The sequence below is a fragment of the Manis javanica genome, chromosome 3, assembly GCF_040802235.1.
Source record: "Manis javanica isolate MJ-LG chromosome 3, MJ_LKY, whole genome shotgun sequence".
Lineage (NCBI taxonomy): Eukaryota > Metazoa > Chordata > Mammalia > Pholidota > Manidae > Manis > Manis javanica.
Window position 1 is genome coordinate 108,803,670 of NC_133158.1, and position 72,089 is coordinate 108,875,758.

Below are 72,089 nucleotides of genomic sequence, written 5' to 3' on the forward strand. Positions count from 1 at the left end.
TGAAGGGGATAAAGAGGCACAAATGTCAAATTATTAATAGTCACAGGAATAGGAGGACAGCTAGGGGATATATCCAATAATATAATAACCTTGACATAGGGACAGAGGGTAACTACACTTACTGTGGTGAGCATTTAGTAATGTATAGACTTGTTGAATCATTATGTTGTACATCTGAAGTCAATGAATATAAAGCAACTATATTGCAATAAATAGAATTTTTTTAAAGCTGTTCTAACTATAGTGAACCAACATTTTAATTTAAAAAAATCAAATGTTTACCATAGCAGATATCTCTAAGGACACATTAGCTCCAATTTAACCATAACCCATGGTGATAACCAGAGAAACTAGATACTGCCAGGCTCACTGGGTTGTCTCTGATATCCAACTCTCCAAGGCTTCTAGCTCCAGAACTCCTGGTCTTGGAGTCCTTCTGTCCATATACTCAGTCATTCTAAAAATTTTTAGAGTACAAGTGTATGTTTGAATTGCAGGAAGGGGTAACAGCAAGGAAGAGTGTATGTGTGTGCACGTGCATGTGCATGTGTGTGTGTGTATGTGTTGAAGGACAAACTTAAGGATGAAGTGAAAGTGAATTCTTCAGTAGATGGAGAAGGTAAAAGAAATCTAATTTTGTACATAGAATAATAAATTGAATGAAGCACTCTATTATGCAGACATGGTTTCTTTAAAAAAAGAAAATATCAAGAGGGTTGTCTAGGATCTTACCCATCTCCCCAGAAACTTGCTGAATTATAGACCAGAACTTTCCTATTCAGTCAGCAGCTAGATAGACCCAGTAGCAAAAACATAAAGGAAAAAATAGGAGAATAAAGAGTAAAAAAGTAAATTCAGGGATCAAAAAAATATATAGAAAACATGGAGTACTAGAATTTTTCCAAAAATAAGGACCAGTACTTTATTCAAAGAAAGTGGGGAAACTTGAAGAGGACAAAAAGCTTTTAGAAAAGTAATAGATCATAAATGAGAAGCACTGAAAAAAAGCTGACACTTTATGTGATTCTCTACTTATATGGACTAGAAAAGAGTAAAACCAAGAGATAAAACTTGCACGTAAGAGTTCTCCACTTTGGATTTCAAATCTTCTCAAACAGTAAGGAAATAATGTATCCATGAAGAGTTGGGCTTTTTCTATTCCTGTTACTACTGTGTTTTAACAAATCTAAATGTTCCAGTATTAGTCTTCATTGGCTAACATGTATATTCCTAAACACTTAAATAATGGATTTTTTTAAATGGATTTCTGAAATATCATCCCAAGATGTCTTCTCTGTCTTCAATTACTCTTCCACTCTTTGCAGTGTGCAGGGATTTCCTAGGTCACTAGCACCTACTGCACTGTATAATCTGTTTTGGTGTGTGAATTACTGCACTGGAGGAAGCAATACCCTTGAGAGCCAATCCACCGTCTTGTATATTTGTATCCAACTCAAATGTTTGCTGAGTTAATCACACTATTATTGTCCAAATCCAATTATAAAAATAAAATTAAGTTTAAATACAGTGAATATATCACTTTATATTGACTGGCTCAAAGAGGTGATTTTTGGCTAAATAAAAGTTCATTACAGCAAACAATTGCCTGAAAAGTTCTATATATAACTGAAGGGCAGTGATTATCACCTTAAGTATTTGTCAAGGTACATATTCCCAGGCTTCCACCCTCAGAGATTCTGATTCTGTAACAGAACTGAGAAAACTACCTTTTTACCAGGCTAACCAGGTGACCCGTGTGCAAGTGGTTCATAAACCAACTGAGAAACAGTGGTTTATACCCAGTGCTCCTGTTGATGTGGCATCTAGGAATGGTGCTCAGCATAGATCCTGCAGAACATAGATGTAATGTGTTTCCACACCGTTCACTCTGTAATGAAGTTCTGCAATATGGGCTGCGTGATGAGACACCTTGGGAGACAATCAGCAATTAAATTTCATGTCCCAATTATCTGTCCCCGCCAAAAACATCCTAACCATCTCAATAAAATCCACTTAACCTGAAAGCTGCCCACTGAAACCAACTGACCTGTGTCCTACCACCATCTGCAAACAAGTTGAAGGGCCCCCACCCATAAGATGGCGAACTTCCTGCTTCTCTTCCGGGTCCTCAATTCCTGCCAGCGCCACCTGAAGCCCAATCACCCCTCACCCCACTCCCACTCCCAGCACCTAGCCAATAGCCACCAGCCCCGTAGAAATGACACCTCAATCAGCTCATGCCCCTTCCTGTATAACCCAGCACCTTTCCCTAATAAAGTGGAATTCTCCGGTGAATTGCTGCTGTGTGTCAATCCTTCCTTTCATTGGTGCCAAAACCTGGGAGACGGGACACCCCAACTGGGCCCCGTCTTCCCCCTGACACCAGCAGCAGCTTGCCCTCATCCTCTTTTTCCGGCGCTGGCTCATCACACTCACCACTCCTCTCTGGCCTGTGGGTAAGTTTTCCCCCGGAGTGGGCCACTCTCCCCCGAGCTATCGCAGTGCCATTGACCGTGATCATCCGGCAAGGCCCTGACACTCGGGGACGAGGAGAGAACTCTTCCTGCCTCAGGCCTTCACGGCTGTGGCGGACCCTCAGGCCCCTCCTCCGACAGTCATAAATGCACTCACCACTCCTTCCATTAGTGCCGAAACATTTTAAGCAAAATTTCCCCAGGGTGGGCCACTCTCCCCCGAGCTATTGCAATGCCACTGACCGTGATCGTCCAGCAAGGCCCTGACGCTCGGGGACGAGGAGGGAACTCTCCCCGCCTCAGGCCTTCACGGCTGCGGCAGACCCTCAGGCCCCCCTCCAACGGCCATAAACGAGGTGACTCCTTTGCGGATGAGAACTCTCCCTTTCCACCTCTCTTCCTCCTTCCGTTCCTTCTGCCAAAAATTCCTAGTACTAGGTTCCTCGTGACTCCAGCACTCTGCCTTCTTAGAGAAGTCTGGGTGACGACCCACCCTTCCTAAGAAACTCCGACTCGTATACGAGTTTCCGCAGACCACCAAGTATCATCGGGGACGCCCTTTGTCTCCTTGCAGCCTGCTCCCAGTCCAAGGATTCCCTTTCATCTTCCCCTGTTCATCTCCTTCTCTGTCCTTTAGCCATGGCAGCCTCCTCATCCCTCCCTGAAAGTTCACCTCTTGAATGCCTGCTCAAGCATCTAACTACCCTCTCCCTGACACCTGATATAAAACCAAAACTTCTCCATAAATACTGCTCCCAAGATTGGCCGACGTACCCCCTAGACAATAACAACTAATGGCCCACAGGGGGAACTCTTGATCCTAACATCACTTGCGATCTTTTTAACTACTGCCAGCGCCTGAAAAAATGGAAGGAGATTCCCTATATCGAGGCTTTTCGCCTCCTAGCTCAAAATCCCAGCCTCTGCACCACCTGTTCCCCACCCCAAATTCTCCTAGCCTGCCAGCCGTCTCCCTCCCCTCCACACACTCCTAGTCCCTCTTCAATTACCTTTGACCCAGCCAATGAACCTCCGCCATACAGGCTTCCCCCTTCAGCCCCTCCCCCTTCCCCTCGGCCCTCTTCTGCCACCTCCTCCCCCGCAGAAGCCTCCCATCCACTCCCTTCCCCCTCCTCTCCTACAACAGCCCCTCCCCCTTCCTCTACAACCATCTCCTCCCCCACCTCACCCCCTCCGCCTTCATCCTCCTCACCATCCCCCCCACAGATCGAGCCTGAGCCTTTCAGCCCCCCTCTAACTAAGTCCCAGGAGCCTCCTCCATCTTTGCCCCATCACCTGTTTCTCCCCGACAGACTGAGCCAGAACCCTTCAGTCCCCCTCAGACTCGGTCCTGAGGGCCTCCCAAAATTATTGCCCCCCTCCGGGAGGTAGCAAAATCCAAAGGCATGGTGCACATTCATATCCCTTTCTCCTTAGGAGATTTAGCCCAACTTGAGAAATGCCTAGATTCCTTTTCCACTGATCCCACGACATGTATCAGGGAGTTTCAATGTACCCTCCAGTCATACAGCCTCACACATCATGACATTTTCATGCTACTGGCCAATACCCTCCTTCCTGAAGAGCATAGATGAGTTTGGGACTTCGCCCAAACGCATGCTACCGAAACCCACAAGACTGACCCCACCTATCCCCCTGGCCCCACTGCTGTCCCCGAACAAGACCCACACTGGGATTATAACACTGCCGTGGGTCTCTGCTCTCGAGATATCTTCGCCTGCTGCTTAATAGCAGGTCTGAAAAAGGCAGCTCGTAAAGTAGTCAATTTTCAAAAGCTCCAAGACATAATTCAAAGGAGGGAGGAAACTCCCTCCGAGTTCTTAGACAGACTCACTCAAGCCCTATTACAGTATACCAGCCTAGACCCAGAAACGCCTGACGGAAGACATGTCCTTATGACATACTTCCTAGCTCAAAGCTACCCCAACATTAAAGCTAAACTCATAAAGTTAGAACAGGGCCCTGCTACCCCACAGACTGAGATCCTAACAGTGGCCTTTAAAGCCTTCCATAACCAGAAGGAGGAGAAAGAATGCCATAAACAAAAGGCTGATCAGGCCAATTTCCAAATGTTGGCCCAGCTGATAAAACCACAACCTGGGCACCCCTCTATAAACAAGCCCCCCCCCAGGAGCTTGTTTCAAGTGTGGAAAAGAAGGATATTGGTCAAGGGTGTGCCCCTCCCCCAGATCTCCTACCACCCCATGCCCCAGATGCCACAAAAAGGGCCACTGGGGGTCTGATTGCCCAACCACCCAAAGGGGAGGCTGGACAAACAACCCCCATCCTAAGCCCGCTGTAGTGGGGCTGGCAGAAGAAGATTGATGGGGCCCAGGGGCTTCTCGCCCGACCATTTCCATCACCAAACAGGAGCCCAGGGTTACTTTAATAGTAGACGGTCGCCCCATCTCCTTCCTCCTAGATAAAGGAGCCACCTTCTCAGTCTTGCAAAAATACCGGGGTCCTACCACGCCTGCCATTACTCCTGTAGTCGGGGTAGGAGGTAAACAGATTTTCCCATTAACCCCCCCCCCTTTTATGCACAATCCAAGACAATCCCACACCTTTCTCCCACTCCTTCCTGGTTATGCCCCAGTGTCCCATCCCTTTACTAGGATGGGACATCCTTTCTCTCCTCCATGTTTCCATAACTATGTCCACTCCCACAGCCCCCAGTACTCCCTTTCTGATGGCCCTCATAGCCGACGACCCCCCTCTACCCAATGAAAGCTCCAGTTCTGCCCTCATACACCCTGTAAATCCCAAAGTTTGGGACATTACAAGCCCCTCCATGGCTCTATGTCCTCCTGCCTCTATCAAATTACGTGACCCTCTCAGTATATCTGTCAGGCCCAATACCCCCTAACCACTTCAGCCCTCATAGGCCTCCAACCCATCATTCAGGACCTTTTAAACAAAAATTACCTCAGACCCACTCACTCTCCATTTAATACACCCGTATTAGCTGTTAAAAAAACTAACGGATCTTTCCGCCTAGTCCAAGATCTCCACCTCATTAACATGGCCATCGTCCCTATCCATCCCTTAGTTCCAAATACATACACCCTTATATCGCGGATCTCTGCCTCGGCCTCCCACTTCTCAGTCCTAGATCTCAAGGATGTATTTTTTTCTATCCCTCTGGACCCCTCCTCTCAAGATTTTTTCGCCTTCACCTGGACGGACCCATACACAAGACATTCTGAACAACTCATTTGGACAGCTTTGCCACAAGGCCTCCGAGATAGTCCCCATATTTTTGGACAGGTCCTAGCTCAGGACCTCAAACAGTTTCATCATGATCACTCCGAGTCCACCTTATTACAATACATGGACAATCTTCTGCTCTGCAGTCCCTCGTGGGAACAGTCTCAACTTGACACTGCGTCTCTACTTAACCTTCTAGCTTCCAGAGGTTACCGAGTATCCCCCGTCAAAGCTCAAATCTCTTCCCCTACTGTCACTTACCTTGGATTCCTTCTGTCTCAACAAAGAAAGTCCATTACCTTAGACAGAAAACGGCTCCTCTCTGACCTGCCCATTCCCAAAACCAAGACAGAAATCCTTTCCTTTCTAGGCCTGGCTGGGTATTTTAGAGCGTGGATCTCTAACTTCTCCCTGTTGGCAAGACCCCTATACGATGTCAGCAAGGGCCCCCCTGAAGAACCATTATCCTCCTCACCCCGACACTCCTTCATTAAGCTCCGTCAAGCCCTTGTGGAAGCCCCAGCTCTCCATCTTACTGATTTGTCGAAGCCCTTCTCATTATACATTCATGAGAGGTCCAGTCAAGCTCTAGGAGTCCTAGGCCAACATTATGGCCCATCCTTTGCCCCAGTAGCTTATCTTTCCAAGCAATTAGACCCCACAGTTCGGGGATGGGCCCCCTGCCTACAGGGATTAGCTGCTGGACAGCTCTTGCAGAAGGAAGCTCATAAACTGACATTAGGGGCACCCCTTACCATTCTGTCCCCACATCACCTAAAAGATCTCTTAACCTACAAAAGTTTACAGACTATCCCTCCCTCCAGACTCCTGACCTTACTGTCCTCTTTCCTCCAAAATCCAGACATTTATTTCCTCCCCTGCCAGCCCCTGAATCCGGCCACTCTTCTTCCTCTACCCTACTCTCCTCACACTCCCTCGCATGATTGCCTAGAAGCCCTTCACAACTTCCTTCTGTGCCACTCCATGACCTCCAAAGGAGTCCTCTCACACTCCGACCTCATCTGGTTTACTGATGGGTCCTCCTTTAAACATGAGGGCACCCATTATGCAGAATATGCAGTAGTCTCCCTCGAAGACATCATCGAGCCACGAGCCCTACCCCCCGGTACAACCAATCAACAGGCCGAACTCATTGCAGCCACCAGAGCTTGCACTCTGGCCCAGGACACGTCTCTCACACTGTACACTGACTCCAAATACGTATTCCACATTCTCTTGTCTCACGTGGCAGTATGGAAAGAATGAGGCCTCCTCACCACAAAAGGAAATTCCATCACTAATTCAGCCTTAATTACTAAACTTCTAGAGGCTTCACAACTCCCACACCGACTGGGCATACTCCACTGCAAATCACATCAAAAGGATGACTCCCCCATTACAAGAGGTAACAACAAAGCTGACAGAGTAGTCTGGTCGATTGCCCTATCAGAAGAAACACCAGACAATGATCCGTCTGCCCTTGCGGTTTTAGCCTTATCACAAGACACCCTCTGTTCCCAGGACAGAGTCCCTCTTCCGCTTCTTACACGATCTGTTCCATCCTAGCCCCCAATCCCTGATCCATTTTTTACAATCCTTTTTTTCTCTCTCTCCTAAAGACAAAACCCTACTTAACCAAATCACCCACAGGTGCACCATCTGCCAACGCACTAACCCTAATACCCCCCTCAAGGCCCGACCCTTCCCGGCTCATCAAGCAAGGGGTAATGTCCCCGCTGCAGATTGGCAAATAGACTTCACTAACATGCCCCCTGTATGGCGTACCAGATACCTACTCGTGTTAGTAGATACATTTTCAGGATGGGTCGAAGCTTTCCCCACCACTAACAAATGAGCGTCCGCAGTTGCCTCTATCCTCCTCACCCAGATATTTCCTAGGTTCGGGATGCCCACTTCTCTCCAATCAGATAATGGCCCTGAGTTCACTGCCCAAATCACTCAGAACCTCTCCAAGTCGCTTTCACTCCCCTGGCATCTACACTGTCCTTATCAACCACAGGCTTCAGGAAAAGTAGAAAGAGCCAATAGGACTCTAAATGACATCCTGACCAAACTATCTCTAGAACTACACCTTGACTGGGTTCACTTACTTCCCTTAGCTCTACTCCGCATTCGGGCCCTCGAAAAGAAACCTTCCTTATTGTCACCCTTTGAGATCATGTACAGCCACCCAATTCTACCCCCAGGGCTCCCTTCCCACAAAGGACCAATTCCTCCCAATATGGCCCTTCTGCTACTCTCTCTCCTCCGCACCGAATTGTGGAAATATCAGGATTGGCTCCTTCCTGACCCATCCGCCTCCCAAAACCCTCCTGTCTAACAGCCCGGCCAACTAGTGTTTTATAAGCCACCAGAGGATCAGCACTCTCTCACCGCAAAATGGGAAGGTCCACACCCAGTTATTCTCTGCACCCCTTCGGCTGCCAAGCTCTCACTGCCTGATAACTCTGTCACCCCTTGGATTCATATCTCCAGGTTGAAACCAAACACCCAGGACCCACCTTCTCTGGACACCCAAGACCCATCAGTCACAACCCAGAGTCCTTCGATACAGCCCAAGACGCTGTCTACTCTACCATGCTTCATCCCTCTGATCCCTTGAAACTCCATATCCCCCGTGCACCCCCTTTGCCATCCATACCTGAATCATGACTTTTTCCTCCTTTACTGCTCTCTCGCTTTTTTCCCTCATTCCTATTGTCTTCCCCACCACCCCAGCCTCCTTTGTATGGCAATTCAAAGTCAGACAGACTTACACACACAGCATCAAACAAAAATTACTGCCTTTATTGCCACATCAGACTGCCCTCTGAAAGGCTGCTCTGAGCCTTTATACCTCCACTTTCCTGCCTCCACAGAAGTGTTCACTAGCAGCTACCTTTATTCTCCCTACCTCTGCTTCCTCTATGACCAAAAACAAGCCTATTGCAGGCAATGGCCTGACACCTACGGGGGATGTCCCTACTGATCTTGCGCCATTCACTACATGGGTAACTCCCGGTACCCACAGTATTACTCCTCCAACCATTTCATAAAATATCCCAACAGCTCATTCTCCTTATCAATCCCAGATCCCTGGGACTCTCGATGGGCCGCTGGAGTCACAGCCTCAGTTTACTATGGGGGGGTCCTTGACCCCCCATGGTACCCTTCATCTCTCTCGAGAGTATGTTCCCTCTCATTCCCAGATCTCTCAAGTTGCATCAGATATCGAACATCCCGAAAAAGTCATTATCCAAACTCTTGACGGCGCCTCTTCATCTTCCTAACCCTGCCCCTCTTCCAATTCCTCCTACCTTGGTTACAGCTTATTCAGGACACCACCATCTTTCTCAACCACACCCTTAACACCACCAATTGTTTCTTGTGCGCATCACTACTAGTGCCCACTGCTAGCCGCCGTGCCCCTTAACATTTCCAATTACTCCTTTCACGCAGGACAACCCTTCCACCCCCTGGCAGACATACCCCTATGGGAACCAGTACACGCAAACAATCTCACCATCCACCACTGTAGAGGCCCAACCCCTCCCCCCACCAGTGCACTTCACTGTCTCTCTATCTACACCCCCACCTCCAGCTCTAAAACTTTTACACAACCAGGACACTTCTTTTGGTGTAATGGCACTCTTTTCAACTCACTGCCTCCCATCTCCAATATACCCTGCATTCTCATCACCCTAATTCCACAGTTTACACTTTACAGCATGGCAGAATTTCTTGAGCTCCAACCTCCCTTGCCCTTGCACACAAAAAGGGCTGCTTTCCTTCCCATCATGGTCGGTATCTCTTTGACCACCTCAGCCATTGGGGCAGGGTTTTTGGGAGGAGCCTTGGGTCACTCTCTATGGGCAATTAGAGATCTCAATGCCAAACTTGAGGGAGCCCTGACAACCACTGCCGATTCCCTGGCCTCTCTCCAAAGACAGGTCACTTCGCTAGCTAAAGTCACCCTTCAAAACCGGCGGGCCTTAGATCTGCTTACAGCCGAAAAGGGCGGCACCTGCGTCTTCCTTCGGGAAGAGTGCTGCTATTACATCAATGAATCCGGCATTGTAGAAACTGACATTACCAAACTCACCGACCTTGCCTCCAGCCTCCACTTTGCTTCCAATTCCAACCCATTCTCTTCAATACTAACAAATCCCTTCCTTACCTGGCTTTGGCCCATTGCAGGCCCTATAATAATCATTCTCCTTGCCTGTCTCTTCTTGCGTTGTATAATAAAGTTTATCAAATCCCAAGTCGGTAAAATCTCTAATCAAACTTTCAACCAGCTTTTACTCAGGAACTACCAGCTTTTAGCCACAGAAGATCCCTCACCCTCACGTAACCTCCTCACCACACGCTGAGATGGACCCCTCTCTCCTCTGGAAACTGTTCCTGGAAACAATGGCCGCAGACACCTGGCTTCTGGCACCCATATCCTCTTGGCACCATTGGAATCAACAGGTCCTCGACCTATGGTTACAGGGAACCTTCATTGATTTTCAACCTGAAGAAGTCCACATCTACTCATCCTTACTGTGGGGAGTCCTATCAACCCTTTCCTCCCAATCCTCAAGCACTCACTCCCTTCTCCACCCCCCGTTCAGCAGGAAGCAGTCAGAGAGAAAGCAACATCCACAACCCCATAGAGGAGAAAGGGGGGAATGAAGGGCCCCCACCCATAAGATGGCAAACTTCCTGCTTCTCTTCCGGGTCCTCGATTCCCACTGGTGCCACCTGAAGCCCAATCACCCCTCACCCCCCTCCCAATCCCAGCACCTAGCCAATAGCTACCAGCCCCGTAGAAGTGACACCTCAATCAGCTCATGCCCCTTCCTATATAACCCAGCACCTTTCCCTAATAAAGCGGAATTCTCCGGTGAATTGCTGCTGTGTGTCGCTCCTTCCTTTCACAAGTGAAGATCTTATACTATCTAGGCCCAAACTTGTAAGCTGCTGCTTAGAGTAGTTGGGAAGGTCAATGACAACAGATTGCACGTAAAGAGATAGGTGCTAGTAAAAAGAATAGGTTGATGAATGAACAATCACAAAATGTAGTGCCATCCTAACTCACCCTCTCACCCCTGTGCTGCCACAGCTTCACCAATCATGACACTCAGTCTCCCTTTTGAAAATCCAACCCTTTCTCAAATGCTGACAGCTCAGCAATTTCTGATCCCTTGGCCTGTGCTGAGCACATAAGAATTCTGGAAAGGGTTGCACCCAGAAGCCATCTTTCTCCTCTCTTCTCCCAAAGTACAGTTTGTAGTCCTATAAAAGTGCCTCACATTGCATCCCACATCTGTTATCTGTGTACATGTTGTCTTCCCTTCTAGTTCATGAACTCCTGTAGGAAAGAAGTATCATTTTAAATTTTTCTGTATTCACTCATCTCAGGGCCTTGCTCAGAGTTGCTTAAGTGGATGGGTAAATGGATCCAAGTCTCCACTGACTTTGGAAATACAGCTTGTTCTTAAGTTTGAGACTCTCTGTACCCAGCATTGTGTATGTTCTGACTTGAGGGACTTTTTCAAGTTGACTTGTATGGACTCTAAATTAAACAGCTCAAGCATGAATTTGGTTTTTCCTAAATTCTGCATATCAAGAATATAGTCTCCATATGCATTTTAAGAATTCCAGTCTTAAATATAAAAACTTGTCCTTTTTATCTCTACAGGCAGACTTGACATAACACCTAACTTTGAGATCTCTTAGAAATAACATTGCAGTAATAGCCTCCTCTAAAATTATTTTCCCTTTCTTTCAGTATATTTAACCATGAATGAAATCTAAAACCTGCTCATTGGACAAATTTATCTTTAAAAAGATGTCACCTACATTTATCAAAATTTAAAATACACAAACACTTTGATTTATAGGATCACCTATAAAACTTATTACAAATTTCCTAGCACATGTGTAAATCATATATGTACAAAGTTACTAACTGAAGCATTATTTGAATAGCAAAAATTAAAAATCAACCAATTAACAGGGAACTGGTTAAATAACAGTACATTTATAAATAGAACACTGCATATTGAAAAAACAGAAACAGAATGTAATTTCTAAAATAGAACAAGAGAAAATAAGGACAATCAGGTCAATCTAATGTGGCAAGAAAGGAGAAAAAAGAATGTAAAGAAATGGTAATCATAGTAAAGTACAAATGCATTAAAACTTATCTACTAAAAGACAATAATTCCAAGACTGGATTTAAAAGAAAATAGTAGTTTCATGCTGTTTACAAAATACAGACTTAAAAATACTGACATATTAAAGTTCAAAGTTAAGGGGAGATAAAAACATATACCATGTAAACACTAACAAAAACCTTAAAAAATGTAATAATGGAATCAAATTAAAGAAAAATAGATTAAGGAAACCAGATAAATGGGAAAAACCATTATTAGGGATACAGAGGATCCTTACTTAATAATAAAAAGAAACAATGGGAAATTATAAAACTCTCAAACCAGAACAAGTAGTACTAAAAATCTCAAATTATTATAATCAAATACTGATAAAAATACATTAGAAATAATCAAACTCACAATCATTGTAGGACAATGGGTGAGAGGGAAAAAATATTCCCATAAGCCTTTTTAGAAGAGAAAACCTGTAACATACATAATGATATGAAAAGTTGAAAGGAATGGAAATGTTTTTATCACTAAGGAAACCACATGTAGAAATACCAGTTCCAGAAAAACAGAGTTTAAGATGAGTCATTCAGAAGTTGACAAACTGATCCTACAATAACCATGACAGTTTTGAAAAACAATAAGGGCTCCCCGTACCAGAAATCAAAATGTTATAAAGCTATTAAAACTAAAACCTTGTGACAGTAGGGCTGGGATAGACACATGGACCAATGAAGCCCACCCAGGCATTTAAAGGAATCTGGTATGTGACGGTATGGTATTTGACAGTGTGGCATAACCACTAAGAGTAGGGAAAAAATAAATGGTACAGAATAACTGACTATGGTATATGTAGGAGTTGGGGATAGAAAGGTTCAAAATTAGATCCCTTCCCTCACTTTATACACAAAATTAAATTTAAAATAAAGTATACAATTAAAAATGGAAAGCAAGACTTCAAAATATTAAAACATTAGAATAACTTACAACTTAAAGTTAGGAGAGGCTTTCTTAAATTTCTTAAAACATATATAAAGGAAAAGATTAATAATTTTGACCACATTAAAGGCATCATAAAGTTGAAAACTAAACCAGACTAGAGAAAATATTTGCAGTGACAGTTTACCTTTCTGAATATATAAAGAGCCTCTTTTAATATGAAAGGACCAAAGATCCAATTTTAAAAAATTGGGCAAAGGTTGTAAGCTGCTAACTCACAGAAGAGGGCAATTTATTGGATAATAAACCTTATCAGATAAAAAAAATGAAAACATTCCCATCATCACTGTATGCTCAGGATTTTAAAAACTGAATTAAATGAGATAGAATCACACATATCCAATTGACCAAATATTGCATGCCAGACTATGGTGTTTGCAAAAGTGGGGAAACAGGACCTATCACACTGCTGACAGGAGTAAACTGGTACAACTACTGTAGTAACAATAATATTTAGTGAAGTTAAAGTGCATGTTCCACTGCAGGTACATTCCCCAGAGATGCTGTCAAATGTGTACACAAGGAAACACCCAATAATATTTTATGCTTTATTGTGTAATAGTAAAGAGTCAAGACCATCCTCAATGATCATCACTAAGAGAATGCATTCTAGTGGGGGTGAGGATTTAATAATAGTGGTAACTGTTGAAACACTGTGTTGTATACTTGAAACCAATGTAACATGCTTCAACTATACTTAAATAAAAAAATAAAAAGAGAATGCATTAATTGTGGGATTAATCATGCAATGGAATACTATATAGCCGTACATGTACCAATCAGTTCTGCAGGTACCCAAGCTCCACATGTTATCAACATGTTAAATGTGAAAACTAATGCTGAGCAATAAAAGCAAATTTCCAAAGGATATGTATAAAACCATTATGTTTAGTTTAAAACATAGAGAATTCTATACACTTTAAATCATAAAGGATAAGGATACACACAAAAAGGATAGTTCTTGGAAGCAAATACCCTGAGTAAAACTTTCAATGGATAGGTAGCTTTTTCTTTATTTAAAAATAAAAGTGTCTGAAGTAAGTATGGGAAAAGGTTAACAATGGTTATTTGGGTAGTGGCTATATTTTTACAACATTCTTGGATGCAGACAGGATCTGCTCTAGCTAATTTAAGCAAAAAACAAATGGCTCACAAGTCTCAGGCTCAATCAGGATACAGGGTTCTGAAAAATGCCCATTATCATACCACAGAGCACCTGTAGGGGGAAAACTCCTGAGCCTGGCCCACATCTTGCACCATGACAAGGGACCTCTGTTACTGCTGCCTTGAGAGCCATGCTACTACTGCTCCCCTTGACAAAATGGATCCCACATGACACTCTGTCTTCAGTTTTGCTCCAAATTCCACAAAGGTAATGTCTAATTGGTGGTCCTAGGATAACTGAGCCCTACCTGCAAGAAAAGTAAGGAAATTGTTTCACCCTTCTACTTAGTAAGAAAAGATCCATAAAGTGGAAGTCACCAAACAGCATATGTTCAAGCAGTGTTAGGTTCCCAAAAAAGTAGGAAAAATGTCCATTCAAATCGGATTTATTATTTTCTGTATGCTGAAAATATTTCATTTTTTAAAAGAAAAAAATTCAAAGTATAAATCCACTAAGTAATGAGAGAGGAAAGCAATAGCAGGTAAGAAATTTCCACCAATTTTTAAAAGATGGACAGTGAAATGATGTAACAGCAGAGAATATTACCACCTAGAATGCATGTGGAGTCCAGCAGAAAAGAGAGCCAACCTGCCCACCTGGGCCTGGAGAAGTTCAGAGATAGTAGAAGAGGGGCTGGAAAGCAAGGAGTCTATTAAAGGTCTACATACAAGCCAGCTGGCCTTGTCCTTACCTCCTACCTCCAAACACAGAAGGGCCTGATGCAGGTATTTGCCCCCAGCAAAATATTGGAGGGATCTCATAAAATAAGTGGAAGAACTGTCTGGGGAGAATGACAGCAGTCAGCATAGAACTGGTCACCCAGACTGAATCTCTCTTCATTACAGCATTTAGAAAATCCCCATCCTAGCAGCAGTCTACATTGCCCATAACACAGAGCTGCCACTCAAGTCTCCCTACAGCCACATTTTCAACTAAAACTAATAATCAACAATCACTAGATTTGGAAGGAAAAAAAAAAACCTTAAAACAGGAAAGACTGAGATAAGCAAAAAATCTGTCACCAGAGGTAAGAGAGAATTCAGGGACTAGGAAATAGATGAGTAAATGGATGAATACAACTCTATTGGTATCTTCAGAAAAATCCACAAATATGTATCTCTTAAACATGAACAGGATGCTATGAAAGTGCAGAAAAAAGAACTTTCAGAAATTAAAATATGCTTGATATAGAAGTTCAATTAAAAAGATTAGAATATAAATGCTTAAAAATGATAAAAATACAGAAGACTAATACAGATGATTCAAAATCCAACTAAAATGTTATTACAAAAAAATGGAGAAAAGGAAAAGGAGTAAAATTTTTAAAAATAAAATTTCCTAGAGCTCAAGAGATGTAAAAATTGAAACCAAGGAGAATAAAGATGTAGATATAGATATGAAATTTCAGCACTTTATAATACCAAGAATAATAAGGTCCTAAAAGTGTTCACAGTGGAGGATCATGGGAAGATGGCGGTGTGAATAGTTCAGTGGAAACCTCCTCCCCAAAACACATATATTTATGAAAATAGAATAAATACAACTATTCCTAAAAGAGACACCAGTGGATGCAGTACAACAGCCAGGATACATCTACATCTGCAAGAACTCAACATCACATGAAGGGGGTAAGATACAAGCTGCGGCCAGGCAGGACCCAAACGCTCCCACCACCCCCAGAACCTGGCGGGAAGAAAGGAGTCAGAACAGGGAGGGAGTGAAAGACCAGGACTGCTAAACAACCAGCTCTAGAACTCTGCACCCAGAGCACAGACACAAGGTGCATGGGGTGCTGAATATTAAGAGAAATGGAAAAGCAAAACCTGCAGGCAGGTCCCCGCAACTGGCGCCTCTGAGATAAAAGAAAAGCAAGTGCTTTTTGCAAGTCTAAAAGAGACACGGACCCCACAGCTGGACAAAGTCATCGTGGCACCCTTAGGCAGCAGCTGGGAATCCCAGGGAACTTTAGGCATCCTAAACCCCTGGGTGGCAGCAGAGCTCTGAAGGCCCTTATGGTACTAAGCAGCCTGACAGTCGTTCCCCCAAATGGCGCGGACCCCGCCACACTGGCCCAGTAGTGGGAGAGTGGCAGCGCATGCTGGGGGCAGCAGCGACAGAGGGGATCTGGAGCAGCTTGAGTGCGCCGGTGGCACCAGAGGGGACCAGAGAGGCTCATGCGAGCCCACCACAGCAGCGACCAAATAGCTCGGTAGCAGCCCACATGCGCCAGCGGCAGTGGCACCAGAGGAGCCCTGGAGAGGTCCACACGGAAGAGGCCCATGTGCACTTGCAGTGCTGCCAGAGGGAGCAGCCACGCTCCCAGCAGCCGACCGGAATCCCAGGCCGACGCACAGCCACCCGGGCCAGACCCAAAGGCTGCTGCTGGCACACAGCTGCTCGGCAGGGGTGCCACTATCACAGAGGAGGGCACATGGCATGCCTGCCACTCCCTGCAGGGCTCCGTGCTGCTCTGATGGAGACCCCACCCACAGCAGCTTAGATTAACCCAGTGGCTGCTCCAGGAGTGCAGGTAACTGACAAAGACAGCAGAGAAGGGCAAGGCATACAGCAAGCAGGAAAGGACTTTCTTCTCCCAGCTGACACACCCGCAACCTGCCTACAGCCACCACTATCACCATGAAAAGGCAAAAAAATTAAGTCCAGTCCTAAACAGTTCAGACAACACGTGAGAGAAGATCTGCAGACACAGACCTAACCAGTATGCATGAAAAAGAATTCAAAATAAAAGTCATAAACATGCTGACAGAGCCGCAGAGAAATATACAAGAGCTAAGGGATGACGTCCGGAGGGAGGTCACAGAAATGAAACAATCTCTGGAAGGATTTATAGGCAGAATGGATAAGATGCAAGAGGCCATTGATGGGATAGAAACCAGAGAACAGGAATGCATAGAAGCTGACACAGAGATAAAAGGATCTCAAGGAATGAAACAATATTAAGAGAACTGTGTGACCAATCTAAAAGGAACAGTAGCTGCATTATAGGGGTACCAGAAGAAGAAGAGGGAGAAAAAGGAATAGAAAGTCTTTGAACAAATAATTGCTGAGAACTTCCCCAAATTGGGGGAGGAAATAGTTGCTCAGACAATGGATGCACAAAGAACTCCCAACAAAAGGGACCCAAAGAGGACAACACCAAGATATATAATAATTAAAATGGCAAAGATCAAGGATAAGTACAGAGTATTTAAGGCAGCCAGAGAGAGACAAAAGGTCACCTACAAAGGAAAACCCATCAGGCTATCATCAGACTTCTCAACAGAAACCTTACAGGCCAGAAGAGAATGGCATGGTATATTTAATGCAATGAAACAGAAGGGCCTTGAACCAAGAATATTGTATCCAGCACGATTATCATTTAAATATGAAGGAGGGATTAAACAATTCCCAGACAAGCAAAAGTTGAGGGAATTTGCCTCCCACAAACCACCTCTTCAGGGTATTGTAGAGGGAGTATTCTAGATAGGAGCACTCCTAAAAAGAGCACAGAACAAAACACCCAACATATGAAGAATGGAGGAGGAGGAATAATAAGGGAGAGAAATAATCATCAGACTGTGTTTATAAAGCTCAATAAGCGAGTTAAGTTGACAGTAAGGTAGTAAAGAAGCTAACCTTGAACCTTTGGTAAACACTAATATAAAGCCTGCAACAGAAATAAGTACATACCTTTCAATAATGACCTTAAATGTAAATGGACTGAATGCACCAATCATAAGACACAGAGTAATAGAATGGATAAAAAAGAAAGACCCATCTATATGCTGCTTACAAGAGATGCACATAAAACCCAAAGACATGCACAGATCAAAAGTCAAGGGATGGAAAAAGATATTCCATGCAAACAACAGGGAGAAAAAAGCAGGTGTTGCAATACTAGTATCAGACAAAATAGACTTCAAAACAAAGAAAGTAACAAGAGATAAAGAAGGACATTACATAATGATAAAGGGCTCAGTCCAACAAGAGGATACAACCATTATAAACATATATGTACCCAATACAGGAGCACCAGTACATGTGAAACAAATACTAACAGAATTAAAGGAGGAAATAGAATGCAATGCATTCATTTTGGGAGACTTCAACACACAACTCACTCCAAAGGACAGATACACCGGGCAGAAAATAAGTAAGGACACAGAGACACTGAACAATACACTAGAACAGATGGACCTCATAGACATCTATAGAACTCTACATCCAAAAGCAACAGGATACACATTCTTCTCAAGTGCACATGGAACATTTTCCAGAATAGACCACACACTAGGCCACAAAAAGAGCCTCAGGAAATTCAAAAAGATTGAAATCCTATCAACCAACTTTTCAGACCACGAAGGTATAAAACTAGAAATAAATTGTACAAAGAAAGCAAAAAGCTCACAAACACATGGAGGCTCAACAACATGCTCCTAAATAATGGATCAACGACCAAATTAAAATGGAGATCTAGCAATATATGGAAACAAATGACAACAAAAACACAAAGCCCCAACTTCTCTGGGACGCAGCAAAAACAGTCTTAGGAGGAAAGTATATAGCAATCCAGGCATATTTAAAGAAGGAAGAACAATCCTAAATGAATGGTCTAATGTCACAAATATCGAAATTGGAATAAGAAGAAAAAAGGAGGCCTAAGGTCAGCAGATGGAGGGACATAATAAAGATCAGAGAAGAAATAAAATTGAGAAGAATAAAACAATAGAAAAAAAATCAATGAAACCAAGGGGTGGTTCTTTGAGAAAGTAAACAAACTAGATAAGCCTCTATCCAGACTTATTAAGAGAAAAAGAGAGTCAACACACTTCAGCAGAATCAAAAACAAGAAAAGAAAAATCACAACAGACCCCACAGAAATACAAAGAATTATTAGAGACTACTATGAAAACCTATATGCTAACAAGCTGGAAAACCTAGGAGAAATGGACAACTTTCTAGAAAAATACAACCTTCCAAGACTGACCCAAAAAGAAACAGAAAATCTAAACAGACCAATTACCAGCAACAAAATTGAAGCGGTAATCAAAAAACTACCCAAGAGCAAAACCCCCGGGCCAGATGGATTTACCTCGGAATTTTATCAAACATACAGAGAAGACATAATACCCATTCTCCTTTAAGTTTTCCAAAAAATAGAAGAGGAGGGAATACTCCCAAACTCATTCTATGAAGCCAACATCACCCTAATACCAAACCAGGCAAATACCCCACAAAAAAAGAAAACTAAAGACCAATATCCCTCTGAACGTAGATGCAAAAATACTCAACAAAATACTAGCAAACCAAATTTAAAAATACATCAACTGGATCATACACCATGACCAAGTGGGATTCATCCCAGGGATGCAAGGATGGTACAACATTCGAAAATCCATCAACATCATCCACCACATCAACAAAAAGGACAAAAACCACATGATTATATCCATAGATGCTGAAAAAGCATTCGACAAAATTCAACATCCTTTCATGGTAAAAACTCTCAAAAAAATGGGCATAGAGGGCAAGTACCTCAACATAATAAAGGCCATATATGATAAACCCACAGCTTACATCATACAGAACAGCGAGAAGCTGAAAGCTTTCCCTCTGAGATCGGGAAAGGGTCAGGGATGCCCACTCTCCCCACTGTTATTCAACATAGTACTGGAGGTCCTAGCCACAGAAATTAGACAAAACAAAGTACAAGGAATCCAGATTGGTAAAGAAGTCAAACTGTCACTATTTACAGATGACATGATATTGTACATAAAAAACCCTAAAGACTCCACTCCAAAACTACTAGAACTGATATCGGAATACAGCAAAGTTGCAGGATACAAAATTAACACACAGAAATCTATGGCTTTCCTATACACTAACAATGAACTAATAGAAAGAGAAATCAGGAAAACAATTCCATTCACAATAGCATCAAAAAGAATAAAATACCTAGGAATAAACCTAACCAAGGAAGAGGAAAACCTATACCCTGAAAACTACAAGACACTCTTAAGAGAAATTAAAGAGGACACTAACAAATGGAAACTCATCCCATGATCCTGGCTTGGAAGAATTAATATCGTCAAAATGGCCATCCTGCCCAAAGCAATATACAGATTCAATGCAATCGCTATCAAATTACCAACAGCATTCTTCAATGAACTGGAACAAATAGTTCAAAAATTCATATCAAACCGTCAAAGACCCTGAATAGCCAATGCAATCCTGAGAAGGAAGAATAAAGTGGCGGGGAGTTGGGGGAGGGAATGTCGCTCCCCAACTTCAAGCTCTACTACAAAGCCACAGTAACCAAGACAATTTGGTACTGGCACAAGAACACAGCTACGTACCAGCAGAACAGAATAGAGACTCCAAACATTAACCAAAACATATATGGCCAATTAATATATGATAAAGGAGCCATGGACATATAATGGGGAAATGACGGTCTCTTCAACAGATGGTGCTGGCAAAACTGGACAGGTACATGTAAGAGAATGATCACTGTCTAACCCCATATACAAAAGTAAATTCGAAATGGATGAAAGACCTGAATGTAAGTCATGAAACCATAAAACTCTTAGAAAAAAACATAGGCAAAAATCTTTTAGACATAAACATGAGTGACTTCTTCATGAACATATCTTCCTGGGCAAGGGAAACAAAAGCAAAAATGAACAACTGTGACTATATCACGCTGAAAAGCTTCTGTACAGCAAAGGACACCATCAATAGAACAAAAAGACACCCTATAGTATGGGAGAATATACTCATAAATGACAGAACCAATAAAGGGTTGACATCCAAAACATATAAAGAGCTCACACACCCCAACAAACAAAAAGCAAATAATCCAATTAAAAAATGGGCAGAGGAGCTGAATAGACAGTTCTCTAAAGAAGAAATCCAGATGGCCAACAGGCACGTGAAAAGATGCTCCACATCGCTAATCATCAGAGAAATGCAAATTAAAACCACAGTGAGATATCACCTCACACCAGTAAGGATCGCCATCATCAAAAAGACAAACAACAACAAATGTTGGCGAGGTTGTGGAGAAAGGGGAACCCTCCTACACCGCTGGTGGGAATGTAAATTAGTTCAACCATTGTGGAAAGCAGTATGGAGGTTCCTCAGAATGCTCAAAATAGAAATACCATTTGACCCAGGAATTCCACTTCTAGGAATTTACCCTAAGAATGCAGCAACCCAGTTTGAAAAAGACAGATGCACCCCTATGTTCACTGCAGCACTATTTACAATAGCCAAGATATGGAAGCAACCTAAATGTCCATCAGTAGATGAATGGATAAAGAAGATGTGGTACATATACACAATGGAATATTACTCAGTCATAAGAAAAAAACAAACGTACCATTCGCAACAACATGGATGGAGCTAGTGGGTATTATGCTCAGTGAAATAAGCCAGGTGGAGAAAGAGAAGTACCAAATGATTTCACTCATATGTGGAGTATAAGAACAAAGGAAAAACTGAAGGAACAAAACAGCAGCAGAATACAGAACCCAAGAATGGACTAACAGTTACCAAAGGGAAAGGGACTGGGGAGGATAGGTGGGAAGGGAGGGATAAGGGTGGGGAAAAAGAAAGAGGGCATTATAATTAGCATGTATAGTGTGTGGGGGGGGCACAGGGAGGGCTGTGCAACACAGAGAAGACAAGTAGTGATTTTACAGCATTTTACTATGCTGATGGACAGTGACTCTGAAGGGGTATGTTGGGGGGAACTTGGTGAAGGAGGGAGCCTAGTAAACATAATGTTCTTCATGTAATTGTAGATTAAGGATGCCAAAATAAAAAAAATTTTTAAATTTGAAAAAATTAAAACAAAGTGTCCACAGTGGGTATGCATGTCAGTGTGTGACACGGTGGGAGGTGGGGAGGAAGGCAGGGCTTCAGAAAACAGGTTATATAAAAAGGAACAAAAACAGACTTCTCATTAGCAACAAAGATGCCAGAAGGTGAGTTACTTTCAAAGTCTTGATAGAAAATTATTTTTCAATGTAAAATTATGTATCTAAGCAGTTGATGAAATGTTAAGTTGCAAAACAAGCCACTTTAGACATGCAAGGTCTCACCTCTTAAGACAATTTTTCTTAGGATGTAACTTACTATGGACTCCAGCATAATGAGAAGTTAACCAAGGAACAGGAATCTAGCTAATCAAGGAATAGATTCTAGGAAAAGAGAGATCACACCCATGCAAGATGTTAGGATCTCCAGATGAAACCTGTGCACCAAGCCCAGAAAGCAGTGTTCAGCCTGGAATGGAAAGAAGTGTTTTGGCAAAAGTGTTAAAAGGCTGATAATGAAGACATGCCCAGGTAGGGGGAAGCAGGCACTCTCAGACACTGTTGTTGTGACTGTTGTACTTTGACAAAACCTTTTAGAAGGTAAGATCTGGTAGCATCTGCCAATGATTGTCCTACCAGAAATCTATTCCTACAAAATTATGTATGCATGAGGCAGTATACAGTGATTCATGTGAGTGAAATTACCTGGGTCCAAATTCCAGCCTTACTTGCCAGTTCCATGCTCAGTTTCCTTACTTATAAATGGAAACACCTTCTGTAGGTTGTTGTGAGGATTAAATAGAAGAGTCCATGTGAAAGGCTTTAGCACCATGGCTGATATTCCTCAGATAACTTAGTATTAAATACTCAGTTTTTCTATTCACAAAAATTTGCAATTTTGAACAAGGAGGTTTACCACAGGAGTTTAAAATGGCAAAAAATGATAACAATTAATATGATTCTATTTATGTTTTTAAAAGATTACACTTGTATATTTTTTGGTATCATTACTCTACAATTACATGAGGAATATTATGTTCACTAGACTCCCCCCATCCCAAAGTCTGCCCGACAAGCACCATTACAGTCACTGTCCATCAGTGTAGTAAGATGCTGTAGAATCACTACTTGTCTTCTCTGCGTTGCACAGCCCTCCCCGTGCCCCACCCCACACTATACATGCTAATTGTAATGCCCCCTTTCTTCCCCCACCCCTTATCCCTCCCTTCCCACCCATCATCCCCAGCCCCTTTCCCTTTTGGTAACTGTTAGTCCATTCTTGGGTTCTGTGATTCTGCTGCTGTTTTGTTCCTTCAATTTTTTCTTTGTTCTTATACTCCACATATGAGTGAAATCATTTGGTATTTGTCTTTCTCTGAGCATAATACCCTCTAGCTCCATCCATGTTGTTGCAAATAGTACGATTTGTTTTCTTCTTATGGCTGAATAATATTCCACTGTGTATATGTACCACATCTTCTTTATCCATTCATCTACTGATGGACACTTAGGTTGCTTCTATTTCTTGGCTATTGTAAATAGTGCTGCGAAAAACATAGGGGTGCATCTGTCTTTTTCAAATTGGGCTGCTGTATTCTTAGGGTAAATTCCTAGAAGTGGAATTTCTGGGTCAAATGGTATTTCTATTTTAAGCTTTTTGAGGAACCTCCATACTGCTTTCCACAATGGTTGAACTAGTTTACATTCCCACCAGCAGTGTAGGAGGGTTCCCCTTTCTCCACAACCTCACCAACATTTGTTGTCTTTTGGATGATGGCGATCCTTACTGGTGTGAGGTGATATCTCATTGTGGTTTTAATTTGCATTTCTCTGATGACTAACAATGTGGAGCATCTTTTCATGTGTCTGTTGGCCATCTGAATTTCTTCTTTGGACAACTGCTCAGCTCCTCTGCCCATTTTTTTAATTGGATTATTTGCTTTTTGTTTTTTGAGGTGCATGAGTTCTTTATATATTTTGGATGTTAACCCTTTATTGGATCTGTCATTTATGAATATATTCTCCCATACTGTAGGATGCCTTTTTGTTCTATTGATGGTGTCCTTTACTGTACAGAAGCTTTTCAGCTTGATACAGTCCCACTTGTTCATTTTTGCTTTTGTTTCCCTTGCCTGGGGAGATATGTTCATGAAGAAGTCGGTCATGTTTATGTCTAAGAGATTTTTGCCTATGTTTTTTTCTAACAGTTTTACGGTTTCATGACTTACATTCAGGTCTTTGATCCATTTCAAATATACTTTTGTGTATGGTGTTACACAATGAACCAGTTTCATTCTCTTACATGTAGCTATCCAGTTTTGCCAAGACCAGCTGTTGAAGAGGCTGCCATTTCTCCATTGTATATCCATGGCTCTTTTATCATATATTAATTGACCGTATATGTTTAGGTTAATATCTGCACTCTCTGTTCTGTTCCACTGGTCTGTGGCTCAGTTCTTGTGCCAGTACCAGATTGTCTTGATTACTGTGGCTTTGTAGTAGAGCTTGAAGTTGGGGAGCAAGATCCCTCCAACTTTATACTTCCTTCTCATGATTGTTTTGGCTTTTTGGGGTCTTTGGTGGTTCCATATGAATTTTTTAACTATTTGTTCCAGTTCGTTGAAGAATGCTGTTGGTAATTGGGTAGGGATTGCATTGAGTTTGTAGATTGCTTTGGGCAGGATGCCCATTTTGACAATATTAATTCTCCCTAGCCAAGAGCATGGGATGCGTTTCCATTTGAAAGTGTCCTCTTTGATTTCCCTTAAGAGTGTCTTCAATTATTCAGGGTATAGGTCTTTCATTTCCTCGGTTAACTTTATTCCTAGGTATTTTATTCTTTTTGATGCAATTGTGAATGGAATTGTTTTCCTGATTTCTCTTTTCTGTTAGTTCACTGTTAGTGTATAGGTAAGCCACAGATTTCTGTGTATTCATTTATATCCTGCAACTTTGCAGAATTCCGATATTAGTTCTAGTAGTTTTGGAGTAGAGTCTTTATGGGTTTTTTATGTACAATATCATGTCCTCTGCATAGTGACAGTGTGACTTCTTCTTTACCAATCTGGATTCCTTGTATTTCTTTGTTTTGCCTAATTGCCATGGCTAGGACCTTCAGTACTATGTTGAATAACAGTGGGGAGAGTGGGCATCCCTGTCTTGTTCCCAATCTTAGAGGAAAAGCTTTCAGCTTCTCACTGTTCCGTATGATGTTGGCTGTGGGTTTCTCATATATGGCCTTTATTATGTTGAGGTACTTGTTGAGCATTTTTATCATGAATGGATGTTGAATTTTGTCAAATACTTTTGCGGTGTCTATGGAGATGATCATGTGGTTTTTGTCCTTCTTTTTGTTGATGTGGTAGATGGCATTGATGGATTTTCAAGTGTTGTACCATCCTTGTATCCCTGAGATGAATCCTACTTGGTCATGGTGTATGATCCTCTGATGTATTTTGGAATGGTTGCTAATATTTTGTTGAGTACTTTTGCATCAATGTTCATCAGGGATATTGGTCTTCAATTTTCTTTTCTTGTGGGGTCTTTGCCTGGTTTTGGTATTAGGGTGATGCTGGCTTCATAGAATGAGTTTGGGAGTATTCCCTCCTCTTCTATTTTTGGGAAAACTTTAAGGAGAATGGGTATTATGTCTTCTTTGTATGTCTGATAAAATTCCACAGTAAATACATCTGGCCTGGGGGTTTTGCTCTTGGGTAGTTTTTTGATTACTACTTCAATTTTGTTGCTGGTAATTGGTCTGTTTAGATTTTCTGTTTCTTCCTTGGTCAGTCTTGGAAGGTTGTATTTTTCTAGGAAGTTGTCCATTTCTTCTAGATTTTATGGCTTGTTTGCATATAGGTTTTCAAATTATTCTCTAATAATTCTTTGTATTTCTGTGGCGTCCGTCATGATTTTTCCTTTCTTGTTTCTGATTCTGTTGATGTGTGTTGATTCTCTTTTTCTCTTAATAAGTCTGGCTAGGGGCTTATCTATTTTGTTTATTTTCTCAAAGAACCAGCTCTTGGTTTCACTGACTTTTTTCTATTGCTTTATTCTTCTCAATTTTATTTATTTCTTCTCTGATCTTTATTGCATCCCTTCTGCTGACTTTAGGCCTCATTTGTTCTTCTTTTTTCCAATTTCAATAGTTGTGACTTCAGACTATTATTTGGGATTGTTCTTCCTTCTTTAAATATGCCTGGATTGTTATATACTTTCCTCTTAAAACTGCTTTCACTGCATCCCACAGAAGTTGTGGCTTTGTGTTGTTGTTGTCACTTGTCTCTATATATTGCTTGATCTCTATTTTAATTTGGTCATTGATCCACTGATTATTTAGGAGCATGTTGTTAAGCCTCTGTGTGTATGTGAGCCATTTTGCTTTCTTTGTACAATTTATTTATTTTATACCTTTGTGGTCCAAGAAGTTGGTTGGTAGAATTCAATCTTTTTGAAATTTCTGAGGCTCTTTTTGTGGCCCAGTATGTCTTCTATTCTGGAAAATGTTCCATGTGCACTTGAGAAGAATGTGTATCCTACTGCTTTTGGATGTAGAGTTCTGTAGATGTCTATTAGGTCGATCTGTTCTAGAGTGTTGATCAGTGCCTCTGTGTCCTTACTTATTTTCTGTCTGATGAATCTGTCCTTTGGAGTGAGTGGTGTGTTGACGTCTCCTAAAATCAATGCATTGCATTCTATTTCCTCCTTTAATTCTGTTAGTATTTCTTTCACATATGTTGGTGCCCCTGTATTCGGTGTATATATATTCATTATGGTTATATCCACTTGTTGGACTAACCCCTTTATCATTATGTAATGTCCTTCTTTATCTCTTGTTACTTTCTTTGTTTTGAAGTCTATTTTGTCTGATACCAGTACTGCAATACCTGCTTTTTTCTCCCTGTTGTTTGCATGAAATATCTTTTTCCATCCCTTGACTTACAGTCTGTGTATGTCTTTGGGTTTTATGTGCATCTCTTGTAAGCAGCATATAGATGGGTCTTGCTTTTTTATCCATTCTATTACTCTTTGTCTTATGATTGGTGCATTCAGTCCATTTACATTTAGGGTGATTATTGAAAGATATCTACTTATTGCCATTGCAGGCTTTAGATTCATGGTTACCAAAGGTTCAAGGTTAGCTTCCTTACTATCTAACTTAACTCGCTTATTGAGCTGTTATAAACACAGTCTGATGTTTCTGTATTTCTCTCCCTTCTTATTCCTCCTCCTACATTCTTTATGTTAGGTGTTTTATTTTGTGCTCTTTTGTGTTTCCTTTGACTGTTTTTGTGTGTAGTTGATTTTATTTTTTGCCTTTAGTTAGTATTTGGTTGGTCTGCTTTCTTTGCTGTGATTTTATTTTCTCTGGTGACATCTATTTAGCCTTAGGAGTGCTTCTATCTAGAGCAGTCCCTCTAAGATACCATGTAGATGTGGTTTGTGGGAGGCAATTTCCCTTTTTGCTTGTCTGGGAATTGTTTAATCCCTCCTTCATATTTAAATGATAATCGTGCTGGATACAGTATCCTTGCTTCAAGGCCCTTCTGTTTCATTGCATTAAATATATGCCATTCTCTTTTGGCCTGTAAGGTTTCTGTTGAGAAGTCTGATGATAGCCTGATGGGTTTTCCTTTGTAGGTGACCTTTTGTCTCTCTCTGGCTGCCTTTAATATTCTGTCCTTGTTCTTCATCTTTGCCATTTTAATGATTATGTGTCTTGGTGTTGTCCTCCTTTGGTCCCTTCTGTTGGGAGTTCTGTGGACTTCTGTGGTCTGAGAGACTATTTTCTCCCCCACTTTGGGGAAGTTTTCAGCAATTATTCCTTCAAATACACTTTCTATCCCTTTTTCTCTCTCTTCTTCTTCTGGTACCGCTGTAATGTGGATATTGTTCTGTTTGGTCACACAGTTCTCTTAATATTGTTTCATTCCTAGAGATCTTTTTATCTCTCTCTGCCTCAGCTTCTCTGTGCTCCTGTTCTCTGATTTCTATTCCATTAAAGGCCTCTTGCATCTCATCCATTCTGCTCTTAAGCCCTTCCATAGATTGTTTTATTTCTGTATTCTCCCCCCCAACTTGATCCTTTAGCTCTTGCATATTTCTCTGCAGCTCCATCAGCATGGTTATGACCTTTATTTTGAATTCTTTTTCAGGAAGATTGGTTAAATCTATCTCCCCAGGCTCCTTCTTGGGGGTTGTCTGTGTTACTTTTGTCTGAATCAAATTTTTCTGCCTTTTCATGGCGATAGAAGTAGTCATGGGCAGTTGGTGTGTGTGTCAGCTGGGAGAATGAAGTCCCTTCTTGCTTGGTGGTCGCCTTCTTCTCCTACAAGAACAGCGACCCCTAGTGGCTTGTGCTGGGTAGCTGCATGCCGTTGGGGCCTGAGTCCAGTCTGGGCAGGTGCGGAGGAGGCTCTGCATGGTTGTTCTGGGCGTGGCTGCTCAGGCTGCTCCCCTGCTATATGGGGCCACACCAGAGGGGGAATGGACTGAGTGGCTGCTTATCGCTGTGAGGGGCTTCAGAGCTGTGCTGTTGCCCAGGGGGTTAGGGCGCCCGGAGTTCCAGGGGATTCCCAGCTGTTGGGCTGTGTGCCGTTACGCTTCCATCCAGCTGTGAAGCCCCTGTCCCTTTAAGACTTTCAAAAGGCACTCGCTTTTCTTTTGTCCCAGGGGTGCTGGCTGTGGGGACCCGCTCACAGGTTTTACTGTTCCATTTCACTAATATCCAGCACACCATACAATGTGTGTCTGTGCTGGTGCAGATGACTAGGGCTGAGTATTTAGCAGTCCTGGGCTCCCTCTCCCTCTCCTCTCCGACTCCTTTCTTCCTGCTGGGGTGGGGGTGGGGGACTCGGGTCCCGCTGGGCCATGGCTTGTGTCTTACCCCCTTTGTGAGGTGTTTAGTTCTTGCAGATGTAGATGTAACCTGGCTGTTGTGCTGTATCTTCTGGTCTCTTTTAGGAATAGTTGTATTTGTTGTATTTTCAGAAATATATATGGTTTTGGGAGGAGATTTCTGCTGCCCTACTCACACCGCCATCTTGGCTCCTCCTCTACATTTGTATTTGTACATATATGTTTATACATGTAGAAAAAAGGGGCTGAAAGGCGAAAGCATGCCAAAGTGTTGTACCGGGGAATAGGAGTGGACAGGGCGGTGTTCGTATGAAATTGTTATAGTTAAGGATAAGTTGCAGATAAATTTTATTTAAGGATAAGTTGTTTTATCCTTTAGAGAGAGGCAAAATGTAAACATGGGCAGCTGCATGCCATCGGGGTAGTATAAATTGTAGGGAGAAAAGGACAATTAATCTTTATAAACACACACAAATATTACACAGAAAACTTTTATTGAAATGTGTTATACATATGTACATTTTAGGAAGTTACTAGGTAGACATACTTTCCTCTGTAGGTTTAGTTTGAGCTTCAGTTACCTGTGAAAATACAAATAGTTTTATTTTTCTATAAACACTTTCAGTTTCATATTTCACCCTCCATTTAAAGTCATCCCACAGTCCTTCTCTTATAATGACTCTCTGTCTTTCTCCTTCAACAATAATTATTATAGAAAGTAGAAAAGAAAACTTACAAGTTCCCAATATAAATTACTGAGTAAAGTACAATTCCATTGTTGGCATTTATACAGGCTTATACTAGGCTTCTCAAGTTTGTCATTTCATTTTTCATCTACAAATGAAACCATTAGTATAAGAAAATTACAAAAAAAAAAAATACCAACAGTGCTGCAACAAGATTTATTAAAATCAGTCTATTTTATAGGGGGTACAAATCTATTTTGAACATAGAATATTGTAGGTTTACTAGAAACAGATTTTAGTATGCCCATATTTCTATTCTGTCACTCAGATACATCAAACAGAATTATTCCTCATCACCCCAAAACCCGTACCCCTGCGCCCCTGCATTTTCTATCTCAGAGACAGGCTCTACCCAGCTGCCCAAGCCTGGCATCAGAGAATCCATAGTTCTCTTACCTGCATATTCAATCAACAGTCCTAGTAATTCTACCTAATGATCTCTCACAGCCATCTTCACTGTAATGCCTGAACTTGAGGATCTCATCTTCCATTCTGGTAGTAGGACCACTAGCCTAAGTCGAGGCTTTCTTCCATGCTGTCCCCAGAATGAGCTTTTAAACAAGAATAGCCGACTAATAGGTCACTTCCTTGTTCAAATTCTCTAGTTACCTCCAACCACCTTGAGGAAGGGAATGCAAATTCCACATCATGGAAAATAAGCCCTTCATTTGTTATTTGCAACAAATTTATTTGGACTTATTACCCACCCTTCATGTGACTGCACATTCAGATTCATCTTATATTCACAGTGTTCTCCATTCCTCCATGCCTTTAGGCAAGTAGCTTCCTTTGAGATAACCCCAACCCAAACAACTTATCTGTCTGGCCCACTTTTATTCATCCTTTAAAACTAGTTTAAGAAATGCCAATTCCTGGCAATGTGCTATAACCAAACACCCAGTTTGGTTTGGGTCCTTTTCTTCTGTATGTCAGAGTCCCACATGTAAACCTGAACTGTCTCTAGTTCTAATAAGTCTAGTTACCCATTAAAGTAACTTCCTTGAAGGCAGCAAGTAGGTTTTGTTTATTTTCTACCTACAGTTCCTGGTACATAACAAATACTAAGTAAATCTGTTATTAGCTGAATCAATGAACTATATGTTTAACCTACTCCCTTAGACAAGCAAAATGGACAGTGGAAGAAGGAAACTGAACCACAAGAGATATTGCAAAAACAACTACTCACTAATTTCTACCAGATACTCTATTATTTTTCTGCATTTCTTACATACTCATTTCTTCTGTTTCTTAATCATAAATGATCACTATGAAGAACCTAAGAGACAGTTATTCCACCGTTGAAAAATACTTTCTTATCATGAGGAAATTCTGTAACCTTTACATATGAACATTATGTCTAAGCACTTACACAATAAATTCTATCTGTAAATTCATTAATGAAGATATTTATATATTATCATGAAAAATAGTCAATAAATATTTACTGGGTGATCGTCATGTACCAAATGTTGGTTTCAAGATTTGTTTGAATAAACCCCGAATAGGTTAACTGATTGAATACAAATATACTAAATGTACTGGCAAAAACAATCAGAAACCAGTGTGAGAGAATAAATGATCAAGGAGAAATTGTAGGAGTGGATATGTTCAGAGATTACTCTGAGAATGTTGCATGAAGAAGGTAAGACTTGGGCAAGGTACTGAAGAATATGTAGGATGTAAACAGACAGAAGGAAAATGGGCAATGGGAAATGGAATCCAGACAGAATTATTATAAAAAAGTAAAACAAACTTGAAAGTAAGTTTGGACTAATACCACTATACTGTATATTTGAAAGTTGCTAAGAGAGTATATCTTAAACATTCTCACCACACACATCCCTCACAAATTGTAATTCTGTAAGGTGATGGTTGTGTTAATTAACTTTATTATGGTAATCATTTTGTGACAGATGTATTTGTCAAATCATTACAATGTATATCTTAAATTTACACGTTATATGTCAATATCTCAGTAAAGCTAGAAAAAAGTGGTATAAGAATGTAAACCAAAAACATTAAAATGAAACAAGAAGGCAAGTTTAGTGTGCTTGCAAGCTTGATTAGAGTGGAAAATTAAGGTAACTAGGAAAGGTTCATGTGTCCAGATTACACAAAACAGCTATCAGACTATGTAAGTAAATGAAGAACACTTAGCCAGTGAAAGAGTGAATAAGGATAGTCATGGTCAATAGTATATAGTCATTCCTACTTGTAAAATCCAAACGCTAATGACACAGAATAAACTACAAAACACAAGAACTCAAACTGGTTTTTCAGGACATTTGTGCATTTAATATGTCAAGAGTCAAGGCAACTTAAATATATCTGACAAATTTTAATCTTTAAACATTTATTAAGTTAACCAAAAAATTATCATCAGCCATTAAGAATTATTACTACTATATGGCAATTCTTCCTTCAAACTCTACCGTGTCATTTCCATGATATTAACAAATAAAAACAAGAGAATTGCCAAATTACAACTTTTCTCTTGCCAAGATACTACTACTGGGGTCAATAATTACAACCCTGGTTTAGCTATTAAGACAACTATTTTTTTCTTTTCTTTCTTTTTTTTCTTCTTTTTGCTGTTTAATTTAATGAAAATTTCTTCATAGACAAGTACTTATTAAATGGCAAAAACACTTACCATTTTCCTAGATCTTTCCAATAGCTTACCCCATATCGTAAAATGTGCCTTAAAGTTAAAAAAAAAAAAGAATTACATAAATAGTTAAAATTAAAATAAAAGGGGCTGAGTCTTTTAATAATTTTAAACAAAACAAATACATAAAAAGTTAGGCAGTACTACTAAGGCTAAGTGGTTACAAAAGTGGACTAGAGCAGGGGAACTTTACAGAATAACTACTTTGTTCATCTGGCATTTAAGAACAAGAGACTTAAGTATGGGATATGCCATTCTTCCTTTGTGTCCTTAATAATTACCATCACAGAAAGCATTCCTTCTAAGGGAGAGCAAAAATCTGCCCCACTTTCCCACACATTTTGGTTCTTTCTTTAACACCCAGTTTTAGGTCATTCTTCAAATCATAAACATCATTAAGAACCATTACATCTTCAGGCTGAAATGGCAGACCTAGAGGATTTAGCAAATTACCCTAAGAACAAGTAAAAAGAGAAACAATAATAAAATCATAGAGCCAATTTCTTTAATTCTTAACAATCTTTGTGATAGATGATTATCAGAATGCATACATGAAAAATGTGCAAAGTGCATAATAACCAATCAATTTAATTAGGTCAGTTGAAGACAAAACTGAGAGATATGAGTGGTTCAATGGCTATTTCACACTGAATGATCTGGAAAAATCTAAGTAAAAGGTAAAATAACTAGATACATACATGCAAACTGCTCTGGAGAAAAAAGCAGACATAGTACATTTAAAGGGAAAACCATGCCTGACCCAAATAGAATAAACAGCTGGTGCAGAGACCAGGTGTGGCTGGAATATAGGGGGTGATAGAGAAAGCAGTAAGAGGTGAAGTCAGATAGGCAGGCAGGGGCCAGATAATGTGGGGCTTTGTGAGACAGAGAAAAAGGTTGGAATTTGTTTACAAGAAGCCATTAGAATGTTTGGGGGAAAGGAATTAAATGATATGATAGGTGTATTAAAAAAGATAATTTGGCAATTAAGTAGGGAATACACTGTGGGGGGCAGGAATGAAAGCAAGGGGAGTGGAGAATAAGCAGGACTTGGCTAAGGGTTGTAGTAGTAGCAGATGAGATGCTATGCAATGGATGGATTCAGGGTATGTTTTAGAGTTAAGAGTTGAAAGGACTTGCTGATAGATGGGATGGGGGCATGATATAAGGGAAACAGAGAATCAAGAATTGCCTCACAGCTAGGTGCCTCTTACTGAAATGGAGAAAGCTAGGAAAGGAAACAACTGTTTGGAGAAAAATCAGACATATAAAGTACATGGATGCTAAAAATTACAAAATGCTGATGAAAGAAGATTTAAATAAAAGATACATCATGTGCATTGACTGGAAGATTCAATATGGTAAAATGTCAATTCTCACCAAATTGATATACAGGTTAAAAACAGTCCTATCAAAATCCTAGCATGATTTGTTGACACAGACAAGATTATTCTAAAGTTAAATGGAAGGCAAAGGGCCTAAAATAGTTAAAACAACTTTTATAATAATAACATGAGAGGAATTATCTATCTAAATTATTCAAGATGTATTTACAGCTACAGAAATCAGGACTGTGATGTTAGCAGAGGGACAGATACACAGATCAATGGAACAGAGTAAGGAACCCAGAAATAGACCCACACAAATATACCCAACTGATTTTTAACAAGAGTGCAAAAGTAATTCAATGGAAGAACAGCCTTGTCAACAAAAGGTGCTGTAGCAATTTGACATGTATAGGCAAAAAAATGAACCTTACCTAAATCCCACACCTTATACAAAATTTAAGACAAAATGGACTACAGACTTAAATATAAAACTGCACAACTTTTAGGAAAAGAAAAACAGGAGAAAATCTTTGGGATCTACAGCCAGGCAAAGAATTCTTAAAATTGACAATGAAAGTATGATCCACAAAGAAAAAAACTCATCTCCAATCAAAACTTCATCTTCATCAAAATTAGAAACTTCTGATCTGCGAAAGTCTATTAAGAGGATGAAAGGACAAAATACAGACACAGAGAAAATATTTGTAAACAATGCATCTAATAAAGGACTGATACCTAGAACATATGTTTTTTTAAATCTCTCAAAACTCAATGGTAAAATAGCAATCCAGCAGGACACAGGCAAAAGACATGAACAGACATTTCAGCAAAAAGATACAGAGATGGCAAAAAATATATGAAAAGATGTTTAGCACAATTAGTCAATACAGAAACACAAATTAAAACTACACTGACAAATCACTACAAACCTGTCACAGCAGCTAAAATAAAAAATAGTGACATCATCAAATACTGGCAAGGATTCAAAAAACTGATTACTCATACACTGCTGGTGGGAATGGTAAATGGTATAGCTACCTTGGAACTCAGTTTGGTAGTTTCTCAAAAAACTAAATAGGCATCTATATGACCCAGCAATGTACTCATGAATAACATTTATCCCAGAAAAATCAAAACATATTCACAAAAATCTGTGCATAAATTTTCCTTGCAGCCTTATTCATAGGACACAAAAAACTAGAAACAACCCAAATATCCTTTAACAGAGGAATAAATACACTGTTACAGCCATACCAAGGAATATGACTCAGCAACAGAAATAAACCAACTATTGATACACACAACTTAGATGAATCTCCAGAGAATTGTGCTGAATGAAAAAAAAACAATCTCAAAAAATTACATAATGTATAATCCCACACATACGATAGTCTTGAAATGACAAAATTATAGAGATTAGTAGTTGTCAAGAGTAAGGAGGTGTGGGCAGGGCAGAGGGGAATGGGTATGAGTGCATGTGGCTATAAAAGATCAACAGGACAGATCTTTATGAAGGAGTGTCTCTGATACTATACTCTACTTTTGTAAGACGTTATCAGTGGGGAAACTGGGTAAAGGTACTTCAGATCACCCTCTATTATTTCTCATAAGTACATGTGAACCTACATAGATTTTTAATTATCTCAAAATCAAAAGTTAAAAAAAAAAAGCATTAGCAAGGGGTGGGAGGAATATGGAAAATGATAGGTTTGGGTCATGAATAGATCATAAAATTAGGGAGTAGAGCATGCCGAATGTAAAGCCCAAAGGTATCCCAGAAGGTTTACCATTATATACTCTAACACTCCTCAGTTACTCTCCTCTAAACTAATTTGAAAAATTTTAAATACTCAGTTTGATTTAATTTTTTCATTCAATTTTTTTGTGTGTGGGAATTATCTGTTCCATCCTGGGAAAAACTGTTTTTGTCATAAACCCAGGCTTATAGTGCCACACAAATTAATGAAAATTGAAATACATGTCCTTCAAATCTGGTATAAAATCAAAACCAGAATCACACTCAGAGCCAAACTAGATGAATGAAACTTTAAGTTTTACTTACTCTTAAGTGAACAGGTAAAGAGAGGCCCTGGAATCTTCGTACAAGACTCAACTGGGTAGCTTGAATATTGTGAACTGCAGACACCTCATACTGGGAACAAATACTTGTTCTTGGAATTAGAGGACCCTCACTCACATCAATGAAGTCACCAAATCTGATTTGATTTTAAAAACAAAAAAATAAAACCTCAAAATTGAATCATTTACAATAGATAGAAAAAGTACATTTATTCTCTCTACTGCTACATCCCTAATCAAGAACATTCTATGTAGCTCAATTCAGTGTCTAATAGTCCATGACACAATGATCTCAAATGAAGAGGTTAAAACTATGAAAATTAAGGTCAAGTAAACCTTCTTCTTAATTAACATTGATATAACTATAAAGGTTTTTAAGATCACTGGACACATTACTATCAAGTAGATCCAATGTCTAAAAATGATAATCTACAACCTTATAATAACTCCCTGCAACAAAGTTTAGAATTTAGTATGCAGGACAGACTGTGTCCAAAGAGCAGTTTTCTAGAGGAAACAAGTCTTGACTCAAGAAAAGATGAGGTTAAAGAAACAGATACAGGCCACTTCTGCATAATGTATTGTTTTACCTCTCTCATCCCTGCATTAGAAAGTACATTCTGAATTAACTTATTGTAACTAGTCAGTATTTGTATTTCTGTATACACATGAATCATGCTCAATTCATAACAGTGGTTATTTTGCGCAATTTCAAAGTAAACTCCTAAAAACTACATTTTTAAAGAATGGTTTTCAACTCTTGAAATGCAGAAATAAAAAAAACAAACAACAAAATGAGGAAACAGAAACTATGACTGTTCCTAAACATAAATTAAAGCTTCCAATTACTATCATATCAAAACAATGATCAACAGAAAATAAGGTAACAAGAATAATGAATTAGATACGAATTCATCTTTCTGTCGTTCAACACATCTAGGTAATAGTAAAGCTAAGCCTTCCTATAAAGTACCATAGCAGCCAACTTTTTCACTTTTCACTTACCTATGTAACTTGACTATTCTCTCAGGGTTCTGAGCTGCCTTCTCTTCTATGAAAACTATTTTGTACCTAAAGCGCAACAAAGAAAAAAAATTTTCATTCTAAATATACAAAAAGGTAAAAAGGTATTGAAGGATATCTCCCTCTCTCTTCCTCTTTAGCCACAGTTTTTGATAGAGGGGTTTAACCCTTGGAGCTTCCCCTTCCTCGTCTTCCATTTATGCCTCGTCTCCTTCAATCTGGCTACAGCCTCATAACTCCACCAAACTATTCACACTAAAGCCAAAGGGGCCTCTTGGTGCGAAAATAAAGGACATTTTTCCTTATTTCTACTGCTCTCCTCCACTTCTCAAAGTGCTCTTTTCCACTGGCTTCTCTGGCATTCCCTACTGCTTGTTATTTTAACTCTCTGGCCACTCATCCTTCCTATTCTTCAAGGGTTCTGTCCAAGACCTTTTTGACATTCTAAGCATCCTCCTAGGGCTAGCTCTGAGATTCGCACAGCTTTAATTACCACTTATGCATTCATATCTTCTGTATCTCTGCTTCTAATCTACATACCTCTTCTGAGCCCCAAACTGCATATCCAGGACCCTTCTGGACATCCACTAGGATGTTCTACAGGTACTTCCAAATTCTCAAACTGAACATAAACTCAACCCCCTTTTCCCACCAAACTTATTCCTGAATTTTCCACTTTAGTAAATGGCACTATCAACTTCCCTCATTTCCAAGTGGAAAACTTCAGCCATTTCCTTGATTCCTGCTTCTCCCACCACACCTCTTGCATCCAACCCACTGCTAGTCATGTCAGTTTTACTGCCTAAATAACTCTCAAATCTACCCAATTCTGTCAGAATAGCTAATAACACTGCACAGCCCAGGTTCAAACCATTTACTATTAAGAGTCTTCTCAATTTATCCCAGAGTGTTAAACAATATTACCTATGTGTCTAGGAAGGATAGGAAGCATTAGCTTACAGAGAAAAATCCACTTACTGTCACACCCCTTCAGCAAGAGCCCCCATGCATTACTAAGGAAACCAATTCCCTGGAATAGTCATCTCTCTTGACCCACCTCTAAGCGATGTTCCTGTGCCCTAGGAGCTAAAGCAACAGAAATTTCACCCTACAGCAGAAAAATTCAATCACACTAATCTACCTTCAACCATCCAAAACTCTCTGTCAAACTTGCCTCCAGACCAGCCTCTACCTACCTACCTCCATATACCTAACTAAGTACAAAAATCCTACAAGCCCCTAGACTTTGACAGTTGAGTGGGAGGTAAGTAAAATCTCAGTGTACATGCAACGAAAGTCTAGAGTATGCTGTCCAATATGGTAGCTATGGAGCACTTAAACGTAATGTAGTCCTAACTGCAATGTACCTTAAAAGTGTGAAATACACACCAGATTCTGAAGACTTGGTATGAAAAAAAGAATATAAAGTATTGTTATTTTTTAATATTGATCAAATGTAGAAATAACATTTTAGATATATCATTTCAACAAAATGCACTGTTAAAATTAACTTCACCTTGAGATTCCGAGATTAAAGATGATAGTGTGAGAGGTGAGACAGAGAACTCCTCCCAAAACCACTTATAGTATGAAAATATAGTTAATATAATTACTCCTAAAAGAGAAACAGGAAAGAAGGCTGCACAAGACTGCATACACCTGGAGAACAGAGCAGACCTCATAAAAGAGGGCAACAGGGTTGCTCCCCTGTAACCTCTGACATCACTCCAGGGGCTGAGCAGGTCCAGAGACTAGAGCTTCTGGGCACTAGAGGGCACCACATACAAATACGAAATGTCAAAGGAACCTGGTTCAAACCAAAAGCCCACAAACACGGGAAAAAGGGCCAAGTGAAACTGAACTCACCAATCTTCCTGAAAGAGAGTTCAAAATAAAAATCATTAACATGCTTGTGGAGGTACAGAAAAATATTCAAGAACTCAGGACCGAATTTAGGAACAGAGATTCAATTATTAAGAAATTTCATATCTGAAAAGAAACATACAATGGAGGCATTTAAAAGTATATTAGATGTAGTAGAAGAAATGATAATGGAATAGAAATTAGAGAAGAGGAATACAAAGAAGCTGAGGCACAGACAGAAAAAAGGAACCCTTAGAATGAATGAATATTGAGAGAACTGTGTAACCAATCCAAACAGAACAATATTTGCATTATAGGGGTACCAGAAGAAGAAGAGAGTAAAAGGGATAGAAAGGGTCACTGAGGAGGTAATTGCTGAAAATTTCCCCATTCTGGAAGATCAGGATAAGGACAGACTTTTAAAAGCAGCTAGAAAGAGAAAAAGATCACATACAAAGGAAAAGCCATCAAGCTGTCATCAGAGGTCTTAACAGAAACCTTAGAGGCCCAAAGGGATTGGCACAATATATTTAATGCAATGAAACAGAAGGACCTCAAACCAAGAATACTCTATATGCCAAGGTTGTGATTAAACAATTTTCAGAGAAGCAAAAGCTGAGAGAATTTACCTCCCACAAACCATCTATACAGTATATTTTGGAGGGACTGCTATAGATGGAAGTGTTCCTAAGGCTAAATAGCTATCGCCAGGGGAAATAAAACCACAAAAAGAAAGTAGAACAATTAATTACTAAACAGATGCAAAATCAAATCAATTACCTCCAAAGTCAATCAAGGTATACACAAAGAGTACAGAATGATACCTAATATATAAAGAATGGAGAAAGAAGAAAAAGAAGGGGAAAAAAAGAACCTTTAGATTGTGTTTGTAATAGCATATTAAATGAGTTAAATTACACTTTAGAGAGTAAGGGAATTACCCTTGAAGCTTTGGTAACCACAAATCTAAAGTCTACAATGGCAATAAATATGTACCTATTGATAATCACCCTAAATGTAAATGGTCCGAATACACCAATCAAAAGACATAGAGTCACTGAATGCAAAAAAAACAAGACCCTTCTATATGCTGTCTATAGAGACTCACTTCAAATCCAAAGACATACACAGACTGAAAGTAAAGGAACAGAAAAAGATATTTCATGCAACTAATAGGGAGAAAAAAGCAGGAGTTGCAGTACCTGTATTAGATAAAATAGACTTCAAAACAAAAAAGTCAGAAGAGACAAAGGACGTTACAAAATGATAAAGGGATCAGTCCAACAAGAATATGTAACTATTATAAATACCCAACACAGGAGCACCCACATAGGTGAAACAAATACTAACAGAATTAAAGGGGGAAATAGAATACAAAGCATTCGTTTCAGGAGACTTCAACACACCACTCACTACAAAGGACAGATCAACAAGACAGAAAATAAGTAGAGACATAAGCACTGAACAACACATTAGAAAAGACAGCTACAGAACACTCCGCCCAAAAGCAGCAGGATACACATTCTTCTCAAGTGAACATGGAACATTTTAAAGAATAGATATACTACGCCACAAAAAGAGCTTCAGTAAATTGAAAAAGATGGAAATTGTACCATCCAGCTTCTCGAACTACAAAGGTATGAAACTAGAAATAAATTACACATAGAAAACAAAAAAGCCCACAAACACATTGAGGTTTAATAACATGCTCCTAAATAATTAATGGATCAATGACCAAATAAAAACAGAAATCAAGCAATATATGGAGACAAATTACAACAATAATTCAACACCGCAAAATCTGTGGGACCCAGCGAAGGCTGTGCTAAGAGGGAAGTATATTACAATACACACCTATTCTCAGGAAAGAAGAACAATCCCACACGAACACTTTAAACTCACAATTGATGAAACTAGGAAAAGAAGAAATGAAGCCGAAAGTCAGTAGAAGGAGGGACATAATAAGGATTATAGCAAAAATAAATAAAATCGAGAAGAATAAAACAACATAAAGAATCAATAAAAGCAGGAGCTGGTTTTTCAAAAAAATACACAAAATAGATAAACCCCTGGCCAGACCTATCAAGAAAAAAAGAGTCTATGCACATGAACAGAATCAGAAATGAGAAATGAAAAATCACTACAGACACCACAGAAATACAAAGAATTATTAGAGAACACTATGAAAAATTATATGCTAACAAACTGGATAACCTAGAAGAACTGGACAACGTTCTAGAAAAACACAGCCTTCCAAGGCTGACCCAGGAAGAAACAGAAAATCTGAATAGACCAATTACCAGCAAAGAAATTGAATTGGTAATCAAAACACTACCTAAGAACAAAACAGCTAAACCAGATGGTTTCACTGCCTAATTTTATCAAAGTTTTAGTGAAGACCTAATACCCATCTTCCTTGAAGTTTTCCAAAAAGTAGAAGAGGAGGGAATACTTCCAAACTCATTGTACAAGGCCGGCATCACTCTAATACCAAAACCAGGCAAACACACCACAAAAAAAGAAAATTAAAGACCAATATCCCTGATGAACATAGATGCAAAAATACTCAACAAAATATTAGCAAACCAAATTCAAAAATACATCAAAAAGATCATCCATCATGATCAAGTAGGATTTATTCCAGGGATGCAGGGATGGGACAACATTTGAAAATCCATCAACATCGTCCACCACACCAACAAAAAGGAGGACAAAACCACATGATCATCTCCATAGATGCCAAAAAAGATTTGATAAAATTCAACATCCATTGATGATAAAAACTCTCAACAAAATGGGTATAGAGGGCAAGTACTTCAACATAATAAAGGCCATATATGACAAACCTACAGCCAACACCATACTTAACACTGAGCAGCTGAAAGCTTTTCCTTTAAGACAGGGAACAAGACAAAAGATGCCCACTCTCCCCACTTCTATTTAACATAGTACTGGAGGTCCTAGCCACAGCAATAAGACAACACAAAGAAATAAAAGGCATCCAGATTGGCAAGGAAGAAGTTAAACTGTCCCTGTTTGCAGATGACATGATATTGTACATGAAAAACCCTAAAGAATCCACTCCAAAACTACTAGATTTAATATCTGAATTCATCAAACTTGCGGGATACAAAATTAATACACAGAAATTTGTTGTATTCCTATACACTAACGATGAACTAGCAGAAAGAGAAATCAGGAAAACAATTCCATTCACAATTGCATCAAAAAGAATAAAATACCTAGGAATAAATCTAACCAAGGAGGTGAAAGACCTATACTATGAAAACTACAAGACACTCATGAGAGAAATGAAAGAAGATACCAATAAATGGAAACACATCCGTGCTCATGGATAGGAAGAATTAATATTGTCAAAATGGCCATCCTGCCTAAGCAATCCACAAATTCCATTCAATTCCTATCAAAATACCAACAGCATTCTTCAATGAACTAGAGCAAATCATTCTAAAATTCATATGGAATGACAAAAGACCCCGAATAGCCAAAGCAACCTGAGAAGAATAAAGCTGGGGAGATTATGCTCCCAAACTTCAAGCTCTACTACAAAGGCACAGTAATAAAGACAATTTGGTATTGGCACAAGAACAGAACCAAAAACCAATGGAACAGACTAGAGGGCCCTGATATAAACCCAAGCATATATGGTCAATTAATATACGATGAAGGAGCAATGGACATATAATGGGGAAATGACAGCCTCTTCAACAGCTGGTGTTGGCAAAACTGGACAGCCCCATGCAAGAGAATGAAACTGGATTATTGTTTAACCCCATACACAAAAGTAAACTCAAAATGAATCAAAGACCTGAATGTAAATCGTGAAACCATAAAACTCTTAGAAGACAAAATAGGCAAAAATCTCCTGAATAAGCATGAGCAACTTCTTCCTGAACACATCTCCTTGAGCAAGGGAAACAAAAGCAAAAATGAACACATGGGACTACATCAAACTAAAAAGTTTCTGTACAGCAAAGACACCATCAACAGAACCAAAAGCCATTCTACAGTATGGGAGAATACACTTGTAAATGACATATACGACAAGGGGTTAACATCCAAAATATATAAAGAACTCACACGTCTCAACACCCAAAAGCAAATAACCCGATTAAAAAATGGGCAGAAGATATGAAAAGATAAATCTCCGAAGAAAAAATTCAGATGGCCAACAGACACATGAAAAGATGCTCCACATCATTAATCATAATGGAAATGCAAATAAAAACCACAGTGACATATCACCTCACAGCAGTAAGGATGGCCAGCATTGAAAAGACTAAGAACAACAAATGTTGGCAAGGATGCGGAGAAAGGAAAATCCTCCTACACTGCTGGTGGGAATGTAAGCTAGTTCAACCATTGTGGAAAGCAATATGGAGGTTCCTCAGAAAACTAAAAACAGAAATACCATTTGACCCAGGAATACCACTCCTTGGAATTTACCCAAATACAACTTCTCAGATTCAAAAAGACATATGTACCCCTATGTTTATCGCAGCACTATTTACAATAGCCAATAGCCAAGATATGGAAGCAACCTAAGTGTCCATCAGTAGATGAATGGATAAAGAAGATGTGGTACATATACACAATGGATACTATTCAGCCATAAGAAAGAAACAAATCCTACCATTTGCAACAACATGGATGGAGCTGGAGGATATTATGCTCAGTGAAATAAGTCAGGCAAAGAAAGACAAATACCAAGTGATTTCCCTCATTTGTGAAGTATAACAACGAAGCAAACCTGAAGGAACAAAATAGCAGCAGACTCACAAACTCCAAGAAGGATCTACTGGTTACTAAAGAGGAGGGGTGTGGGAGGGAGAGATGGGAGGGAGGGAGAAGAGGATTGTGGGGTATCATGATTGGTGCACATAGTGTGTGTGTGTTAACGGGGAAGATAGTGTAGCTCAGAGAAGACAAATAGGGATTCTGTGGCATCTTACTACACTGATGGACAGTGACTGCAATGGGGTATGGGAGGGGGACTTGATAATATGGGTGAATGTAATAACCAAATTGTTTTTCTTGTGAAACCTTCGTAAGAGGGTATATCAATGATACTTCAATAAAAAAAATTTTTTTTAATTAACTTCTCCTTTTGACTTCTTTTTAATGTAGCTACTAGGAAATTTAGTTATATAGATGGCTCACATTATATTGGACAGCATGACCCTAGAATTGTGGCATGAGAAGTGTCTTAATATGTTCTGATAACTCAAGAAATTTTTTATAGAATCAATGGTGCTTTGTTTCTATAGAACTATTTGTACTTAAGTTCAGTTAAAATAGTATATTCCTATTGCTTTCTAAATACATAAGTTCCAGGATATCTAAATATTATAACCTACCCCATGAGAATTTGTGCCTCAATTTATAAATGCCTAAAGAAATACCAGCCTATACCCTATAACAATTTGCAGGTGAATACTCTGGCTTTACAAGATACTATCCATGTTTTATTTTTGCAACCCAGATTTCCCTTTCTAATTAGTTCTAATTTCACTTAATATTAAATTTTACTTTGTTATTATAACTAGTCGAAGAAGGTAAAATGGAAATATCCTGAGTGAAAAAGAGAAATGAGAGCCCAGGTGGGATTTAAAATGTTGGTAAAGAAAATTCATCAAATGAATAATTTCTGTGCAGAAGACTAAGGACTGTGTAAATGTTTTACTTCAACTATTACCTCCCTCCAAACCACAGGCATTTTCTATCTCACCCTTCTCATTTAAAGAGTGGAAGGATGGGAAGGAAAGGCTGCTAACTGTACAAAATAATAGTTCTTAACAAATGTTATCACTTCACAAGGTTAGGAAAACAAGGAAACAGCACTACGTTGATACAAAGAGGACTGGCCAAACAAAGAAGTAAAGCAAAGTGAAAAAATTATCAGGGTGGGGCACAAAAGATCTCTCAGTGAAATAATAAAATGAACAAAATTAAAAAGGCTGGGGCAGAAAAAGAGATCTTAGAGCTAAAAATAAAACGTTGCCCTGCAAACATCAAATATAAAAATTCTTAAGAGTTTAATTTTCATAACATGTAACTTTGCAAGGTTTAATCTTTCTTTAAAGAAAGCCAATGCTTACTTGTTGTGTTGAAATATTTCTACTGCCACTTTTGCTTCAACTTCCAGAGTTTCAAAAGGAAGATCTTTATAAATTAAAGCACGAGCATCTTTTGTGAAGGAACGTAGGTTCTCCTTAAAAATGAAAATAGTAACCTTTTACAACAATTTAATTATAAAAAGCATTTCTCCATAAAGCAGATAAGAAAAAAATTACGTGCTTAATATTATAAGTACAGAAAAAAAAAAGGCAGAAGAAAATTTTTTAGGAAAGTTATTAATTTGAAACAACTAAATATTTGGACCATAAAATGTAGGGTTAGCAATTTCTCCCAACTCTAAATAAAAACTATAAAACTTAGAATTAATATATCAGCCTGTATTAGTAATACTTATTTAAATAATACTACAAAGAAATGTTAATAAACATTTCATTCAAAATACAGTTATATATGATTAATGATGCAAAAAAAGTAGAAATGTTCATAAATAAACAGTAAGGTACAAAAATTTGTTTAGCCTATGAGTAAAACTGAGCACTTTAAATCCATGGGGAAAAAATTATTTACATGACTCAGAAAGTTTCACTAGGAAATGTAATGTCATCATTGAACCTGTCCAAAATATGGCATATATTCAATATTAAAAATTTGTTTAATGAAGGTGTCAATTTTATACAATTAAAATGATTAATAATACACATTAACAATGAGGTTTTTAATAAAAAGCATAATTGAATTTTCATACAATAAATCATTACTAACACAGAAAAGATCAAGCACCATTTTGTAATAAAATTCTTTGTGTAAACTTTCTACTAAATGTTTTTGTATGAAATGCCTCTTCCTCATTCTTAATGGGATAATTCACTATATAACATACTGATATTCATGGTTTAATAAAGGTACTACTTGAATGTAACTCTCCCCTGCTTTCTCTAAGCCATCCACCCAATTCCTGCAATTAGCTAGTACATTCCTTTTTTAAAGTTTTATCTTTAAAAAAAGGAAAAGAAGGCAGCACGCTGTATAAATAATGAGAATTCAATCTTGATTTCATTAGCTTTTACTTAATTCTTCCAAGAGAGTGAGAATCTCTTCTAAACTTTGGGGACACACTTGCAAAAGAAGAAATTATATTGACAAGAGTCTGGAGATCATGAAAAAGCAGTTTTACTCCCTTCCCTGAACCCTACCCAACCCCCATCTCTCTACCTCACTTCCATCTCTCTCTTTTTCTCTTTCCTTCTTACCCTTTCCTTCTATCCCTCTTGATAATAAGCCAAATGGGCAAGATTATACAAGAAATAACTTCCAAAGCCAGATTTAAACATGGAGTTGCCTTGACTCCAAAATATTTGCTTTTAGGAACCACAATATTTCACTAAATCTAAGATGCACCACTAAGGAAAAAACATTACCAATTATAATCAGAAGATGTTATCTACCAAAAAACACATTTACTTCCAGAGATAATTAAATGTGAATGTACACAGTATTAACTGATAAAATGGTATGCTACACTGCCTACCCTTTTCTGATCTCCAGACTTCCAATCCATAGAACATACGGTTTTGCTTAATTAAGAATTACTCATTTGCTTATTCTCCCCAATCATAAGTAAGTCTCTAGGCTTGACCTCTGAAAGCCATCAGCTCACCCTACCTACAGAGCACCTAATTTAGACTGTCCTATTAACCAGGTCCTATTGCTACCCAAGGCCCAGAGGAAGGAGCACACTCATTATAAAGGCAGACCACTCACAAAAGTCTAGTTTGTTGCTATTTGTTAGCTTTGTCAAAGTCTGATTCTTTGAGTCACAACCCATCCTAACCCCCCCACCCTTTTGATTTAATATAACCTGTACATAGGGAGATATCACAATATACAACAGGCTAAAATATTTAAGGACAGTGTTTTTCAAACTGTGCTCTAGGCATCTAAGGAGATAAGGACGCAGGCACTCTCCCAATGCATCAACCAAGATAGCAAAGCTTCTGTGTTTTATATTGTGGACATCTTGAAAACCACTACCTTAAGGAACAGAAGGAACAGTTTAAGAAAGAAAGCACTTCAAGAAAAGGTTAAGAAGGATATAAAGCTTCCATACAGCCGACCACACTGTTGTGAATACCCTCACTCATATGCCTCTGTCTTGTTCTTGAAATACATGAAAAAGCAAGAGGTAGGTAGATGGATGCATAGATTCTTTTATATATCCTTAACATGCAAGATCAGTCAACAATACTAACATAGGAATAATCCTAACAAAGAAAAGCACAGATCCTAAAATTAATACTCCAAAGAATATACTTACTTTTGTTGGCATCCATTCATCAAGTCTCTTATCCAAAACTACATCATAGCAGAATGCTCCAGCAATTACTGTAAAGCCAACCAAAACAAAATGCAAATTCTAATCCATTAGGGTAGGAAGTTACTAATTTGCATTAACTGAATATATAGACTATAAAATGGGTCTGCAATTTTGCACAACTCTATAAATTATAAAACTGTTACTATTATCCCAGATTACCAGAGCTCTATGAACTTTTCTCCACCCAAAAAATTAATTCATCTTTTATTAACCCCAAGTCACCAGGATTTTTGAACATTCACATTTTCCTCAGAAATATTATCACTATAGAGATTTCAAATAGTTACCATACACAAAAATTCTAAGAGAGTATTTAGTAAGTAGACAAATGACTAAATGGACAAGAAATGTTGATTTTTTTAAATATCTTCTCCATTTCTTCATTTTTGTTGTTTTGTATTTCTTAGAATCACTTACGAGCTTTTCAAATATTTTTGGTATATATACTTCTACCTTTATTTTAAAAAATACATGTGATTCTACTGTCCCTAGTTATAAAATCCTAGTTTTAGCAAAATTACAGAGTGTGAACTCTTCTATCTCCCCAAAATCATGTCCTTCTCCAGAGTTCTGGCCATTTCCAGTGAAACAGTACCACCTAAACACAGCTTTCTCCAGAAGTCTCTTTATACCCCTGCTTCTCCACAAAGTTCATTTGGAAATAAATACTTAAAGTGGTAATAAATAAACACTGAAACAATGTAGTTACATGAAATTGCATTCAAGAGAAACATTCTCCTCTATTAGGTTATTAACCTCCAATAATTACATAAGATGGATTTTGTTACCCATAAGTGGAATGTATGTATGATGACAATTTATATTAGATAAAATTGAAATGAACTCTATATATACCATCAAAAATAGGTACCAAAATATTTATGGATTACAGAAAGTATATATAGATTGATACACATACACATATATATGCATACTTAAGGCATATATGTAACAAATATTTAACATATTTTTTATTTATTTATTTATTTATTATGTACATTACCAGGAACTTCTGGAGCTCTAACCAAACTGACCACATAGTCATCCTTGAATGCCCTCTCTATCACACAGCCCATCACCATGGCACAAGAACGCCAATAAGCCTAGAAAAATAAAATACAAACATTCACTAAAGTTCTTCAGCATTAAAATTTAGGTTGACTTTTGACATAGGAACTATTTCTCAAATATCTGTCCATCCTCAGCATATAGCAACAGTTACCATCTGACATTATCTCTACAAAGCAAAAACCATGAAAGAATAAAGCACTAGCTATGTGCTATGAGCAATACTTCTATGCAAGATATCAGACACGAAATTGTTTATAAACTAACAGTTTCACTATCTGGTGGTAACTTTACTTTTAGCCCAGGATACAGTTAACTTGTAACAAACCATGATTAAGTAAAATAATTGTATTTATACCTTTTACACCATATATAAATATGGAGGGAAAACTCAACTTCTAAGAATTATTTATGACTCATATCCGTAAGTAACATCACATAACACATCCTCAAGTTACTCACATTCATAGCAATCTTACTACTACACTACTACCTGCACTTTCATTTTACTAGCATTTGATCCACGTCCATGCCTAATATGGGTATCCATGAATGACTATATCCAAGTCATAGAGAGAAACACAAGTCCTGCACCATACCTGCCCATCTTCTGCCCCATATTGGCACTACTATAACTGGGTATTTGACTTTTGAAAGCATCTGTGGACTACACGGGTGGACTCACTTGTCTTTGAGTAGCAGAGACTGCTCCAGAATACATTCTACACAACCACATAACATACATTAAAAATAAGTATAAGACCAGGCCTTGAAGGCAAGTAGCAAAATGCACTTCTTCCTCTATCCTACTTCAATGCTTTTAATGTCTGTTGAACTCCAGAGTCAGAGTGCCTCGATTCAAATTGAGGCTCCACCACTTCCTAAACTTGCAACTTAGGTCGAGCTACTGAATCTCTTTGTCTCAGTTTATTTACTTGAAAAATGGGGATAACAGCAACTACCATATGGAATTTTTATGAGGATTAATGATTAATAGCTGTAAATCAACTCAGATATGCCTGATACATAATCAATACTCAATGTTAGCTATTACTACTATTATGTCTATCATTTTCCTGTTTAAGTATTTCATTTCAACAAATATTATTAAATACTCAGTGTATGTAAGTCAAGGACTAGGTCCAATATGAAACATGATCCCTGTCTTCATAGAGCCAAGAATCTTACACATTAAACAGTTTATATTACAAAATTAAAGTACTGTATCCAGAGACACTAGCCAAGTGTTGTAAGGCCTAAAGAAAAGACGGATTCATTCCAAAAAGGTTCCACAGAGCAGGTGGCATTTTAATTGAATAATAAAAGATAAGCAGGGTTTTAATAGGAAGGAAAGAAAATACTCAGAGTTGAAGGAAGAGCATCAACAAAAGAAAGGAGGGTAACACAGCAAAATGAGGCAGGTTAGTATCAGATCACACAGGGCGTGAGAAGTTATGTGAACAGTTATCAGGTAAGCAAGTTCTTTAGGGATAAATGATACAATCCTTAGTCATGTCACTTAATAAAACTCTTAGAAGGTTATTAAGAAAGATTTTAGAGGACCAACAAATGCTGGCAAGGATGCAGAGAAAGAGCAACTCTCCTACACTGCTGGTGGGAATGCAAATTAGTTAAGCCATTGTGGAAAGCAATATGGAGGTTCCTCAGAAAACTCAAAATAGAAATACCATTTGACCCAGGAATTCCACTCCCAGGAATTTACCTGAAGAAAACAAAATCTCAGATTCAAAAAGACATATGCACCCCTATGTTTATCACAGCACTATTTACAAAGCCAAGATGTGGAAGCAACCTAAGTGTCCATAGATGAATGGATAAAGAAGATGTGGTACATATACATAGTGGAATATTATTCAACCTTGAAAAGAAAACAAATCCTAGCATTTGCAACAACATGGATGTAGCTAGAGGATATTATGTTCAGTAAAATAAGCCAGGTGGAGAAAGACAAGTACCAAATGATTTCCCTCATTTGTGGAGTATAACAACAAAGCAAAACTGAAGGAACAAAACAGCAGCTGACTCACAGACTCCAACAAGGGACTAGCAGTTACCAAAGGAGGGGGACGGAGAGGGTGAGTAAGGAGTGAGGGAGAAGGGAACTAAGGGGCATTACGATTAACACACATAATGTAGGGGGGTCACAGGGAAGGCAGTACAGCAGAGAAGACAAGTAATGACTCTATAGCATCTTACTATGTTGATGGATAGTGACTGTAATGGGGTGTGTTGGGGAGACTTGATAGTATGGGTGAATGTAATAACTGCAGTGTTGCTCATGTGAAACCTTTATAATACTGTATATCAATGATACCTTAATAAAATAAAATAAAATAAAAAAGAAAGACTTCAGTATTATAAAAGGGAGGCAGAGGAGGATGAAAGTTAATCCAGAGAAGATGGTCACAGGCTGAATTCAAGCAAGTAGCAGTGGGAATGAAATCACACACAATATAAGTGATCAATAAACATAAGCTGAAAAAAGATATGAATGTGAAAGATACATCAGGTAGTTCTCTCAAACCAAAACACAGAGAAATGGATGCCACTGGTTATTTTTGAGCTATGAAAATGCCTAATCTAACAAGAAAAGCACTGATTAACTAGTAGAGTACAAAATTTGACCTGGCCATATCTGCATATTTTGTACTCCATAAGAAATGAATTTTAATAAAAAGGAGAAAAAAACTTGGGTTGGGGGGAAGTATGTAGAAGTAGTAATACCTTATTCACTTCTCCTGGATCTTGGTCTTTGAAAGTAAGAAATTTAATTTCACAGGATTTGGTCAATGGCTTATACATGTCCCAAGGCTGTCCATCCACAAGAGCCAGAATGGACTTACTGCAGTACCACTCACTTAAATCTAGATATTAAAAATAGAAGGAAGGTCTCCTTAAAAACAACAAATAAAATAAGACAGATTGAAGGTGTAAATCTAATAAAATTCAAAGTGAAAAGTTACATGTTTAAGTACTACATTAAGAAATTAAGACAATTAAAAGGCAAAGTTCAGCAATCTTTCTGGGACAGAAAAAAAGTATCACTAATTATATCTGTAACCAATAAAAAAAAAGAAATTGCCCAACATGTCCAATGTATTGTTGATTATAAATGAAATTATCCAAACCATTTAAAAAAACCAATTAAGTCTAATGTAAAATTAATCTATAAGTAATACAAGAGCAACAGTTAAATATTCAGAGAGCAGCATCCTGAATATATTTGGATATATGCACACACACAACTTAGAAGAAAAAGGAAAATACATATATAAATACACATCCATAGTTAAGTTGTTCTAAATGGGTTTAGAGTCTGCTCCCAAACCATCTCTTACTTCCTTAATATGGACTCTTCAAGTTAAATACTGTACTTAACAGTTTTTAATTACCAGTATCAATGCACATATAAGCCAATCAATTCTGACCCATTCTATGACCCCAGAATGTAACTCCAATCCTAATTAGATGTTTTTCAAGTACACAGCTACTCATAGTAGTCAAACTACAGCGTACAAAAAAGTTCCATAAAGGTAGGGATTGTGTCTATTTTTGCTCACTCATCAGTATACCCTGAGCCTAGCACAGATCTGAGATACAGTAAGTATTCAATAAAAGTTTACTGACTGAAAGTATGAATAACAAATAAGTCCAGGGCAAAGGTCATACTGAGGGTGGGTGTAGAAATGTCCTTAAAGGCCTGAGTTTTTATATTCCTCTGTATTTCTAATGCCTATCATATAGCAAAGGTTCAATAATTGCTCACAAAACAATAAAACTATCACAAGTACTAATTCAAGTGCCAAAGTAAAGGAAAATTGAGTGTGTATACTCTGTAGACCAATTATTAACTAAAGTTTTTAATTACTTAAGTGGAATCATTACAAAGTTTTCCAAAAGCCTAAACAATGCAGCAAAGCGTATACATGAGTGAGCACGGCCTGTATATATCTATTTTGGGGACTTTCTAAATTTAAGTATTACCAATTATAGCAAAACTACTATAAAAGCACTTCGATCAAAAATAATATACAGAGGCCATTCCCTTCATTTCTACAACAAAACACATATTGTGTATAGTTATCACTTTTAAGATATGAACACAATATTTTTATCCCTATCACATTCACCCTGTGCACATTTCCACTCACACATTTACTCTATGTACATGTAAATGTAACAAAAACACAAAACACAAAGAGGCAAGTGGTATGCAGATAAAAGTTTTAAGTTAGGCTATAATGAGCTAGAAAGGAAAAGAAGGCCAAAAGACTGGTCATCTGAGGCCAGGGCAGTCTCTCATCCAAAGTCTTTTAGTGAAACCTGCATAGTGACTGCTTCCATTATAACAGAGTCCTGTCTAAAAGGGGCAAACACACTAGCAACAATGTTTTAGGTCTGCCTTCTTCTGCCAGAAACAATTATAGCACCCTAAACTTACCCGGATGCAAGTAAATCCCAGGTTTGTGCATTACAGTACCAACTTTTCAAGATCCATAGTACCCTCTAGAGCTAAACTGACAGGGAACAGACAGTAAGATACTAGATAAGGGAGAACTTCTCCGAAGGTCAGGGTGCAACTACAGCATCTTGTCTCCTCTGCACCAGTTATTCCACACAGGTTAGTAAAACAGTACCCTGATTTCTTACTTACGCATGGCACAACTGTAAGGAGTTGAAATGTTTTTATTCATCACGAAGATAGTGCCAGGGTCAGTGTCCCCAACATGTTTAACTTCAATCTTCTCAGTTCTGGGAGTTAAGGATAACTGCTTGTTTTTCTCTTTATTAAAGAGATCATTCTGCATTTCTGTCAGTTCAGTAGGTGAGAGTCGTGAAGCTGGTGATGTTGCTATAAATCCTGTGTAGAAGTTACAATAAATATGAACACTAAAAATAAATACATAATGCCTGATACCCTACCCTATTCCAATCCCGTATCACCCTCCTACCGGGAAGGAACAGGAGGCAACAGAATTTTAAACACTGTTTGTGAACCTTTCTAATATTAATAATTAATAGATGTGCGACTGTCAACTTTATTCTTTCACTATCAGATCTCTATTTCCCACCTATTTCCTGTGTCATATTCCAGTGCTTTACAAGAAGGGGCAAAAAGTAACCAGTAAGTGGAGTCAAAGCCAGACTGTCATCGGCGAGCTGAGCAAAGCTGTCGCTTTGAAAAGGAATTGACAAGAAAGCTCCAAGAGACTGGGGGTCCCACGTCAAAATTATCAGTATCTAAGGCAAGAAATGCTAAGCATATTTCCAAATCCCAAACCAGAGGATTTCTTAAGACCAGCATTAGCACTCCAATGGGAACACAAGGACATGCTTGCCCAGGAGCCTCCCGCGCTCGCGCCCCGCCGGTCTCCCTCGCACCCGAGATCTGTAACCCCAGGCCGGGCGGAAGCGGCCGCTACAACCAGGACTCAAAGACCCGTCCGTCGCCCTCAGCCACGCGAGACCGCCCAGGACGTGCCTCGGGCCCAGTCTGGGCAGACACCACCCCCAAGCCTTGCTCCCAGTCAGCACGGCCACTGAAACTCACTCCAGGCAGCCCCGCCACCGGGAGCGGCCCGGCAAAGCCGACACACCCGTACAGCCCCGGCCATTGCCTCCTCTGCAACCGCAGGAACAGCCCCACGGAAGTCCTCCCCGGTCTTCCTCCCCGGAAACCCTGATCGCGCACCCCGCGTTCCGGAGGACACTTCCGTTCCGGACCCGGCGCTCTGGCTGCGTGCTCCCACCAGGAGGCGCCAAGCGGCCTCGTTTAGGATTAGTTGCCCGAGGTCCGGCGTCTGGAGCAGGGGCACCTCCCAGAGGCGCGGAGGGTGACAGGGGTTGCTGGGCCCCAGGGCCGGTCCGCCACCCCGTGGGCTCTGCGGGAAAACGGTGTTTCCTTTGTAGGCTCCGACAGGCGTCATCGCCCTCTGCCCCCCGCGGGTTTGAGCCCAAAGCCCTTGCTTACCGCAAAGAGTATTTCTGGGGAGAAAAAAATGGGGAAAGACGGCTTCTGTTTACTCTTGCTTTTGAGGTCAGCTAGGCTGGCCATGTCGATGACATTCTGGGTCGTGGCTTAACTCGCGGTTTGCAAGGTTGAGTTCTTACAGGTCGGCCGGAGTGGGTCTACGCCCAGGTTCTCCCTTTATTTAGCCACATTGGAGGGAATTCTGTAATCCGTAGACCTCTTTACGAACTATTTAAATTAGTTTATATAATGTATAGAAAGCATATTAAAAAGCATCCCGGGGAAGAATTTTTGTCTCTTGTTCACCTATGTAATCGCAAGTGCCCAGAATAGTGTGGCACATAGTAAGCACTCAGTTACTTGTTGAATGAATATGCCTTTGCAAAAAGTCCTGGAGCAGTACCTAACTCCTTTGTCATACTAGGATGCTAATTGCTATTGAAGCAAGCATTCCACAGATGAAGTATGGAAAGGCTTTTAGTCAAAGTTATTTAATGCTGTGGCTTTACTTAAGGCGTGTTAAGTTTATAAATTTAGCCCATGGACTTTTCCCCACTCTGCCCTTTGACTTGCAATCAGAATATACAATGACACTAGGTGGAAGTACCTGATAAGGAACAAACACTGTGATAAGATTCTGGGCTTCCCCTGGGAGAACTGGATGCAAGTGGTCATAAGTCACAAAATTCCAATTTTAAGGTAAGTACTGTGGATGCAATATACAACATGATGACTAAAATCAACAATGCTGTATGGTATATTTGAAAGTTGCTAAGAGAATAAGGCCTAGAAGTTCTCATAACAAACTATATGAGGTAATGGATGTTAATTTACTGTGGTAATCTTTCCAGTATATTTGTATGTCAAGGCACTATGCAGTAAACCTTAAACTGTTGTATGCCAATTAAAAAACTGGAAGAAAAAAAAAGACTAACTGCCTTGATAGATCTGTCTCCTTGACCTGAATTTTACATTCACAACTTGCAGGGAAAGTGCAATTATCTTTGCTTTTAAAATGAGAAATATAAGGAGCTGGGCTTGGATTTAAATGCGGTGTGTATTTTGCTAGGCCACACCTCATTTATGTGAGAAATTTCATATATGTTATGTATGTAGGGGGGTGTATCGTTTTCCTCCTTAAATTTGTTTACACTTATTTCCTTGAAAGCTCTTTGTCTCACCAGTCTTTCATTAGAGTCTGTCCCCATTTAACCCCATCTAATTGCCTTCAGAATGTTTTAGACCAATGTTTAAACAAAGCCTCAGAACATAAATTTAAGAAAGTTTAATCATAAATCACATTGGGAACAGCAATTGGAAGCCACAAGTATCACAGAAATTAACTCAGGATGCTCATAATGTCTACAAATATTGAATATATGCCAGTCATATTGAATATATGCTAATCAATCATGTTTATGATTCTCACAACCTAGTCATGCAATAGGCATAATAATCTTCATATTCCAGGAGAGGAAATTCAGGTTTTGAGATCTTGAGAGACCTACTACCAAGGTAGAGTTTAGCCAGGGCTCCCCCAAAATATTTTCTTACTCTAAACTTTTTGGGCCTCCTTCTTTATCAAACTTCTCCCCAAATCTTAGTTTCACTCTCAAGTAAAAAGAATCAGGTCTATGGCAGTAAATATCTAAGGCGAGCCTGGAATATCTTGCCAAAAAACAAGAAAATACTCTAAGACAGACAGAAGCAGGTTAAAAGGACACAGGACACTGCTTAAATACAGAGACTTCCATTGTACAAACTTAGAAGAGTTTAAATAACAAAACAAATAATGATTAAGGATTATAACATTAGCTGTGTTAAAAATCCATGAGTTCTAGTTATATTCAAAAATAAATGGCAGTGTTTGCAACAACAGGGATAGATCTAGAAGATATTATGCTCAGTAAAATAAACAAGGTGGAGAAAGACAACATATGATTCCACTTATTTATGAAATACAAAAACAGTACAAAACAGAATAAACAAACCAGCAGACTTCACAGACACCGAGAAGTGACTGGTGGTTACCACTGGCAAGGGGTTAGAGTAGGTGGGTGGAAGGGCAAGGGGGATAAAGGGACACAAAAATTCCCAATCATAATATATATATTGGTCACAGGGATAGTAGTACTGTGTGGAGAATAAAGGCAATGATTCTGTAACATCTTCCTATGTTAACAGATAGCAACCACACTAGAGGGGCTGAGGATTTAATAATATTGGTAACTGTTGAACCATTGATATATATTTGAAACCAATACAAGATTGTACACCAATGATACTTCAATAAAAAATTTTTTAATCTAAAAAAATAAATATACAGCAGTAGAGAGGAAGTTTTCTTTACAAAAGAATGCCAGATAATAGAATAAAAGACTGGGGGGAAATCACCATTCTGCAGCTACCAATGTAACAACTGATTCAGGAAGAGATCATCTATGAATGCTAAAACCAGTGGAGAAAGCTTGTTGGGTATCTAGATTGTCACAGAGTTTCTAAGTATCATTCCACAGATTATGGATAAAGCACAAAAGGATAAAGGAAACCAATGGAGAAATGTGATCCACTTTAACAAAGTAGTCAAACATCATCACCCAAAATGAGATAATCTGACATTATTTGTGCCTTGTGGTTGTGATGTAAACAACATCACCCATAGAGTATTCCTTACATAAATATTTATTCTGAATCTAAAGAATTATGAGGAAGAGAAATCAGTATATCCAAAAAATGATACAATCTACAAAACAACCGGCCTGAATTTTTCAAAAATATCAGTCTCCTGAAAGATGGATCAAAAAAGATCAGAGAACCATTCTAAATTAAAGGAAACTAAGGAGACATGTGACTAATAGCTTGTGTGTGTGATCCTCACTTGGATCTTGAATCAGAAAAAGAAAATTACCAAGGATATTATTATGACAGAAAAATTTGAATATGAATTATATACTAAATAGTATTGTTGTATCAACATTATATTTCTTGGATGTGATAATAGTGTACTGGTCACAGAGGAGAAAGTCCTTATTCTTAGCATATATTGTGAAATATTTAGGGGTGCAGTATCATTATGCCTATAACCAACTCCACTGGTTCAAGAAAAATAGAGGGTTCTATAGAGAGAGAGAGGGAGCATGAGAAATTAAGCAAATGTGGCAAAATGTTAACATTTGATGAAGTTAAGTGAGATGTTGATTGTACTACTCTCTCAACTTTACTCTGAAAATTTTCAGGGTAAAAATTTGGGAGAATAACCAGAGTAGTTTTCCACCACAGAAGTCTGTTTTACTCACAGGGCCAGCTGTGGCTCTTTAACTTTGTTACCAAGTCCAAGCTGTAGAAGCATCCCCTACTTAAGACTTTTGGTTCTGGGTGGACGGAGAGGAGAGCAAGGACTCCTCAGTACACTGGCTCTTAAAAGCTTCTGCTTAGACTCTCCTAGTTCTCGGGCTCACTGCAAGTCCTGCAGCCAAGCCCAACAGCAGTCAGGCGGGAGGTTGTGCCTCTTAGGGAGCCAGTGAATGAGGTTGTGGAATTCTACTCCAAGGAAAAAAGCAAACCACTGAATCTAGAATCGAATAGCTGGGTTATTCTCCCAAGATGATGAGAAGAGCTGCAACTCAAGCTCAAGTTGATCTCCAAAGCTTATGCTTTCTTTTTTCTCAGATTTGTGGGGTTTTTTCAACCAAATATTTGATTTTCCAATTATTATAAGTCCCCTTGCTTGGGAAACCTAAAAATACATGTATTATATACTGTGAAAGATTTCCCTCCCATCTTTTGTCCCCATTCACAAGTTTTTACCAAAAACTCCCATAGGAGTCCACTGTTATTAATTTCTTACATATCTGGAGAGTTCTTTGTACCGTTATCAGCTAACCCAAATATATATCTTTATTTTCCCACCTTTCTGACCCAAAATGCAACATACCAAACACATAGGTTTTTGCCTTACAAAGCTGTTCTTTTCAATAAGTTTGTGTTAGCCTGGTTCCCCTGAGGAACAGACTGTGATGAGACAGATGTCAGTAAGCAAGGATTTTATAGGGGAAATACCGGGAGAGGTAAAGGGAAGGAGCCTGTGAAGGCTGACCCCATGCAAACTGGGTAGGGAAGGAAGGTAGAGTGGAGACATTCTCGACTGCCTGTTCAGGCTAAGGAAGATTCCTTAAAGCCATGAGATTGCAGGGGCTGTGGGGACGGTCCTTGAACCAAAGTCCACTGTCAGGGGGGTCCCAGTCTCGCAGGAGTGGGCTGCCCCAGTGTCCTTCCAGTACTCAGTCTGGGCTGGCAGTAGCCCTGGGGAGCTGGAGGTATAGCAAACGTGGCAGGGGATTCCAGAGCTCGCAGCTGGGGCTCTGTCAGTGACACTGCCTGACTGGAGGTCTGAGAAACCCATAAAATAAGCAGCACTTAATAAATCAAATCATTAAAGAAGCAATTGTTATACATTTTACATTTCGTACAAAATAAACACGTACGCATTTCTATCAATTACATCCTGTCAGGGCTCAGCGCCTTCCACTTCCACCTGGCCCAACAGGTGAGGACAGATGTGCTACTCCCAAGAAATGACAAGAGAGGAAAAAGCAGGTCCATCCCATGGCTTCTGTACCGGTGTGATATTGTGGGGCTAACACTTTTTCCTACCAACTCCTTCGCAGGCAGAGGTGCCAGTGGAGTGTGTGTGTGTGTTTCTGGAGAAATGAAATTCAGTTGAATATAAAGATCTACACATGGTCCATTCCTTAAATCATCCCTTCTTTCTTATACCACAAGAAAATCTCAGTTCTTTCCTAATAATAAAGAGGAAACCAAGGATACAGATCACCAATGTATAGAGTTTCTCATAAGTAATGTTTTCTGTTTGATTTTATAGTTAATGTATAGTATAATATATATATATATATACACATACATGAGTGTATGTATGAATTGTGTCAAGTAATTTTTTGTTTCTAACCCTCATTAATAGATATCAAATTCTGTTTATTTAAAATACTAATTATTCAGTAAGTCTTAAAAACTATAAATTAAATCACAAATTGAAAGGATAGTAAGGATTATTTATTCTCATTTAATAAGAAGATGAATTATAGAAAGGCTAGTATTTGGCCCAAGATCATATGGAATGCCAGCATAGCATCAGGAATAATTGGAAACACCAGGGCATGCAGAAAATGCCTGGATTCCTGAAATTGGCATGTGCTCCTTAAAACCCTCTGAATCATTGCACCCTGCAGCAGCCACACCAAGTCCTTTATTTCATAGTTTTGTGAACACAGCAAGAATTCTCCTCTCCTTTGCTTGGGATTTCAAAGATGTACTACTCCGTCAAACACATGTTAATATGGAATTTCTCTGATGAAAAGGGATAAATATATTTGCCTAAAGTAAGCTCCTCCTTTAGCCATCCCTTCCTATTTCCAAAAAGCCTATCAGACTACCTACAAGCTCACTTACAGGCTTTTAGGATAGGGATTCATGGCTTGTGGAGGGTGGGCTGAGAATTTGATAAAGTGATGCTCTTTTGGTGAAACAAAATACAGGCATACCTCTGAGATAACTGCAGTTTCGGTTCCAGACCACTGCACTATAAAAGTCATGTTTACACTATCCTGTAGTCTGTTTAGTGTGCAATAGCATTATGACTTTAAAAAAATGTACGCACCTTAATTAAAATATACGTATTGCTAAAAAATGCTGACCGTCATGTGTAGGTGTAATCACTGATCACTGATCACCATAAAAGATATAATAATAATGAAAAAGCTTGAAATATTGAGAGAATTACCAAAATGTGACACAGACACGAAATAAGCAAATGCTGTGGGAAAAATGGTGCTGCAAAGGCGCAAAAGTGCTACTTGCAGGCTTGCCACAAACCTTTAATAAAAAAAAAGCAGTATCTGCAAATAAAGCAAAGCACAATAAAGTATGCCTGTACTTCCTCCAGAATTCCTCTCCCTTAATTATTTCCACCTTTTATTGTTGTTTTAAACTCTTGACTTTCCTTGTCTTATTCTTCAGCCCTTAGCTATGACACTGGCTGTCTTCTCTCCTCTGCCCACCAACCAATTTGAACTGCCCTGGGGAGAACACACAAGCTGAGTCCTAATCACCCAAAAGCCACCTATACACACTGCTTAACTCATGATATGTAGTGTTGTGAGGGAGTAAAAGCCTGGGTTAGATCCCAGACCTCCACTTCTTAGTCCTGTGACCTTGGACAAGTTGGACCATAATTTACTTAACAACAATCTCTTTGATATGCACTTAGGATGTTTGAAATATTTTGCTGCAGTGAACAATTATGTATCTAAAATCTGTGCACTTGCATAAGTATTTCTTGAGAAGAGGTTCTCAGAAGTAGAACTGCTTGCTCAAGGGTGTATGTGTTTGAAATATTGATAGGTGCTGCCAAAGTGCTCATTAAAGCCATCAAAATACAAGACAAAGCAGAGATATGTTTATTCCAGGTGATAGTTAAGAATATTATAGTAGTAAAAGGCTACACTTCTATACATCTTTAAATGTGTGATGTGACTGAGTTCCAAAGCCAAGATTCTAATCTTCCACCTTTCGTGTTTTATATACAAGTGGTTTTTTAACCTGGCAAGAGCATTTTTAACCTTTCATATGCAAGAGCATTTAAATGTTCATATGCAATAACATTTACCTCTTCAAGCCTGACATTTACCTATTGGAGTACCAAAGAAAATGCAAACTAAGAGTCACTAATTTCAACTTCTTGTCATCTTTGGTTGCATATCTTCGATTCAAATGCATCAATCTGAGTAGACTTCTCTTAGTGTTTTTCCTCTAGATTCCCTCTCAACTGTTTTTACATTTTTTATTGTTGTTTTGCATTACATGAACAGCATAGTCTCTCTGTGAAAATTAAAACAGGAACACACTAGAGAATAAACCATGAAAGTCATCTTCTCAGCCTTGATGCACTCTCTATATATCTATAGTTATATCTCAGAAATTCTTATTTTTTCAATCCTTTGTTTAATATCTAACTGCTCTATACTGACGTCATTTGGTTTATTCAAATAAATCTTCAAGTAGAAGTAGCAAAGTCATTGAAATATAAGGACAAAAAGGATAAATAAATAGCAACTCCCTGAACAATTCTCTCTGTGACAACTGTGGGAGTATTTTGATAACTGTTGGCAGCAGAACACTGCATGTGATGTGGGTAAGGAAACATTGGCATTCAAAGAAGCAAATGGTTTGGCGACAGTTTATTAAATTTCTGCCATGATTTCAAATGCCAGTGACAATTTCTCAGGCTGCAGAATTAATACATGTGACAGGTTTGAGAATGTTTCATTATTGTCATCTAATAAATCACCCTTCAAAATTAAAATCTTATGAACCATTTGAATAATTGTCACTACTACACAAAAGCTCACTGGACTTTATGTATATAACTTGTCCATTTTAGATGCTTCTCTGCCATAGAATCAGAGGCTAAAGAAAGACATTCAAGTAAAATTATAATTCAGTCTTACTAACAGATTTCTATCAAACTATTAATTCTTCAGGTAAAAAAATAGTCTGCATTCCTTCCTAAAGTTATAGCTGCAAATGCCTACATTTTAAAAGATTTCAGATCAATAGCTAATTTTACATCTTGTGAAAATAGAATAAGAAAAGAAAACTAAACTCAAAACTAGCAAAAGGAAGGAAAAAATAAAGATTAGAGCAGATAACCATGAAATAAAGAGCAGAAAAACAATAGAGAAAATCTGTGAAACCAAAAGTTGGTTCCTTGAAAAGATAAAATTGACAAACTTTAGCTACCAAGAAAAAAAGAGAGAAAACACAAATACAAAAATCAGGAATGAAAGAGGGCACATAACTACAAACATCACAGTAATAAGATAAATCATAAGGAAAGCTATGAACATCAGTATGCCAACAGATTATGTAATTTAGATGAAATGGACAAATTCCTAGAAAGACACAAACCACCAAAACTTACTCAAGAAAAAAATAGAGATTGGATTAAATATGGTGGCGTGAGAGGTGAGACAGAGACCTCCTCCTAAAACCACATATAATATGAAAATATGATTAATACAACTAATCCTGAAAGAGCAATAAGAAAGAAGGCTGCGTCAGACCACATACACTTGCAGGAAAGAACAGACCTCACAGAACAGGGTAACATACCAAAGCCATGACCCGGTGGGACCCAAGCCCTTCTCCCACCCCAGCTCACTGGCAGGAGGAAGAGAAACACAGCAGGGAGGGAGTGGAGGCCTACGACTACTGAAAAACTAGCCCTGGAGATCTTCTCTGGGAGCACAACCTACACTGCATAGTGCTCTGGTGATTAGTGGGGTTGGAAAGCTAAGACAGGTGGAAAACATAGAGAGACTGAGATTCCACCTGGTTGTGGAACACAGGGATCCATATCTGGCTGATCTGGGAGGGCAGTCTGAGAGACTTCCTGAAAGTGAGAGGGCTGATAAAGGGGCAAGGATTGCACAGAGCTTACTGCTCAGGAGAACGGGCAGGTAAACAAAATTGTCCAGGTACACTCTGCCCAGCAGGTGGGGAACTTGCATGATCTTCAGGCATCCCATCACCCTGGATAGCTAAGCAGTTCCAAAGCCCCCCACCATGATATGCAGCCTGCTGCACCTTCCTCCTGGCCAGCCTACAGCTGGCTCACAAAATGGCAAACCCTGCCCTGACATCAGGCCAGCCAGAAGGAAGCCCCACCAACAGTAGCTACAAACGCAAAACATGGAGGCTTAACTTGTGTGTTCAGTCCATGGGTTCTGGCAGTGGAGACAGGCATAGCAGCTGGGAAGCAGGAAACACCTCTTTCCTCCCCCCAGGCACCACAAACCATCTCTACAGTGTACTTTGGAGGGACTGCTATAGATACAAGTGTTCCTAAGGGTAAATAGCTGTCACCAAAGGTAATAAAAAGGGATAGACAAAGACTACAGAATATGATACCTAATATATAAAGAATGGAAAAGGAAGAAAAGGAGGGAGAAAAAAAGAACATTTATATTGTATTTATAATAGCATACTAAGTGAGTTAAGTTAGACTCTTAGATAGTAAGCAAGTAACCCTTGAACCTTTTGTAACCATGTATCTAAAGCCTGCAATGACTATAAGTACATACCTATCGATAATCACCATAAAGATAAACGGTCTGAATGCACCAATCAAAAGACATAGAATCATGGAATGGATAAAAATCAATACCTACCATATGCTGCCTACAAGAGACTCACCTCAAACCCAAAGACATACACAGACTAAAAGTGAAAGGATGGAAAAAGATATTTCATGCAACTAATAGAGAAAAGCAGGTATTGCAGTACTTGTATCAAACAAAATAAAATTTAAAACAAAGAAAGTCACAAGAGACAAAGAAGGACATTACATAATGATAAAGGGGTCAGTCAAACAAGAGGATATAACCATTATAAATATCTATGCACCCAACAAAGGAGCCCCTATATATGTGAAACAAATACTAACAGAATTAAAAGGGGAAATAGAATGCAATGCATTCATTTCAGGAGACCTCAACACACCATTAACTAAAAAGGACAGATCAACCATACAGAAAATAAGTAAGGAGAGAGGGGCATTGAAAAACACATTAGAAGAGATGTAACCTAACATACATCTACAGAACTCTCCACATGGATACACATTCTTCTCAAGTGCACGTGGAATATTTCAAGAATAGATCATATCCTACAACACAAAAAGAGCCTCAGTAAATTAAAAAAGATTGAAATTGTACCAACCAGTTTCTCAGACCACAAAGGTATGAAACTATAAATATATTACACAAAGAAAATGAAAAAGCCCATAAATGCATGGAGGCTTAATACCATGCTCCTAAATAATTAATGGATCAATGACCAAATAAAAACAGAGATCACACAACATATAGAGTCAAATGACAACAATAAGTCAACACCACAAAATCTGTGGGACACAGTGAAGGCCATGTTAAGAGGGAAGTATATTGCCATACAGGCCAACCTCAGGAAAGAACAATCCCATATGAACACTCTAAACTCACAATTAACAAAATTAGAAAAGGAAGAACAAATGAGGCCCAAAGTCAGTAGAAGCAGGGACATAATAAAGATTAAACCAAAACTAAATAAAATTGAGAAGAATAAAACAATAGAAAGAATCAATAAAAGCAAGAGCTTGTTCTTTGAGAAAATAAACAAAATATATAAACCACTAGAAAGACTTATCGAGAAAAAAAGAGACTCTACACACATAAACAGAATCAGAAATGGGAAATGAAAAATCACGATGGGCATCACAAAAACACAAAGAATTATTAGAGAATACTATGAAAAATTACATGCTAACAAACTGGATAATCTAGAAGATATGGACAACTTTCTAGAAAATATAACCTTCCAAGGCTGACCCAGGAAGAAACAGAAAATGTGAACAAACCAATTACCAACAATAAAATTGAATTGGTAATCAAAAAACTACCTAAGAAAGAAACACCAGGGAAGATGGCTTCACCACTGAATTTTATCAAACATTTAGTGAAGACTTAATACTCATTATCCTTAAAGTTTTCCAAAAAGTAGAAGAGGAAGGAATACCTGCAAACTCACTTTATCAGGCCAGCATCACCCTAATACCAATACCAGGCAAAGACACCACAAAAAAAGAAAATTACTGACCAATATCTCTGATGAACATAGATGCAAAAATATTCAACAAAATATTAGCACACCAAATTCAAAAATACATTAAAAGATCATCCATCATGATCAAGTAGTATTCATTCCATGGATGCAAGGATGGTACAATATTAGAAAATCCATAAACACCATCTACCACATCAACAAAAAGAAGGACAAAAACCACATGATCATCTCCATAGATGCTGAAAAAGCATCTGACAGAATTCAACATCCATTCATGATAAAAGCTCTCTACAAAATGGGTACAGAGGACAAGTACCTCAACATAATAAAGGCCATATATGACAAACCCACAGCCAACATCATACTTAAAAGGGAGAAGCTGAAAGCTTTTCCTTTAAGATTGGCAACAAGATAAGGATGCCCACTCTCCCCACTTTTATTCAACATAGTTCTGGAGGTCCTAGCCATGGCAATCAGACAACACAAAGAAATAAAAGGCATCCAGATTAGTAAAGAAGAAGTTAAACTGTCCCTGTTTGCAGATGACATGATATTGTACACAAAAAACCCTAAAGAATCCACTCCAAAACTACTAGATCTAATATCTGAATTCAACAAAGTTGCAGGATACAAAATTAATGCCCATAAATCTGTTGTATTAGTATGCACTAATTATGAACTAGCAAAAAGAGAAATCAGGATAACAATTCCATTCACAATTGCATCAAAAAGAATAAAATACCTAGGAATAAATCTAACTAAGGATATGAAAGACAGAACTATACTGTGAAAACTACAAAACATTCATGAGAGAAATTAAAGAAGATACCAATAAATGGAAATACATCCCATGCTCATGGATAGGAAGAATTAACATTGTCAAAATGGCCATACTACCTAAAGCAATCTACAGAGTTAATGCAATCCCTACTGAAATGCCAGCAGCATTTTTCAGTGAACTAGAGAAAGTCATTCTAAAATTTATATGGAACAAAAAAAGACCTTGAATAGCCAAAGCAATCCTGAGAAGGAAGAATAAAGCTGGGCAGATTATGCTCCCCAACTTCAAGCTCTACTACAAAGCCACAATAATCAAGACAGTTTGGTACTGGCACAGGAACAGACCCATAAACCAATGGAACAGATGAGAGATCCCAGATATAAACCCAAGCATATATGGTCAATTAATGTACAATGAAGGAGCCATGGACATACAATGGGGAAATGACAGCCTTTTCAACAACTGGTGTTAGCAAAACTGGACAGCTAAATGCAAGGAATGAAACTGGATTATTGTCTATCCCTATACACAAAAGTAAACTCGAGAGGGGAGCCAAGATGGCAGCATGAGTAGAGCAGCAGAAATCTCCTCCCAAAACCACATATATCTATGAAAATATAACAAAGACAACTCTTCCTAAAATAGAGACCAGAGGACACAGGACAACATCCAGACCACATGCACACCTGCGAGAACCCAGCACCTGGCGAAGGGGGTAAGATACAAGCCCCGGCCTGGTGGGACCTGAGCGCCCCTTCCCCCAGCTCCCGGTGGGAGGAGAGGAGTCAGCAGGGAGGGAGAGGGAGCCCAGGACTCCTGAACACCCAGCCCCAGCCATCCAGACCAGAGCGCAGACACAGTGCATGCATGGGGTCCTGGATACTAGGGAAACAGGGCGGCAGGACCAGTGAGTGGGTGCCTGAGGCCGACACTGGAGAACAAAGAAACGGGAGCGGCCATTTTTTTTCCTCTCTTTTTTTTTTTTGGTGAGTGCTTTTTGGAAGTCTCAAAGGGACAGGGACCCCAATACTAGGGAAACAGGGCAGGAAGACAGGTGAGCGGGTGCCTGAGACTGGCGCCTGAGGACAAAGAAAATCGTGCATTTTTCTTTTTCTTTTTTAATTATTTATTTTATTTATTTATTATTTGTTGCTGTTGCTCTTGTTGTTTTGGTTTGGAGAGGGCTTTTTGGAAGTCTTAAAGGGGTAGGGCAGGACACTTAGTCCAGAGGCAGGGAATCTGGGGATCTCTGGGCACTCTAACCCCCTGGGCAGCAGGGAGCATGGAGGCCCCTTACAGAGATAAATAGCCTCCCAGCCACTCCCCCTACAATGGGGATCCACCATTTTGGAGCAGCAGCCGGAGCCAGGCCACACCCACAGCAACAGCAGAGATACACTCCATAGCAGCCAGGCAGGAAGCAGAAGCCCTGGCTGCACACAACTGCCCAGCACAAGCCACTAGAGGTCGCTATTCTCCCAGGAGAGGAAGGCCACAAACCAACAAGAAGGAAAGCTCTTCCAGCTTTCACTCGTACCAGCTCTGCAAATTAGCTCTGTCACCATAAAAAGGCAAAACTACAGGCAGACAAAGATCACAGAGTCAACACCTGAGAAGGAGACAGATCTAACCAGTCTTCCGGAAATAGAATTCAAAATAAAAATCATGAACATGCTGACGGAGATGCAGAGAAAAATGCAAGAGCAATGGGATGAAGTCCGGAGGGAGATCACAGATGTCAGGAAGGAGATCACAGAAGTGAAACAAACCCTGGAAGGATTTATAAGCAGAATGAATAAGATGCAAGAGGCCATTGAAGGAATAGAAACCAGAGAACAGGAACGTATAGAAGCTGACATAGAGAGAGAAAAGGATCTCCAGCAATGAAAGACTATTAAGAGAACTGTGTGACCAATCCAGAAAGGACAATATCTGCATTATAGGGGTACCAGAAGAAGAAGAAAGAGGAAAAGGGATAGAAAGTCTCTTTGAAGAAATAATTGCTGAAAACTTCCCCAAACTGGGGGAGGAAATAATCGAACAGACCACAGAAATACAGAGAACCCCCAACAGAAAGGATCCAAGGAGGACAAAACCAAGACACATAATAATTAAAATGGCAAGGATCAAGGACAAGGAAAGAGTTTTAAAGGCAGCTAGAGAGAAAAAAGTCACCTATAAAGGAAAACCCATCAGGCTATCATCAGACTTCTCGATAGAAACCCTACCGGCCAGAAGAGAATGCCTTGATATATTTAATACAATGAAACAGAAGGGCCTTGAACCAAGGATACTGTATCCAGCACGACTATCATTTAAATATGATGGTGGGATTAAACAATTCCCAGACAAGCAAAAGCTGAGGAAATTTGCTTCCCACAAACCACCTCTACAGGGCATCTTACAGGGACTACTCTAGATGGAAGCACTCCTAAAAAGAGCACAGAACAAAACACCCAACATATGAAGAATGGAGGAGGAGGAATAAGAAGGGAGAGAAGAAAAGAATCTCCAGACAGTGTATATAACAGCTCAATAAGCACACTAAGTTACGCAGTAAGATACTAAAGAGGCTAACCTTGAACCTTTGGTAACCACAAATTTAAAGCCTGCAATGGCAATAAGTACATATCTCTCAATAGTCACCCTAAATGTAAATGGACTTAACGCACCAATCAAAAGACACAGAGTAATAGAATGGATAAAAAAGCAAGACCCATCTATGTGCTGCTTACAAGAAACTCACCTCAAACCCAAAGACATGCACAGACTTAAAGTCAAAGGATGGAAAAACATATTTCAGGCAAACAACAGCGAGAAGAAGCAGGGGTTGCAGTACTAATATCAGACAAAATAGACTTCCAAACAAAGAAAGTAACAAGAGATAAAGAAGGACACTACATAATGATATAGGGCTCAGTCCAACAAGAGGATATAACCATTCTAAATATATATGCACTCAACACAGGAGCACCAGCATATGTGAAACAAATACTAACAGAACTAAAGAGGGAAATAGACTGCAATGCATTCATTTTAGGAGACATCAACACACCACTCACCCCAAAGGATAGAGCCACCGGGCAGAAAATAAGTAAGGACACAGAGGCACTGAACAACACACTAGAACAGATGGACCTAATAGACATCTATAGAACTCTACATCCAAAAGCAACAGGATATACATTGTTCTCAAGTGCACATGGAACATTCTCCAGAATAGACCACATACTAACCCACAAAAAGAGCCTCAGCAAATTCCAAAATATTGAAATTCTACCTATGAATTTTTCAGACCACAAAGGTATAAAACTAGAAATAAATTCTACAAAGAAAACAGAAAGGCTCACGAACACATGGAGGCTTAACAATATGCTTCTAAATAATCAATGGATCAACGAACAAATCAAAATAGAGATCAAGGAACATATAGTAAAAAATGACAACAACAACACAAAGCCCCAACTTCTGTGGGACGCAGAGAAAGCAGTCTTAATAGGAAAGTATATAGCGATCCAGGCACACTTGAAGAAGGAAGAACAATCCCAAATGAATAGTCTAACATCACAATTATCAAAACTGGAAAAAGAAGAACAAATGAGGCCTAAAGTCAGCAGAAGGAGGGACATAATAAAGATCAGAGAAGAAATAAACAAAATTGAGAAGAATAAAACAATAGCAAAAATCAACAAAACCAAGAGCTGGTTCTTTGAGAAAATGAACAAAATAGATAAGCCTCTAGCCAAACTTATTAAGAGAAAAAGAGAATCAACACAAATCAACAGAATCAGAAATGAGAATGGAAAAATCATGACAGACTCCACAGAAATACAAAGAATTATTAAAGACTACTATGAAAACCTATATGCCAACAAGCTGGAAAACCCAGAAGAAATGGACAACTTCCTAGAAAAATACAACCTCCCAAGACTGACCAAGGAAGAAACACAAAAGTTAAACAAACCAATTACGAGCAAAGAAATTGAAACGGTAATCAAAAAAATACCCAAGAACAAAACCCCAGGGCCGGATGGATTTACCTCGGAATTTTATCAGACACACAGAGAAGACATAATACCCAGTCTCCTTAAAGTGTTCCAAAAAATAGAAGAGGAGGGAATACTCCCAAACTCATTCTATGAAGCCAACATCACCCTAATACAAAAACCAGGGAAAGACCCCAACAAAAAAGAAAATTACAGACCAATATCCCTGATGAATGTAGATGCAAAAATACTCAATAAAATATTAGCAAACAGAATTCAACAACATATTAAAAGGATCATACACCATGACCAAGTGGGATTCATCCCAGGGATGCAAGGATGGTACAACATTCGAAAATCCATCAACATCATCCAGCACATCAACAAAAAGAAAGACAAAAAACACATGATCATCTCCATAGATGCTGAAAAAGCATTTGACAAAATTCAACATCCATTCATGATAAAATCTCTCAGCAAAATGGGAATAGAGGGCAAGTACCTCAACATAATAAAGGCCATATATGAGAAACCCACAGCCAACATTATACTGAACAGCAAGAAGCTGAAAGCTTTCCCTCTGAGATCAGGAACTAGCAGGGATGCCCACTCTCCCCACTGTTATTTAACATAGGACTAGAGGTCCTAGCCATGGCAATCAGACAAAACAGAGAAATACAAGGAATCTAGATTTGTAAAGAAGAAGTTAAATTGTCACTATTTGCAGATGATATGATATTGTACATTAAAAAACCCTAAAGACTCCACTCCAGAACTACAAGAACGGATATTGGAATACAGCAAAGTTGCAGGATACAAAATTAATACACAGAAATCTGTGGCTTTCCTATACACTAACAATGAACCAATAGAAAGAGAAATCAGGAAAACAATTCCATTCACAATTGCATCAAAAAGAATAAAATACCTAGGAATAAACCTAACCAAAGAAGTGAAACACCTATACCCTGAAAACTACAAGTCACTCTTAAGAGAAATTAAAGGGGACACTAATAAATGGAAACTCATTCCATGCTCATGGCTAGGAAGAATTAATATCATCAAAATGGCCATCCTGCCCAAAGCAACATACAGATTTGATGCAATCCCTCTCAAATTATCAGCAACATTCTTCAATGAACTGAAACAAATAATTCAAAAATTCATATGGAAACACCAAAGACCCCGAATAGCCAAAGCAATCCTGAGAAAGAAGAATAAAGTAGGAGGGATCTCACTCTCCAACTTCAAGCTCTACTACAAAGCCATAGTAATCAAGACAATTTGGTACTGCCACAAGAACAGAGCCACAGACCAGTGGAACAGATTAGAGACTCCAGACATTAACCCAAATATATATGGTCAATTAATATTTGATAAAGGAGCCATGAATATACAATGGCAAAATGACAGTATCTTCAACAGATGGTGCTGGCAAAACTGGACAGCTACATGTAGGAGAATGAAACTGGACCATTGTCTAACCCCATACACAAAAGTAAATTCAAAATGGATTAAAGACTTGAATGTAAGTCATGAAACCATAAAACTCTTAGAAAAAAACATAGGCAAAAACCTTTTAGATATAAACATGAGTGACCTCTTCTGGAACATTTCTCCCCAAGCAAGGAAAAAAACAGCAAAAATGAACAAGTGGGACTATATTAAGCTGAAAATCTTCTGTACAGCAAAAGACACCATCAATAGAACAAAAAAGAACCCTACAGTATGGGACAATGTATTTGTAAATGAAAGATCCAATAAAGGCTTGACGTCCAAAATATATAAAGAGCTCACACGCCTCAACAAACAAAAAACAAATAACCCAATTAAAAAATGGGCAGAGGACCTGAACAGACAGTTCTCCAAAAAAGAAATACAGATGGCCAACAGACACATGAAAAGATGCTCCACATCGCTAATTATCAGAGAAATGCAAATTAAAACTACAATGAGATATCACCTCACACCAGTAAGGATGGCTGCTATCCAAAAGACAAACAACAACAAATGTTGGTGAGGCTGTGGAGAAAGGGGAATCCTCCTACACTGCTGGTGGGAATGTAAATTAGTTCAACCATTGTGGAAAGCAGTATGGAGGTTCATCAAAATGCTCAAAACAGACTGACCATTTGACCCAGGAATTCCACTCCTAGGAATTTACACTAAGAACACAGCAATCAAGTTTGAGAAAGACAGAGGCACCCCTATGTTTATTGCAGTACTATTTACAATAGCCAAGAATTGGAAGCAACCTAAATGTCCATCGGTAGATAAATAGATAAAGAAGATGTGGTACATATACACAATGGAATAAATAGATAAAGAAGATGTGGTACATATACACAATGGAATACTACTCAGCCATAAGAAGTGGAAAAATCCAACCATTTGCAGCAACATGGATGGAGCTGGAGAGTATTATGCTCAGTGAAATAAGCCAAGTGGAGAAAGAGAAATACCAAATGATTTCACTCATCTGAGGAGTATAGGAACAAAGGAAAAACTGAAGGAACAAAACAGCAGTGGAATTACAGAACCCAAAAATGGACTAACAGGTACCAAAGGGAAAGCAACTGGGGAGGATGGGTGGGCAGGGAGGGATAAGAGAGGGGAAGAAGAAGAGGGGTATTAAGATTAGCATGCATGGGGGGGAGGGAGAAAGGGGAGGGTGGGCTGCACAACACAGAGAGGACAAGTAGTGACTCT

At 39.1% G+C, this 72,089-nt stretch overlaps 1 protein-coding gene across 1 annotated transcript; it reads right to left on the minus strand.

The window, feature by feature from the left end:
- Positions 1 to 29,173: 29,173 nt before the first annotated feature.
- Positions 29,174 to 53,907, minus strand: MRPL39 (mitochondrial ribosomal protein L39). The gene is made up of 10 exons (XM_017654013.3): positions 53,517 to 53,907; positions 52,620 to 52,826; positions 50,690 to 50,829; positions 47,880 to 47,979; positions 46,817 to 46,884; positions 44,523 to 44,635; positions 36,523 to 36,588; positions 35,501 to 35,654; positions 32,096 to 32,143; positions 29,174 to 29,277 (listed from the first exon to the last, which is right to left on the minus strand). The coding sequence occupies exons 1-10, from the start codon at positions 53,890 to 53,892 to the stop codon at positions 29,230 to 29,232; spliced, it is 1,320 nt and encodes a 439-aa protein (XP_017509502.2). The 5' UTR covers positions 53,893 to 53,907; the 3' UTR covers positions 29,174 to 29,229.
- Positions 53,908 to 72,089: the final 18,182 nt, after the last annotated feature.

Coding starts and splice junctions, on each gene's coding strand:
- MRPL39 (XM_017654013.3), bottom strand. CDS start 53,892: ATGACGCCTGTCGGAGCCTACAAAGGAAACACCGTTTTCCCGCAGAGC. Junction 50,830..52,619: donor TCCTTACAGTTGTGCCATGC/GTAAGTAAGAAA, acceptor TTTAATATCTAG/ATTTAAGTGAGTGGTACTGC. Junction 35,655..36,522: donor AGAATAGTCAAGTTACATAG/GTAAGTGAAAAG, acceptor AAATCAAATCAG/ATTTGGTGACTTCATTGATG.